Below are 72,089 nucleotides of genomic sequence, written 5' to 3'. Positions count from 1 at the left end.
TCATTTCTTCTCCCATCTCACCTCCTTCCCCACCTTTCTGAGGCCTGTGCTTCTTCATGGTTTCCTACTTAGGGAGTTGATATTTTTGGTCCATACTCAAAGGAAGATCAAAACAGAAGGTATTTGACTCACCTCCTTCCTCACACTGTGAGCCTCCATTTTTTGAACATAAGACATTTGTTCCCAGAATGCCAGTCCTGTTTGTAGTATCCGTCAGAACTGCATGTGAACACAAATCTGGTGTAGCATGCACTGAAAAGGTTCAAGGCACATGGTGACCACTGTGGGTTTTTTTTAGATTTCCTATCTCAAGTTCACATATCTGAGACCACTTTTGCTCCTGTTGACCAGCTAACCACAGGAGTCAGAAAGGGGAAATATATTTTCATTGGAGAATTTTATGTGGAAGAGAAGAACATCCTTTCAGCAAAAACAAACTATAGCCACAACTGTTTTTCAAAGGGCTACGAAAAAACTGCCAAGAGACACTTTTGCAACATTTAAAGAAAAGAGCAATCTCTACAAAATTGCTATTAGAGTCAACCTGGGTGGACATCACCTGTGTCTGATTTCTCCAGGCTAAAGGACAGACATTTCCAAGGACACCTACAGCCCATAATTCAGTGACAAGATCCTTACTGGTAAAAGAATGAAACTACGTATTTGTACAGGTTTGTATTCTTTCAGTGAGAGAGGTTCTAGAACAGGCTTTCCTTTAGACTTCTTGATGTGTAAACCTTCCCATGTGATGTTGGCTTATTACCCTGTAAATGAGGTCACGGCCATTAGTTCAGCATCCTGGGGACCAGTTTTCTGCCCTGCTCCGTGTCCACAGACCACAGCTCTAACCTCAGTCAGCAATAGTGTGACTGTGTTTTGTATGTGAGTAATCACAAGAAACATTTCCTTACATGGAAATGTTTGTGTTTAATTGGGGAAAAAAATACATGCAATACCCAGGAGAATGTGACTTTCTTACCCCAGCCTCTACTTTTCCTCTTCAAAAGGTCCTTTTAAAATTTTAATACCTATTTCTGCAATCGTTTCTTAATACATTCCATCTTCTGGGACATCTGGGTGGCTCAGTAGGTTGAGTGTCAAGACTTTTGATTTCCACCTCCCCTACATGCACATGTGCTAATCACTCTCCTTAAAAAAAAAAAAAAAATACATGGTGAACCTGGGTGATTCAATGGTTGAGCTCCTGCCCTTGGCTCAGGGTGTGATCCCGGGGTCCTGGGATTGAGTCCTGCATCTGGCTCCCCGGAGGGAGCCTGCTTCTCCTTCTGCCTATGTCTCTGTCTCTGCCTCTCTCATGAATAAATAAATAAAATCTTTAAAAAAATACATTTCCCTCTTTTAAGAACAGTAAGTCAAATGTAGAAGGAGCAACTCTACCTCACTCATCTTATATATCCAAGATCAAACCTCCCTGTAATAATCTATAATTCTTGATTTCTTAGGAATCCAAGCAAAACTTCAAGACTTGCACATAGACACTTATTGTCCCATTTTTTTACACACACAAAAGAAGACTAGGTTCTAATCTTTTTTTTTTCATTGAACAATGATTTGGGGGGAGACTTCCAAATGAATACAGAGTGTTTCATTCTTTTTCATGGCCTCATTGTATTTCATTTGTCCCACAATTTATTTAACAGCCTATATTGGTAGACATTTGGGTTATTTGAAATGCTTTGCATTGAAAACAATGTGTAATGAATAGCCAGAAACAGCCTTCACCTGTTTCTGTAGGATACAATCCTAGAAATGGAATTGGGAGGGATATACATTTGTAATAGAGGTCACAAAATTACCTCTCATAGGAGTTACTTACTTCCTTAACATATAATGTGCAATTTTATTTAACTAATTAATTTATTTATTTAAGAGAGAGAGCATTCACACAAGTTGGGGGGAAGGAGAAAAAGGAGAAGAGCAAGAGAATCTCAAGCAGACTCTGTGCTAAGGGCAGAACCTGAGGCAGGGCTCCATCTCACAACCCTGAAACCATGACCTGAGCCCAAATTAAGAGTCTGATGCTTAACCAACTGAACCACCCAGGTGCCCCAACATATAACATGTAATTTTTAAAAACAATGTACCTTGACCTCATAACACATGAAAAAATAACTCAAGGGGAAGCTGGCTGACTCAGGTGGTACAGCATGCAACTCTTGATCTTGGGGGTCATGCCTCATGTTGGGTATAGAGATTACATACCTACACACATATATCCATAATTGATTAATCAGTCAATCTGAGGAACCAAAAAAACCCCAAATTTCCTTTTAAAAAATTTACTAGAAATGAAAGAAAGACCTAAATGTAGGGTTGAAACTATGAATCCCTTAGAACATTTGGGTAAATCCTCATGATCTCAAATTTGGCACTGAATTTTTAGATATGATACCAAACACAAGCAAGTAATATCCAGAACATATTTACAGAACTGTTACAATTCAGCAACAAAAAAGACAAATAATCCAATTAAAACTTGAATAAAGGACTGTAAAGGCATTTCTCCAAAAAAGATATGCAAATGGTCAACAAGCAAAAGATGCTTAATGTCATTAGTCATCAGGGAAATGCAAATCAAAGCCATAACAATGCACAACAATGTGAATGTACTTAATGACACTGAACTATCCACTTAGAATGGTTACAATGGTAATTTTTTTGTTATGAATATTTTATTGCAATAAAAAAGTATTAAAGCATAGACACTAACAAAAACAAAAACAAAAAGCCACAATGAGAAACCACTTCAACCTGTTAGGATAGCTATAACAGAAAAATAAAAATAAAAATAGAATAAAGCAAGTGTTGGTAAGGATGTTGAACAATTGGAACACTTGTACATTCATGGTCATGGTCAAAATGTGAAGTGGTGTAGCACTGTAGGAAACATTTGGGCAGTTCTCAAAATATTAAACATAGAGTTACCATTTGACTCAAGAATTCTCTTAACAGAAATGAAAATATATGTCCACACCAAAACTTATACACAAATATTCATAGCACCATAGTTTATACCAGACAACTGATGGAACCAACCCAAATGTCCATCAACTGATAAACAGATAAACAAAATGTGTCATATCTATACCATGAAATATTACTTGGTCATAGAAAGGAAAGAAGCACAGATACATGCTATAACATGGAAGAACCTTGAAAACATCATGTTAAGTGAAGGGAAACAGCCACAACCTGTCACAAATGATCCCATTTATATGAAGTGTTTTGAATAGGCAAATATAGAGACTGGAAGTAGATTAGTGGTTGCTGAGGGCTGAGTAGGTTGGGGGCATGGAGGTAACACCAAAAGAGGGGTTAAAGACTGGGAATGACGACAAAGTCCCTAACTGCTGAGGTGACTGTTGCTTGACTCTGTGAATGCACTACAAACTGTTGAAGTGTATACTCTAAATAGGTGAACTGTGTGGTATATGAATTCACAAAACAAAGGTAATCTAACTACTAAGGAATGAATGCCCGGTAGCAATGTGTATATCAATGGTCAGGCTCATGATTACCCTCACTTGAGGGCCAGATCACTCTTGACATTTATCACAGTCTAGCATGTTCAGTACATTCTCTGAAAATGCTCCATTTGAACCACTGGGGATCTGCAAGCAACACCTGCCATTTGATGATTTTAGACCACATTCACCCAATTCATCACCATTTAACTCTTGGCCTTTCTCCAGATTGAAGTAAACTATAACATGAAAGAAATTTGGCATTCTTGGAGCAAACTATTCCACGGAGCAGACTACCCAAAGGTGATTTAAAACAGTTTTAGACAGGTGCCAACAAGTCATGTGATTAGTGGGTCAAGGAGGAGGTGGGCAGCAGAACGCTTGGAAGGCCATTCATTGCTCATCTGTGGAAAACACATTTTATTTATTCTGTTGTTAACAAAATCTTTTTATTGACCTCATAAAAAGAGCTCCTACAAAAATCAGTAAATAAGAGACCAGTAACCTACTGGGAAAAGAACATGACAATACAGTTCACAGGGAGGAAAAATGTAAAAATAAGATTTAAATGTGAGAAAGGGCCCATGCTCTCATAAGAGGAAAATGCAAGGTAAAAAGTATCTCCAAATTCCGTATTTCCTGTCAGAGTGACAGATATTAAAAAGCTTACAAGGTGTTAAGAAATAAGACCCTTGTGCATCATTGGTGCAAAAGGAAACTGGTACAGTCTTTCTGGAAGACAATGGGACAGCATCTAACACAACATGTGCTGCCCATATCCTGTGACCCAGCAGTCCCCCTTCTGGGACTCATGCTACATTCCATTTGTTCCTCAGTCTTTTCTGCTCTCCTAATCTCTTAGGCTCTGTGCCCCTCAAGTGAAGTCAAAAAATGGGTAAAAATGGGTAATAATTCCCTTAAACTTTGGAATTAATTTCATTTTGACTATAGGAATTGGCAGTTCAAAAGAAAAGCACGAGATGCCTTAATAATTAAAGAGAAACCTTCAGAGTTCCTTCTATGAAGGTTCACAGCTATAAATGTAATAAATGAAGCTCCCCCAATACTGCACTGTGGGTCAGGTTAAGAAGCCTTTTCAAGCTGCGCTGGCATCGCCAATTATCAGCTTGTGTGCTACCATAGCGCCCCCTGCTGACCCAATGCAAAACGAATTTCTGTGATAGGTTTTTTCGACTCTTTTCCCCTGCTCCCCAAAAAGCCACTTTAAATGCATTGCACTTCCTGCCAGTTAGGCAGGTCTTCAAAACATTAGATATAGAGTTACCTGATTATTTCTCTTCTTTGCTCGAGTTCCCAACTCTTTCTTCTATCAGATAAGCTTGCCTCCTACTTCTCAGTGAAGATCAAAGACCCTCCATACTCCGCCTCCTAGAGATTGGCTGCTTTCACTGCGGTTTCCTGGCTGCCTGGGTCTGTCTTCCTTCCCCCTTTCTTCTGCAATTCTGGTTCTGCTTGTTCTCCTCTTCTGGTCTGCCTGTTGGCTTTTTCATTGGCCACTTATCTGTGTGGCCCACATTGCACCTGGACTGGCACCCACAAACAACCCGCCACTCCCTCCCTCTCTGACCGCCCTTGCTCGCTCCCCATTCATTCTTTATTGCAGAATTTCTTTAAACTGAGGTCTGCGGAACATCTACACATTATTCACCTGGCTGCTTGCCTAAAATATGGATTCCTGGGCCCTGCTGAATCACTTTCTGGAATCCTGGAACTTTACATTTATGACAAATACCCTAGAGAGCTAGAATTCTTATGTACATTCACACACACACACACACACACACACACACACACACCACACTGGTTGTTTTGCTCTGCTCCAGAAACTTGCCATACCCCTTAACCTTCAAAGAAGATCTCAAATGCCACTTCTAGTATGAAGCCTCTCCTCATTCTTTGATGGTCTAGAAGTCATATTTCTTGTCAGATCTCCATAATGGCAACCATTGTAACCTGCTGATTTTCATTTTTTCTTTCTACTTTTCTTATCTCCCCCTTAAAGATCATAAACTCCTTGGAAGACTATTTTATTGATTAGTGTATTCACTGAAGCTTTACAGTTAGCTATCCACACAAGTAGCTGTTGAATTAAATTAGCACTCTCAATTAGAGAATGGTTGTTTAATATTTTTATGATGTTTTTAAGGGTAGACTTTAAAAAACACTTAACATATCCCTTGAGGAAGCAAAATTAAGATGCAAGTGGAATTATTTCTAATAGCAAAGGCTCCTGCTGGATGAAATAAACCCAAAGTTCAGTAAACCTGTGTGTATATCTTGTAGTCATCTGGAAATTAACCAGGTCTTGATCTTCATCCTTTTTATCCCTTGCTAAGCCCAACAAGTCTTGAAGTAAAATTCTTTTCCCGAAGGAAAACAATGTATCACAAAGTTATTATTTTTCCTGTTGCGTTCCATGTACTAAGGGCGATTTTTACAATTTTGGGCCAAATTAGCTAATGTATATTCTTATACTAAGAAAAATGCACTTGCCTGCCTCTGATTAAAATTCAACAAAATGGAATTCCAATTTCAAAACAAATACACTTACCAAACCTCAGTGACAAAGTGCTGCCGCTGCAAATCCTCATAGCAAATGGGGTCCTTATTCTTGATGACAAGCACCTGACTCCGTCTCCACTCCCTTCCAGCTACAGCTAACCTAACACCCTCTGAAACATTTTAGCAGTAATTGCAAAGCTTCTTTAGGTTTTTCTGAATCTAATTTTAAAAAGATAGGAGACATTATTTTTTAACTGCTTATCAATCTCATGCTGTGTGATGTTTTAATACAAGCTGAAGGTAAAAATACTTTGTATTTATTAGGGACACAAAGTTGCTCGCCAGAGCACCTCAAATCCTCAAATGGGCTGTCTGTGTTGGGAAAACATGTCATCCATTCAGCTTCTTCATTATCTCAGGAGGGGAAACATTTCTTGCAGCAAAAACTCAAAGCCAGCAAAAATACCTAAGGATTCCTGACTTTTTGTCAGCCATTTTCTGTCTTCAATATTAGCATTTTCCAAACCATATTCTGTGGAATGTAAGGGTCTCCACATATAGGGATAGGGATTTAACTAAAAAGCAAGAGCTTATGGGGGAAGGGGGGAATCAGTGATTGGATAAATTGGAAAAAAAAAAAAAACCCTGCAAGTTGGACCTCATCCTCTCTAGGGGGTCATAGTTCCTATAGGATATTGAATAGTTCGCATGGTCCTGCAGTGAAGCAGGAACATAGCAACATGTTTCCTAATTTTTTAGGAAGGCATGGAATCAGCCTTTACAAATTTTTGAGGGGAAACCGCTCCTAAGTTAATCTTGTGAGACACTAATATTCAACAGGATTTGGAATAGTTTCATGCAGGTATGCTCAAATAATCCATTTAAAATAAATGTCAAGAAAAAAATGACCAGAATTGAAAATTCAGAATCACACAAGGACATCCAAGATGGAGTGGCTTCTCAACACTATCCACAAAAATTGGGCTAACAGTTCTGAATCAAGTGTGTCCAAAAGAAAAGTTCGCATAGTTAAGGCCTTACTTTGGTTGCTGAAGTGCTTCAGTGTACTTTCAGTTGAACTTCTGGGATATCTTCAGACTAGGTTTAGTGCAGCATAGGTGGATGCTGTTGGTCAAGACCAGCCTTCATTTTCTCTCCTTCACCTTTATAGAACATTCATAATCGATGTTCATTAAAGCGCCCTATCACATTCTCCACACTGTTCACTGAGTACCTTCCTTGTCAGGCTCTTTGCCTATGCTCACATAATTTATCATTCCCTACACAGGCCCACCTACTTGCATTATTTGGGGGTATACACCAGGAATGTTTTCTGGACCAAGAAGTGAATAGGGCTCCCACATTAAAGTGATTTTTCAAATGCATCTACCAAAGTCATATTTTTTATTTGTTTGTTTTAGGACTTGTCATTTTGATTAGATCTCAGGTCATTCTAGACTAATGCAGGACATTTCAGAGATGGTGCTGTAGTTGAGTCATTTGACAAAATCATGGCTACCTGCTATTTTCTGTTTGAAGGTACAGTGTTGAGGTATCTGTTAGGACTTTTTCCTTAACCTTTATGGAAGCAGTTATGTGTTGTACCATTTGGATTCTCTTAGCTCTTGGGGTCATTTGGGCCTATGAGGTTAGATTTGATTCTAGTTGTTTCTCCTTAATGTTAATTTGACACTAAATATTTTTGGTGTCCAACAAGATTCACACAGAGGTGCTCAGACAAGGGGAAAGACTGCATGACCCAAAGGAAGAGATATTTCCCCTTAAGGATGCCATATAGAGGACACCACCAAGATGGCTAGATAGGAGACTCTCGGTGTTCCCTCCCCCCATCATGCACCAAATATAAGCTACACAAAGAATCAATTCCCTCCAAATGAGGTCCAGAAACTAATTTGGTGGCCCACACACACTTGGTGACACAGAAAATCCCCACATTGTAATAAGCAAAGGCTGAGATATACTCCTGCCATAAACCCCACCTGTGGCACAGCTGCTTACAATCAGAAGAGCAATCATACCGGTTAGAATAGCTATTCCCAAAAGACAAAAGATAACAAAAGCTGGTATGTATTGAAAAGAGAATCCTTGTACACTGTTGGTTGGAATGTAAACTCAGACAGTCACCATGGAAAACAGTAAGGAGGTTCCTCAAGAAATTAAAAATAGAACTACCATATGATCCAGCAATCTCACTTCCAGGTGTATGTCCTAAGGAAAGAAATCACTGTCTCAAAGAGGTATTTGTACTCTTATCCATGTCCACTGCAGCTTTATTTACAATAGACAAGGTGTGGGAACATCATAAATGTCTGTTGATATGTGAATGGACAAAGAAGATGTGGTATATGTATACAATGGAATATTATTCAGACTTTTTACAAAAGGAAATCCTGCCATTTGTAGGGCATTAGGCTAAATGAAATAAGACAGAAGACAAATACCGCATGGTATCATTTATATGTGGAATCTTAAAAAAAAAAAAAAAAAGTCAAGTTCATAGAAACAGAGTAGAATGGTAATTGCCAAGGGCTGAGGGACCAGGAAAATGGGGAGAGGTTGTTAAAAGGATACAAACTTTGTTATAAGATGAATAAGCTCTAATGATCTAATAACATATAGCATTGCGACTATAGTTAATAAGTTTATGTGTAACTAAAATTTTCTGAGAGGATGGAGCTTAAGCATTCTCTCACACACACAAAAAGAACTATGTGAGGTGTTGGGTGTGTTAATTCACCTGATGCTGGAAACCCTTTTATCATGTACACATATTTCAAGTTATCATGTTCTACATTTTACTATTTATTTTTAAAGATCCTATTTATCTATTCATGAGAGACACACAGAGAGGCAGAGAGGCAGAGGGAGAAGCAGGCTCCATGCAGGGAGCCTGACATGGGACTCGATCCCAGGGCTCCAGGATCATGCCCCGGGCTGAAGGTGGTGCCAAACCGCTGAGCCACCCGAGCTGCCCTCGTGTTCTACATTTTAAATATGTTAACACTTATTTTGTCAATTATACCTGAAAAACAAAAAAATAATTTGTTAACTTTTATTTCCTGAAAATAACAACTGGTGTGTGGCCTTCCTTAGGAAAGAAAACTCAAGCCAGTTCAGTAAACTGGATAATCTGGTTCTTCATTTACATCCATGAAGTACCCTAGCAACCCATTCCAGGAGGAAAATGCATTCAAGGTAGGTAGGACTCAACATCCTGATCAAAAGACCCAAGATTAATTGTTGACTAATACTGATTCCCATTTATACAAGCACACAGGTCTAGTATAAATTTGGAGTCACAAAATGTGAAATTTGTCAGCAGCCTAGTTGTCAGGAAACATACGTGTCTTAGGGTGGTCGCATAATTATCTAAACTGTGACTCCTAAGTGATAGGAGACACCGTCAGTGACTATACCAGGACAGCGGTTGTAAACTGGTACTGTCCTTAGCAAATTGAGACACATGGTCATCCAAATTCTGCCCCTAAATATTCTCTAGAGACCCTACCAGTTGCAAAACAGTGATCTCATTGTTTTAAGTTTTTATATCTAAAGGTTAGTGTCAACAAATGATTAAGTGACATTTCAAAATTATTAGGCTGATGAAGACAGAAGTTTTATATACTAAGAGCAAGGTTTAGAACACAATGTCCCTATCTCTCTTTCATGAGTTTTCTATTAAATTACTGCTCTTATTCTTTCCCAACACTTCCATGAAGATGCTATCCTGAGTGCTTTAGCTCTTCCTCTCAAATCCTAAAAAATATTTTTCATGTCCTATTTTCATATTTGGTTTTTAAAAAGCAACCCTGTTGCTCATCTTTGCCATTAGCCCAGTCTGAGGGGAAGAAGAAAAGGAAAATGGGAGGTGAGAAGTGGAGGAAGAGGAATGGGAATGAGAAATAGAAGTCTAGGGCAGGCATCTTCCCTCCATTTCTCTTTGTGTAGTGCACTTTGAGATGGACAAAACCAACAGCGGCTCCTGGATATTTCCTGTACTGTGCTACGCCATCTTCACCTGCTGTTACTCCATTATTTAAACATATGTTTTCCATAAAATTTGGCCACCAAATGCAAGCTAGCCACTCAGTGCTTTTACCAATGCGCTCCTCTCCAACTCTGAGGAGGTGACACCTGAAAGCTATTTTCCAGCTTCTTTGGTTGCTGGCTTCAAGTCCTGACAATGGGAATGAATGGCAGAAAGAGACGAAAAACCAGGGTATTTGCCTTCTTTACCTTCAGCTGCATCACCTCTAAGCTTCCTCCTCTTGGCTGTGATTTGGCTTCCTCTGGGTGACCCTGGCCTTGAGCTTTGCCCCACTTCCTCCCTTAGCCCCATCTGCCTAGGGACCACACTGGCATCCTGCTCTTGCTAATTTACTGAGTTGCCTCAGTCCTTTGTCCTCTCAACTGTTTTAATACCTAAACTATCAATTCTGTCCTAAATTGTTTAAAATACTCAAGGATAGTTTTTATTTTATTGGTGGAACCCTGACTGCTATTATACTCAATAAAATAGTGAGTTGTTCTAAATGTGGAGGAAAAACTCACTGGAAGGGCTTTATGGTGAGACAGAATGTAGGTCTCCTGCCTGGAACCTTCCCCAGAGTAATCCGATTATTCTAAAATTTCACCTTTTATGTTGGCTTTAGACCTGACTGTGCATAAGATGCAACTCACTCTACTTAATGTGTGGTCTCTCCAAGCTGAACCATGTTGTTCCACAGCAAGATCTATTTTATCAAACACCTGAGATACATTTAGAGATTTAGGTTATGACAGAATGACTGAGTAGAAATGTTTTAATAAAAGGAAGCTTTAGAAATCAAATACCTGTCTACACAAGGAAAGATTCAAACATTCTATGTATTTTTACTGAAATAGAGGGCACACACTGTGAGTATGCAAATAATTTTAACACAAAAAAAAATGCATTAAAAGAAATCACACCGATTTTACATTAGGCTAATTCATCATCTATCATCTCTCCCAAATAATATAGTATAAAAGTAAGCAATGTTTCAAATGGTCTTCAAAACCAGGATAATTTGGGCCCCATATTGTATCAGAATTAGTTACATAAGCAGTAATTAGAATTAATTTTATAATTATTCTATAGTTATTTAATTTCAAATATTCCATGATCTTAAAATGTTCATTTAATTAAAGAGATGGAGGAATAGAATTACTAAGTTTAAAATAACAAATTTCAGGTAAAAATCTGCATTAAATTACCCACACCAAGAAAAATATAACTAAGAAAGTGTTTTCTTAATTTATCAAAAACATTTCATCTTTCTAAAGTACTGTTTCATTCTATCTGGCCTTCTGGGTCTGGTAAGTGAATCTGACTTTTATAGAGAATCACTCCTATTCCAACTACTACTTCCCTGGGAGTATTTCCACATAGCTCCTGATTGCTCAATACAGACCTATCATATAAAATTAAATGTTGCAACTTGATCAGAATGATGCTCTCTCGCCTTACATAAAAATACAAATCACAGTATGCTGACACTCAATAACTTCAGCTTTAATTTACTAGCCTAAAGGGATTAAGAAGATACTATAAAATTTTAGTATAGGAAATATCACAGATGTCAACCAAACTTGCACAAGAATTTACCAGAATGACTATGAAGAAATGAAAACTAAATATACATACCTGCCCCCACATAAATATCTGAATATTAAGATCCACTTTAGAGTATCTAGTTGAACTTTACCCTACCCTATATCTTGATGGTTTTTTGAAAGCCATTATCACATACTTCATGTTATACTAATAAAAGCAATTAGCATTTTCAATGTCCTGTCTGCATTCTTTCTAGCCTCTTTAGCTTGGGTTTTCAAAAATAGGGGTTTCAAATGCAGTTCCAGTACCCACTGTGTGGGGAAAGCCCTCCCAACCCATGCCTCTTGGGCTCATTTTGCAGACACTCAGCAGTCCATAATCTAGGGAGACCATGCTGGATGGATGCAAATGCTTTATTCAAGTTCTACCTATGTCTCCAAATCCCAACCAATTAGTTACACAAGCTCTTCTCCGTATTTATGGTATAGCAGATTAAGATAGTGGAGGAAGAAGGATCCTAGTTGTGATTATTTTCCTTAACAAGATGGAAATAAAAGATGAGAAAACCTAACAGTACTTTAGCTCAGTATTAAGCATCCCAGCTTTTAAGATTATAAATTCACAATAGTGAATACACTAGTGACTACTTTTAAATAAAACACTCAATAATTATGTGCTATAAAAATCATATGCTTACAATGTCAGCTTGGATTTGTTTCGCAGCCTATTTAATGCTGTCTAAAAATCAAGCAGGTAATGAAAACTACATATTTTGAACATGCATTATAGGAGGCAATGTAGTGAGACTCTAATAAGGCCAGTCACTTAGAAAAGTTAGCACATTTATCTGATATACTCAGGCAGGCTCTGTAAAATGGTCATGGATGCAGACTGTGCTAGAATTTAACTTCTGCAATGCTGCTTTATAAATCTAACTGAAAGCTTCTTGGAGTCCAGCTGCTAAGCCCTTACAAAAGCAAAACCAAACTATGGTCTACAGAGTATTACTGATATTACTATTCTATCAAGTACCACATATATATAGGTGTTTGGCATTCTCTTTTGAACTAGAGAACTTCTAGAATCACAGGACTTGAGAGCTGGGAAGAATTTAGAAGGCACTGATGTAACTCCTCACTTTCCACTTGAGAAGAGTGTTGGGGTACTAATCAAGGAAGTCAGCATTTATAAAGCACCCAGGTACACACGACTGGGCACTTCTGACTTCACTATCTTATTTTAGATTATGTAATTCCTCCCCGATTTTGATAATGGGTAAAAGGAAGAATCCAAATTCAAAGTTAGTGCTCTTTTCTCAGGATAAGTATCCACAAAGGGTGGCCTTGGGACCAGTCCCAGATGTATTCTTAGGAAACTTATTTGAAATGCAAGTCCAGGCCTCCCTCCAGACCTATGCACTGGGGAGGGCAGCAAGCCCTACAGGTGATCTGACACATGCACAGTGATAGTCACTGCTCTTTAGCAGTGGCTAAATTTAATTTGAAGAATATAAAGAATAATCTTATACCAAGCAATTACAAACATATTATTATCGTTTATACCAGATTAAGACAAGGATAGCCTTAAACAAAATTTGTTTTAATATTACATGGTTTAGCTGACACTGAATATTTTCCTAAGGAAAAAAAGGTGAAAGCTGTTCCAAATAAGCAAATACTGGTAGTAAGATTCTCAAGAACTGTTTTCACTTTGTATCAAAAATAAGATTCTTGAAACAGAAAATCTGCCTTTCAAGGACCCACTGAAACTAAGAAATACTCTCACTTGCCTGACTTTATTATTACTTGCTATAATTAAAACTATATATAGAAAAACCAAGCAGAGAAATACTGACGGCTTAGTATATAAGGATCTAAGTTAATGTTAATAAAAGTAACTCTGAAAAATGAAACCATTATAAAATTTAAAACTAAGAATTTCATGGAGTACCTTGTCAAAGGTACTTACCAAAGTTCCAATTTGGAAATTTTTCTTTTCCAACTTTGAAATATCATGCAGGAAATGTCTTCATCTGCATACTTCTCCATTGAAAACTCCCAAATCAAAAAAAAAAAAAAAAAATCATAGCCATCTTTCCAAAAACTCAAAATGTTTTCATTAGGTATTTTTAGCATTTCAGCAAATATGCCTAACCAGAGAATACTAATTACTTTCCATAAGTAATTTTTCCTTAAGAATATGTCAATGAAAAAAAAAAAAAAAAAAAAAGAACATGTCAATGATTTCATTGTTTGACACTCCAATAGTTAATGTATATTGCACATGAGAAATCTTATGGGAAAGCTTTGTTTTAAATGCAATGACATGGGATGCCTGAGTGGTGCAGTCAGTTAAGAGACTGACTTGGTTTCAGCTGGGGTTGTGCTTTCAGCGTCCTGAGATCAAGCCTTGCCTTGGGCTCCATGCTCAACATGGAGCCTGCTTGAGATCCTCCATCCTCCTCTGCCCTTTCCTCCTCTCCCCTCACTTCCCTACTTGTACTCTCTCTCTCAAATGAATAAATAAATCTTTTTAAAAAATTAAATATAATGACATTAAAATAAATCACAATTTTTCTATATAACCAAAAATCAGAATGAAAATAAGATCATCTACTAAGAGTTAAACATTTCAATCTTTATGCCTGATGGCAAAACAGAAAAGCTTCGTGTTAACAGTAAATTTCACAACAGTCATTATTTGCTTCTAATTTATAATGAACTGCTCTTCTGCCCCCAGTTTCTTTAAAGCTCTTAAGATTTAAAAGGACATTTCCTGTGTACATACCATATATGAACAACAAAACAAAACTTTTGTAGAGACAGATGAGGCTGATACTATTTAAAAAAGGAAATGGGGGAGCAGTCTAAAAATTGCAAGTCTATGTAAAAAAATATACCTCAATTTATCTAAATGAAATTTTTGGTACACTACAGACATACTAATAAAACAGAACCCTAATTTCTAATTCTGTAAACTGAAAGTCTCATATTAGCCATGTCACCATTAAAAAAAAAAAAATCACACGTTAGGTATATAAATTACATCTGCAGATATCATAAATACTATTTATGTATTTCTGTGAATTCTTCCTAAAATATTATTTAGTAATAAAGAATATTTCAAAAGGAATGGAGGGAGAAATGAAGCAGGATTATAACAACTAAACTTGCTTAAAATAAAAATAACGTTTATTTGCTAGTATGATTCTGGAAAAAAACATTTTCTAATTAATTCCTACTTTATCCTTCTTTAAAGATATTTTGTCTCTTCAACCAGCACACTGAGGATTAGTGCTACATACCTTACTATACTGACTTATGAAAACCCTTGGCTTCCAGAGAAGTCATACCTTGCAACGTCAAATTGGCTTTGCATGATTGATTGTAATGGGGTTATTAGCATTCTTCCTGAAACAAGGCTGTATACCTTTGGGAACATTCACATTTAACCTTGTGAGCTCACTTCTATAGAAACAATAAACTTTATTCACCAGCTACCAGGGGAGAATCAGTTTAATGTAAGGAATTAATTAAGCTAGGCTGATAGAAACCAATATATCAATTCCTTAAAAACTCAAAATTTACTTAAATGAGTAAGTATAGATGCACTGCATACACCTATAGTTTTTCCGAGTTCCAAAAAGCATTCATTTAAGCACTTGTAGGGCTGCTTCATTTTTAGTTTTGTTTTAGTAGAGTCTGATTCATCAAACATAAAGTCTGACAAATCAACCATCTTCCTTCAATTAAGGTCATAATTTGAAGTATTATTCAATAGTGGGATTTAAATTACGTTTGGGAAGAAAAGTAGAAGAGAGAAAGCAGCTATCAGAAATCACTATTTGGTCTTAAGATTCAGAAATATAGGACTGTGGGCCAACACTGTTCTAACAGAGGAAGGACATGAGTAGTTAGGGGAATGTAACCCTCCCAACATTTCCAAAGGCTGGCATTGTGGTTGCTGTGATCCGAGAGCCTTGATACCTACATTTCTGGGAAATCACAGAATGGGAGCAATCCACAACTTTATTTCTTGAGAAGATGAACCCTTAACTACAAAGGTGCAGAAAAGAAGTCAATTGCTTACACTTACTTCATAGTTGCAACATTCAAACAAACAAAAATCATTCAAATAAAACCTGAAATTAACAGGGAGGTGAGCAAAGCAGCAATAATTCATAATTCCAGTTAATTCAATGATCCTTTCCTCCACAGTGGTTGTTCTTAGATAGAAACCAGCAGCCTAGTGGAAGAAGTCCTCTGCACGATCTATGCGGTAACTATGGCTGAGTCCTGAGTGACAACACACGATCTGTATGAACACAGAGTATATGAACAACCAAAAAACTCTGAGTTCACCCTCGTCTCCTACCATTTTTACACAGTAATTTAAAGGTTGAATTCTACTTTCACTGTTACAGCTACTTTACCATGTAACTTGCAGAAGGTTTTGATGAGCTGTCAACAGCAAAAACAGAAAGGTATCCAGATAATAAACCTCAACTGAAATTTGTCTCTGAGCAATTGAAATGTTACTTAAGTTCTTTTTAAGAAAAAATTCCTTAGAAGTCCACATTCTTTACATGCCTTTCCCAGGAGTCAAGGTAACAAAATCATTATTACTTTTAGCTTAACAAGAATTACTGGTGGCACCAAATAGAAGAATGGCTGTTTGTTTTTTAAACTTATCATCAAAAACCAGACTTTTAAATTAACATAGAAGTTCTCAGGACAAGCAAAAAGATGGCTAAACTCCATTTTAGACTCATGGTCACACCAAAGCAACTTTAAGAATGTAAGACAAACTGAAGCTAAATACTGCAAAGAGAATTTAAAAAGTCAAATCTGTCAGAAAATTTTGAAGAGAAATGAACTGTGCTCACGTAACTTGAAAAGGAAATGGGTAATTCATCAAAACTCTATATGCATCCTGAGATATATTCATCCATTGATGCCTGCAGTAAATAGAGGAATTGTGTAATAAGTACATACAAAAGTTTAAGAGTTGTTATTAAGAGTATTTTATATTGGGCAGCCTGGGTTGCTCAGTGGTTTATAGCACCTGCCCTCGGTCGAGGGCGTGATCCTGGAGACCCAGGATCGAGGCTCACGTTGGGTTCCCTGCATGGAGCCGGCTTCTTCCTCTGCCTGTGTCTCTGCCTCTCCCTCTCTGTCTCTCTCATGAATAAATAAATAAAATCTTAAAAAAAAAGAAGTATTTTATATTTAATTTAAGCTAGGTAGAGAAAAAATTTAAATAAAAAATCTTAAAGTAGAATTTTTTTTGCTTTCTTTGGTATTTTAGCCATTAAACATTTATTTAGGAAAACTAGAGGCATCCAGTTCTAGAGTAATTTGGCACATTTATGTATGAAAAAAATTGGAAACCAATTAATAGATGTGTCATACACAAATACATATATATATAAACATTTTATTTTAATAATACTCTTTATCACTTCAATTTAAATCATTCCATTATGAAAATGTCTTAATTGAAGAGAGAATAGTTCTTCAAACTCTAAATTAAGCAGAGCTTTATCAATTAAATTTACAGCAATACAGTCTTTAGAAATACATAATTCTTCATTTTACATAATACTTCCCCTTTAAAAATTTGTCATAGTGTGTCACAGATTTAAAATACAAGGCACCTAATGCTATGAAAGGATAATACAATTTATGTAGTGTAAGTGAAACAGATGCTTTTCAAATATTCTTTTTAAAGTCCCACTAAATTTACATGGACACACCTACATAAAATTAAACACTTGTTCTGTATTATTAATTTGCAATACTCTACAAAACTCAAAAATATAATCTGTACCTATTATAGGTAGCTTATTTTATCATTTTATCTGTTAAGAAACACTGATCTATACATTTAAATGATTTCTTGAAAACATTTTCATAATATAGTCCAGCATTTAACAAATAATATGTGAAAATAGTCTGCAGAACATTAGAATTTTATTCCTTGATTAGTTCAAATTATTTCATCAGCTGAATTCCTTGAGATTTGTAAGGCAGGTTGGTCATTACAGGGACTGTGGACTGGAACTTCCTATAACTGTAGTGATATGTACACGGCTACATAGCAAAGTACTTCATTATGAAATGAAGAAAACAGATATGAAGAAAATATATTTTAGAGTTCCAAAGAACTGAAACCGTTATTTTTCAGACTAGGCACTGAAACATTTTCTACAAAAACGCCAGAGATTGTCTCTTCGCTGCATAATGTTCCATTATCAAGCTAAAAATAAAAACAAACACAAAATCAGCATTAGTTTACAACTATCATAGCTTTAATTATCTATAGTTTGTTTTGCAAAAGCAAATAATCTCAACATTGAAATATGTATCAAATACAGTTTACATACTTAACAACTGGATACTGGAACTAGAAGTACTAAGAACCCATGGAAGTGAGTTTCATATTAATGTCAAAGGCTGAAAGACAATACTGCTTAAAGACCGCACAGTAACAGTTTCATTCATGGCATACCCCACCATTATCCCATGGAGACAAAGACTCTTGCCACACCCTTTACATGCTATTGCAGTCCATCTTCACTTTTCCCCTTTATCCAGCTCTCACTTCCAAAAGCATAGAGTCCTTGCTAAGTGGGGATGGTTATGAGTGTGAATATGAGAATAATGCATGGCATGCTGGGGACAGCATGCATAAATTACAGTACTAAAAAGCTTTAAAGAATAACTATATGTATTTTTAATTTGAAGATGGCAAGTAAACATATTTAGTTCTACTCTGTCCCCAAAACACAGTAAATGGACAATAAAGGGATTTTTCTAAAGGAATAAATCACACAAAAAGAAAAACGACACACAAGAAAACAACAGCCAACCAGATATCTCTCAAAGGACGGGTGAAGAAACAACTAAAAACAGGAAAATTAGAATGGGTTATAGAAAAAGCAGTTAGACGTTCAGATGCTTTACTTTTCCCAGCTGGTCAAGTGCCTCTTCTCCATCCCAGAAGAAGATGTGAAGTGTATTCTCTAAGAAGGGAAATAGAGGGTCTCTGGACTGGGGAAATGCCAGGCACCATCCAACAGGATTTAGATAAAAGTAACATTTATATAGTCATAACACTGTTAGCACTACTTATAGATCTATCCAGAATTATGCAATAACTACACTGGAATTAGGAGGAGGTGGGAAGGCAGGCAAGTGAGGTGGGGACAGAGAAGAGGGAAACTTGAAAGTAATCTATCCTCATCTATGAGAGTGGAAAAACTGACCGATGATGCCTCAAACTCAGAAATCAAGATACAGAAGTAGAAGTCTCTGTACTTACAGAGACTATGTGTGGCATGGGGGTGGGGGACACAGATCAGTAACAACTGACTACGAATTTAAAGTGATTCCTTAGAGTAGGACAAGAACGAAAGCAGGACAGGCAGTGCAGGGCATGTGGCAGCTGCTTTGTACAACAAGAAATCTTGTAGAATTCTCTCTCAACTATGTGCATGTAAAATCATCACAACAATGAAAACTAGAATAAAAAATTACCAAAGAAACACATGAAACGAAGACAATTAGCCCTAGGTTAGAGGTGAGTTTGCCATGAAGACAATGACATTTAAGCCTCAAAGACTAATTTGAGTGTGAGGAGTTGAGAGGAGTTGTTCAATGTTATAGATGAGGAAGGGAAGCCCAGTTGCAATCAGGAAATATTTCAATATAAACCACCTAAAGTTATCTCAGAAGAAAGGGACCTGAATCTCTCAAATTTCAGTAATTTACTGTAACCTCTCATTCTAACACATAACCACTTTAATACATGCCAAATATATATGTCAGATGTATTTCAAACATTCATTTAGTGAAAGATAAAATATCATATACTCATTTGTCATGTCAGAAATATAAAGTATTTCTTAAAATTTTTCAAGAATGGGGAATGTTCCTGAAACATTAAGTTGAAAAGCATAGTCACAGGCTCCCCTCAGGCAGCCTGCTTCTCCCTCTGCCTATGTCTCTGCCTCTCTCTCTGTGTCTCTCATGAATAAATAAATAAAAATCTTAAAATATACATTTATTTTTTACTTCTATGCTAGAGGAAAAAAATTTTCTAAAGTATATCATTACATAAAATGATTCTCAGCATTATGAGTTAAACTTGGGATCACTTCAATTGCACAATATAAATTTACCAAGTATTTAATACTTCCAATAATCTTAAGAGAGAGAGAGACTACTGTAACCCCATTTCACAGATAGGAAAACTGACGCACACACAGGTTAAGAACGCTGCATAAAGTCACACAGCTAGTACATGGAGAAGCTAGAATTGTAACTCAGGCAGTTTGACTCCAGAGCTTGTTCCATACCTCTAGACTATATTGCCTCTGAAAAAGCTAATTATGGAAAATCAATTCTGTATTTGAGCATTACAGGAATAAAGAGCCTTATTCAATAATAATGCTAGCTGACGTACAAACCTGGACTACAGACAACAGCTAACTAGCTCCATCCTCCTGAGAAACACCGTGCATAGGAATGAGACTCTCACACTGTTCACTGTCTTCTGGAACCCTTAAAAAAATTTTTTTTAAGACAATAGTTAAAGACAGCTTTAGAACTGAAAGGAATCCTTAAAAATTATCTATTTCATTGGCTGAATCTGTGAGGTCAGAGCTAAGATTAAGACTTCCCAAAAACTTGCCCCAAGTTCTTTTTCAGTAGGATGTAAACATTAAAATCTTTCCCTCTTAAGAAAGAAACTGAAAGAATCTGAGGCAGTGTTATCATTATTTTATTATAAATTTTATTCATACCAGTGAAAGTTTTCTACATTTAAATTCATTATCACAAAACAGTAAGCACTTTGGTTTAACCTGTGCATCAAAACATTTTTTTAAAGTAGTTGTGAAGAAACTGTCTTACCACCCAAAGGGTCTGAACAACTTAGTTTAATTTTACAGTACATAGATACATAATTTTATAGTACATATATAAATTATAATATTTCAATAATTCCTCACAAAATGTCTAAAAATTAGGCCAGCATATGATTTCCAGTTTATTTTGCCAGGAATATACTTTTTAAAACTTATATTAGAACCACGCCTACCTCTGAATTCGATGTTTCCTGCATATAAAGGCAAATATTCTTCTGATTCCTACCATCACAGGATCCCAATTATTATAATGGCATAAGAGAGTTGCAATAAAAAATGAAAAAAATACAGGGATAGCGCCTGCAAAAAATAACCAAGAAAACTGCACCTAAAAATAAAAGATAGAAAAACAAAAACAGCCCACAATTATCATTGAGACAATTTTCTCCTTTAATGTAAGTTTTCCATTTATGAAAACATAGGTTAAGTTAAAAACACCAAGAAGATAATATTAAGCACTGGCAGTATATTAAGTGTATTATTATCAAATATGAGGATTCAGAACTATAACTTATGACTCCACTTGCTTAAATTCCCAACAAAAATATGACTTGGAAAAGGGCCCAGGTGCCTGAGGGGCTCGGTTGATTAAGCCTCTGCCTTCTGCTCAGGTTATGGCCTCAGGGTCCTGGGATCAAGGCCCTGCATTGGGCTCTCTGCTCAGCAGGAAGTCGGCTTCTTCTTCTCCCTCTGCCCCTTGAGCATGCTCTCTCTCTCTCTCTCTCTCTCATAAATAAATAAATAATCAATCAATCAATCAATCTGTTAAAAAAAAGAAATGGGCCTAAAGGAAAGCCAGGAGGCATGCTTTTCATTTATTAGGCATAGTACATCCAGGAGCAGAATTATAAAACATTTTGTCTTCCACATCATTTTGTCCATTTTTTCTTTAGTGATTACTGCTGATTCAAGTAAATCCTCCCTTCAAGTTTTTAAAAACTCACATTTTAAAAGTTATTTTATAATATGCTGTGATATGTTGTGCTATGTTACAGTTCCTTCTTGAAGACTGCATCAAAAACAGATAAACTCTAAGTGCAACTTTTACAAACCTTTTATTAATAATTTGCAACAAATTATAATTCTGTAGCAGTTTAAAACTAGTTTGTTTCTGTAGTAACAAATGAAAACTAGTTTGTTTCTGTAGTAACAAATGAAAAATTTCAAAAGCAAATCATGGCTAAATAAAATTAAAGATGACAAATAGAAATACTTTTACTAAGAAATGTGAACCAGAGAAGACAAGTAGCAAGCAGAGAGCCTCAGTGGTTAAGAGCCCCTCAGACATCATCAATCCATCATTTATCAGGGTTGTCAAGAAAATTAAAAATAATGAGATGCCATAAAGTAAAAAAAAGAAAATTCTTTCTTTTCATAAGTTTACCTTTACCAATGAGATTCAACAAAGGATCAAAAATAATTGTCAAAGAAGGCTACACTGATGGACTTACTGCAACCCACTGGTGTGATGTGCTTTCGAATAGTGATGAAAGTAACTCCTATCTTTAAAATAGGAAAGAAAAACTATGCTTGCCCTTTTAAGTGTTTAAAAAAAAAAAGTGAGGTTTATAATCACAGGCAAGACTCCCTCTGGTGGGAAACATATACTACTCCATTTCATATCACCATTAGTCAGAGTAAAGGGGTTTTATGAAAATATTTTTTATGAGGGACTTACAATGCATAACACAAGAATAATCACTGACAACTTTTAACATGCAGGTCCTGCTTGTATGATATACACACAGGCTGTCAGTCTAAGAACCAGGTAAGAGCAGTCAGTAAAAGAAACTAAAAAGCCAACTGGGTGTGGAGCCTGTTTAAGATCCTCTCTCCCTCTGTCCTACCCTGCTCTTGTTCTTTCCCTCTCAAAACAAAAAACAAGAACGCCCAAAAAACTAAAAAAAAAAAAAAAAAAAAAAAAAGGTTTGTAAACTTTGAGCTGAGTGATAAATGACTACCCAACATCTTTTAGTAGTGTACATATGGCTTGCCTCTTTTCTCCCTGTTACACACAGAAGCACTAAAGAAACTCCATCCTTCAGATGTGGAGAGGGGTTCTCTGTTCTGCTATATTACCACTGCCACTATTTATCATAAAAATCCCGCATCCACGGGGATCCCTGGGTGGCGCAGCGGTTTGGCGCCTGCCTTTGGCCCAGGGCGCGATCCTGGAGATCCAGGATCGAATCCCACATCGGGCTCCCGGTGCATGGAGCCTGCTTCTCCCTCTGCCTGTGTCTCTGCCTCTCTCTCTATCTCTCTGTGACTATCATAAATAAATAAAAATTAAAAAAAAAAAAAATCCCGCATCCAGACAAGGACATCATAGAAGAGGGACAGAATACCTTCCCTTCAAAGTTCAGACAGATGGGCTTTTGCTGAGAAACATTATTCCTGTGCTGCTCCTATCTATAATAGTATTGTGGTATTAAGGACTCTTTGGAATTATCTTACAAAATTAAAACACCACTACTTACATAATAAAATATATCCTATCCTCTATTCTATACCACTGACTTACCAATGAACATGTGGAATAATCAGCTCCAATACTGGAGAACTACATACATATAAAGATACTGTCCTTAACTTAGAAATTAAGGGGAAAAAAAGCTAAAAATGTAAGACTATCCATTTCTTTGGTACTTTTTATATCTCTAAATAGTAAAGCAAATTAGAGAGGCAGAGCAGGCATCAAATTATTCATGGTTGCAATGCTTGTAATTTAATTACATGCCCAACTTTCATTATCTCCATTCAAAAAATTCATCTAGGGCAGCCCCGGTAGCTCCGTGGTTTGGTGCCGCCTTCAGCCTAGGGCATGATCCTGGAGTCCCGGGATGGAGTCCCACGTCAGGCTCCATGCATGGAGCCTGCTTCTCCCTCTGCCTGTGTCTTTGCGTCTCTCTGTCTCTCTCATGAATAAATAAATGAAATCTTTTAAATCAATCAATCAATCAATCTTAAAATATGAGAACCTGACTCAGTGGGTTAAACATCTGACTTTTGATTTTGGCTTAGATCATGATCTCAGGGCCTAGAGATGGAGTCCCGTGTGGGGCTGCACACTCAGCGGCAAGTCTGCTTGAGATTCTTTCTCCCTCTCTGTTGGCCCCTCTCCCCTAATCATGCTCTCTGAAAAAAAAAAAAAAAATTCATCTAAAATGTCTTAACAGTTTGCCTTACCTTTTGCATACACATGTCAGCTATTATGGATAGAGGTATTGTAAGGCTTAGTGCAAGTGTGCCTATCAACGATGAGGTAAGAAAGCAGCCCCTAAAAAGGAAAAAAAGAAAATATACATTTTCATATTAAAAAAGTAAAACAACCAAAGAAAATATAGGCAGGAGAGATTAGGCACAAGGACAAAAGCTTAAGACAGACACACAATAAAGCAATTAAGGAGAATTCCTAAAGTTTACCCTCAAGTATTAAAAATCCAAATATATAAGAATAAAACTTTCTAAGTGCTCTATGCTATTTTCAAGATTTGCTTACAGATATTATTCAACTTCAGATATATAGCTTCTATTTCATTAACATTTTTTATAAAACTCAAGAGTTCTTATAGTTTTGTGATGATCCTTAGCTAACAAAGGAAACAGCTTTATTAAACTGTAGGATGATATTTCACAACAAAGGCTTTTAAGAAAGTGATAAGCCAACCTGTGAGTCTGTCACTAAAGCAAAAATATCTCGCCCTCATGAAAACTAAAATAGTTTTAAGATTTGTGTTGCTCTTTTGGTTTGGCTTAGCACTGAAAATAACTGAGTATTTTTTAAGGATACTTCCTTGCTGCTTTCCTTTTTTTCTAGCAATTGTCCTAACCACAACCTAAGTTCTTCATTTTATTTTCACCTTGAACTACCAATGTTTGTATCAAATTTTGAAATATCACTCCAGGCATGCTTTTATTTAGTTGACGGGAAAAAATGAAGGGAAGCATGATACCAAGTAGATGAACCATTTATACAGAATTAATTTGGGTGCATAAAAAGAAAACAGGGGTGGCTGGCTGGTTGTCAGTAGTGGAGCATGACACCCTTGTTCTCAGGGTCATGATATTGAGTCCACATTGCAGATTGCAAAAAAAAAAAAAAAAAAAAAAAAAAGATAAAACCATATTGTATATAATTAGGATTACAGACTCATGGAAATTCTAGGCTAGTAAATTCTATGTTAGAATTAATAATGCTGTCCTGCAATCAAAGAGCCTATCTCTTGATAAAGTGTCACTCAACATATTCAACAGAGGCTGTACCATTCTTATTAATGCAATAAGGGGAACTCAAGCATTAGTGGTTCCTACTACATAAGATCTGCTCTGTGAAAAGACGGTCCAGGAGGTCAAATTTTTTTTTTAATGCGGCATATATTCTTAGAGATTTACTTTATATTATAAGTACAATAATAAAGAGTCTGAAATGAAGTATTAAAAAGAAAACTATTTGACTTACACCAGCTTTTCCCAATTTAGCTGATGGTTGAATCCTTTTGTCATCTATTATCATTTCAGGGACACACTTTAGGAAATGCTGAGACAGAGAACTAGATGCTATCATTCAACATCTATACAAATGGTACAGTATATGGGCTTAACAGTGCACCTCATTTTTTAGTAATAAACAATGAGTATCAAGTACACATCTTTAAAAAAAGTTCACAATCACACTTTAAAATCTGTAGTTTATTACTACTCAGCACTTGATTACATATGCTAAAGTTTACTGTTCCATTTATAGCTAAACACACAATAACTCTGCTCCTCCACCCCAAAAAAGGGAATCATCCATCATACATGCTGATTATGACTTCTGATATAAAATGATGCATTTTCTTACGATTTAAAAAGATATGAAATATACAGAGATATGCTTCTTATGCTTGTTTTGTTGTCAAGAACTCCCAGAATTTAAGGGATATGTTTGTTTCATTACTGACTGATTTACTGCTACTGAGCTATTACCATTAGTACTCTTAAACACTTGAATACTGAAGTATATCTGAAAAATAAACCTTCTTGAGGCCCTGAAAAAACCATCTTCGGTAAGGATAAACATGGTTTTATCATAATATAGGACCCTGAGTGTCCAATTAAACTATTCAACAATACATACTCATATACACAGCTGGGAATATAAATTGTGCTCCCTCTGTGGAAAATGATACTGCAATTCTCTACCAAAATCTGAAGTCCATATGACTGACTCAGTCTTTTCTACTTACAGGCATTTATCTTATAGAATGCTTACATATATATGCAAAGAGATACAGGAGGATATTCAATGCTATTTTATTTACAAAGCAAAAGACTGGAAACTTAAAGTGTCTCTCAATAAGGAACAGGCAAAACATATTATATTCTATCTAGTATGTTAGTTACATAATAGATTGAGAAACATAATGTACTGGAATGCTACACAGGCTTTACAAAATGAATTGAACCTAAGAGCTGATATATAGAGATTTACAAGACAATCAGTTAAAAAAAAAAAAAAAAGGCAATGTAAAAAAAAAACAATATCCATAGCATGTTCCATTTGCGTGTTAAAAATAAGAAAAAAGAGGGGGGTTATTAGGAGATTAATACTTCTGCCTGTACAGAAAATTTTGTAGAAGGTTTAGAAGCTAATAGTAGTTATCTCTGGGAAAAATGAAGGGAAATTTAGAGTGAAAGAGGGATAAGATTTCCTTTTCACTGTACACCCTTCCATATACTTTGTAGACTTTTGTATGTATTATTATTTTTTTCATTCTAAAAAAGTTGCAAAATATATTATTATTTATTTAAATGTAAAGTATTCCAAGGGAGCAAACTAAAAAAACTCACATAGAGAGATTACATGTCACAACTCCTACTTGATCATTTTCTAAAGCCTACGTTATATTCTGCTAAACATAAGAAAACTCTCTACTGTATATGTTTATTAAAACTAAAGCTCTCGGGGATCCCTGGGTGGCTCAGTGGTTTAGCGCCTGCCTTCGGCCCAGGGCGTGATCCTGGAGTCTGGGGATTGAGTTCCGCATCAGGCTCCCTGCATGGAGCCTGCTTCTCCCTCTGTCTGTGTCTCTGCCTCTCTCTCTCTGTCTCTGCGTCTCTCATGAATAAATAAAGAAAATCTAAATAAATAAATAAATAAACCTAAAGCTCTCAATAAAGTGACACAGTCCATGTTTACTCTGAGTCTTAATGTAATAATGTAATAAGCATCATACCAAATCTTTCCCAAAGAAAAATTTAATTATTGCTTTCAAATATATTAATTTGCTTTGAAATTGTCTAATTTAAAGTCAGAAGACTAGAAAACATGAGCCTTCATTAAAATACAATGAGTATGTAATTATTTAAATTGTAGTCAAAAATGGTTGAATATGAACAATTCCTCATGATTCAACTGAGTTCAATCAAAAAACTATCAGTAAGTAGTTCTATCTGTCCAGAACCAAGAGTAGAGAAATGAGAGAAAAAAAGAAATACCATAGTAGTAAGGAAGCAATAGGATGAGAGTATATGATATAATTAATATAGAAAATAAAGTATGTAACTCTTTGCTTAAAAAAACTGAATACCTAAAATCCATGTAATGAAAGATGGAAGAATGAATGAGTAAATGTAGAGAGTCTAATATCAGAGTGTTAGATCAGGCAAAGGAATTTAAGTACAAATTACTACAAAATAAAGTAAATCTTTAAGTACCACATGAAAGGGAGTAAGTGTGGAAGAATATCAAGAAAACAGAAATTTCCTTAATTGAGGAGGGGGGAAAATACAGGCAGAGCATTAAGGAAATGTTCACGGAAAAGGCTACTTTTGTCACAGTGTTTCGCAAAGGAAAACTAGTTAGCAGTTCTAATTGGCATATCATAAAATCCATTTAGGAGTTTAAGTACAATTTGTGGGTTGTTTTTTCAGTTCCTATTAGATGGAAATAGGACTAAGTATTAAGATCTGTATTTGAGGGGATCCCTGGGTGGCTCAGCGGTTTAGCGCCTGCCTTCAGCCCAGGGTGTGATCCTGGAGACCCAGGATCGAGTCCCACATCAGGCTCCCTGCATGGAGCCTGCTTCTCCCTTTGACTGTGTCTCTGCCTCTCTCTCTCTGTGTATCATAAATAAATAAAATCTTTAAAAAAATCTCTATTTTAAAGATTTCTTAAATTCCATACAGGATACTGTCGTCTAACTATTTTAGGATCATTATCATAGATCAACATATCTGATATAACCTTTCAAGCATGGTAACATCTCAAATTAATCAGGGTTTAGGGTAACATATCTAGCTCACTTATATGAAAAGTCTTAAGAATAAACAAACAAAAACACTCTATGAACAATCAAATATTCCAAAGTCTCGTAAATTAGCAAAATTCCCTAGATTCCCACTAAGAACTCACGTTATTCATATTTAGAATATAAACCTCCAATAGATGACACCTTTCATTTATATAACATTCTTTTAAAACCCTTGTACAAATTTAGATCATTTATACACATCCATTCATTCAAATTATTTATTCAATAAATATTTATTGAGCTCCTTCTATATGTAAGGTATTATTCTATACAATCAGTGCACAGAAGTTAAACACAAAGTTCCTGCTCTAGTGGAGTTACTTTATTAAAAGTGTGAAGTGTGTGGGGTGGAAAGGTGCACAGGAGGAGCCATCTGAAGACAGAAGAAATAAAAATGCTTAAACTATCCAAAAGTCCAAGAACTGATATCTAATAAATCATAGCATAATAAATAGTACATACCACAACCACAGGAACTCTGAGAGAACTGTTCCAATAAGGCCATTAATGATAATGCACATTAATACTACTTTATTGGGAAACTCAAAGTCCTCAAATCCAGTATAATGAAGTAAAAAGAAACCTGGCCATAAGAGCAGCAGATTAAACAGACCTACAAAACCTAGATATGCATAAAAGAGACAACAGTTAGTAATTGAAATTTATTTAAATTCTTCAATCTTATAACTCTACAATTAGAAAACACAGATTTTACACAAAGGGCTCCAAAAGATTTCCTTAACTGAAACTTCTGTTTCTTTCGGTCAGACCTATGGACAGCTCAACATCAGAAAAAAACTATACTGACAACTTGCAATCACTGAGTCTTCAAGGTTCCACTATTTATACTGCATGGAGCAACTACTATGGAATAAATTACTTAATTCAAAAAGAAAGGTTGTTAGGTTTAGCTACTAATATTTCAGTATCTTCAAACTTAAAAGAAATATGTGTGTGTATGGATATGTAATCTAAATTAATTATGAGGAAGTAATCTGCTCTCTGATTCAACTTATATTTATGTTTAAAGCATCTGTGATATTGCTGGAAATAATGGAGGAAGTTTCTAAACCAAATACATTCTTGGTTCTTGCCTTCCAGGCACTCATAAACTAGTTGGTGAGGTAACATACACACACAAATGACTCAGCATATTAACTAAGTGCAGACTGATTACCCGTAAAGTACGCTGTAACATTTAGTGGTTCAAAGTGTGTGCTCTGCAATCTGATTGCCCTGGGTTCCAATCCCAGTTTCACCATTCACTAGAAGTATAAACCTTATGCAAGACGCAAAAACCTCTCCTAAGCCTCAGTTTTCTATTCCATAAATATAAAATCATATTTAATTAGGTTATTAGGAAAATTAGATGAAACATTTTAAATATAGCACAGTACCTGATAAAAAGTTAGTAAAGGTAAGCTGCTATCATTATAGAAATATAAGTTTACATATTACTACGTGTGAATACAAAGACCATAAAGGAAAATATTTACAATTTTATAGTCATTTTTAGTGCACTTCCTATACAGCTGAACATCACAAATCCATTAGCTAACTATAGAGCTTGCTTAAAAGAAAGTTACATTACAGTAAAAATATATTTTATATTTGTTGCTAAATAAAAAGCTAGTATTTGGGATGCCTACTTAAATCTTAACAGGACTGGAACACCCACTCTCTATCTGCTGCTAAAGACTCACAGCCATCCACCATCTCTGAAGAAGAGCTGTCTTGGAGAGTAAACAAGCTTGCCCTTTCTATGAAGTTCACAACCTGATCAGCCCTCAACTAACCCATGAAGGATGCACATGGCTGAAATCCTAATGGCTCAGGGCCAGAAGGTCTCTGAGAAATACCTAGAAATAAACCACTTCTTCTCTCCCGCCTCTACCTCCTGCCCCCTGCCATGCCACAAACTGGGCCAAACCTCACTATACGTGAGACCACATGGTTCTTTCCCCTTCCCTATCCTGCTTTTCTTACTCTCTTGTCAGTTTTTCCTAGAGAGCACCCCCTCAATAAATCACCCATAAGAAATCTCGTCTCATATCCTGCTTCTTCTAGGATACCCAATTTAAGACATCTAGTGATAAAAATAAATACAAATAAAATGACACATACAGAAAAGACTCATGACCTGAAAAGTCTACACAATATTAAAAAATTATTGTAATTATAACACCAAAATTTGGCATTACCAAAAATCCAATCTAGTTTGGGGTCCCTGAACTATCAAGTCTATGGAATCCCACATAAATTAACAACCGTTGGACCTAAAGACAAAGGTCTCAATTGCTTCTACCTATTCTCTAGATCCCCCAGAATCTGGCCTATATATCCTCCTGTTATTTTCTAAAATGAACCTCCACCACAATCACACAGATCGACACTGTTCCCTGTTACCCTCTGCTCATACCCCTATGCCTAGAGAACCCTCCACAACCCAATCTTAACTTCTTTTCTAGTCCTGCCTATTGCAAAGCCCAGGTCAAAATAAAAATGTGCTACATATCACATCACATATGAGGAAAACTAATCAAGTTACATGTCTATGTATACTGTAATAAGAGCAAATTGAACAAATTTTCCTGAAAATTGCCAATCTTAAAACACACACACACACACTCAAAAAATATTGGCATTTCATTTCATTCCAAGTGGAATTTTCTATGCTAAAATAAAACATCACTAAAATTAACTTCATATTTAAAGTATACTTATTGAATTCCATACTTAAACTCAAGTGATCAGTTGGTCTAAAGCTTTCCAAATGCTTTCTGTCAATCTTTAGGTGAAGATATTCAACTTCTTTTAGCAGAAAAATCTTTTTACAAATTCAATTATAATGCAAAAGCCCAAAAAACAGAGCTGTGCCAGCTGAAGTAGCAAAGGACTCCAAGAACCAGAACCATGCATGCAACTTCACCTACTCCTCCCCTTCCCAGGATCCTCTGCATATCAGTTTGAAAGCTATAATCTTCTAGTCCAATTTCCTCATTTTGCAGATGAGTATGAAATAAATGAAATTATAACAGCCATATTCCTGGTCTCCTGATTCCCTATAAGCTGTATTATGAACTTTCACCACCAGGCTTTTTTATCTGTTGATACTCAAGTATCTTTTGGAAGGCATCTACAGATAGCCGTCAGAGTACAAGGTTTTTACTGAGCTACTGAGCTGATATTAGCAAACAGAACTTATAAATCATATTAGGCATTTTGTTTATCAAAATTAAGAATTGATGCCAGAAACTGTAACTGGGTAATTTGAAAATATTCTAAGAGTCTATATCTTAAAGTGCAAAAGGAAAGCCTTTAAGTGGCCCATGAGTTTTAATGAACAGTAGATACACTAGAATAGTATTATAAGCTATCTTTTGGGGGCAGTTTCTCTAATCCTATGCTTCTAACAATTCAAAAATAGCAAAATATGTAATAGAACAGGTATACTCTCACATTCTTATAACAGCATAATTTTGTGATATCAATGAAGAAAATATCTGAATTCACAAGCTGAAAACATAAATGTGAAAAAGGCTTTAGAAAGAATTTCTTTCTTTACCTCACACCGAGGAAACCAGCATCCCATCACAGGCACACAATTATGCAGGGCAAGATATGAGAAAAATACTGATTTTGGACTTCATAATCGTTAAAATATGATGTGTTTTAAAGAATCATATGGAAAAGAAGAGAAAGGCTTCTTTATTCCTTCCAAAAACAAAACCCTAAGTTAATCATTCAAAGAAAGTAGCCTCAAAAAAAAAAAAAAAAAAAAAAAAAAAAAAAAAACAAAGAAAGTAGCCTCACAGGTAAACATATTCTTACCAAAGAACATTGGAATATCCAACTTATCTTCCCTGTCTACTTTTCTCTTAATCATAACAATATAGACAGCATAGAGCATGGCTCCAACGAGAGACCAAATGGAACCTGTAAAAATCAACATAATGAATTAAAGTATTTGTTCATTAACTCATTCAACAGACACTTACTTAAAATCTAACAATGTGTCAGATGCTATTTCAAGAAGTACAGAAATATGGAAAGATAAAGTATAGCCTACCCCCTTCCCATGTCCTCCAGGAGTATACAAAGAAGTTTATCTTTATTTTTTTTTTTTTTTTTAAATTTTATTTATTTATGATAGTCACACACACACACAGAGAGAGAGAGAGAGAGGCAGAGACACAGGCAGAGGGAGAAGCAGGCTCCATGCACTGGGAGCCCGATGTGGGATTCGATCCCGGGTCTCCAGGATCGCGCCCTGGGCCAAAGACAGGCGCTAAACCGCTGCGCCACCCAGGGATCCCTATCTTTATTTTTTTTATGAAGAAGTTTAAAGAGTTAATAAACACATGCAAAAACAGCCAATGATCTAGCCAAACACGCATGTTATAATATTAAAACTCATATAAGTAGCACATTGTTTTTTAATTTTGAAGTCTACTTCCTATTTTTCTCTACATAAACAATTTGACACCTGACACTGGTTTCTTTCCATCTCTAAGCCAGGTCTCCCCTACCACGTATCATCTTTAATATATATTCTTCTACCATCTTCAAGGCCCAGTTAAAGCATCCCCCTCTGCCACAAAGCATCCTCTACCTCCTCCACTAAATTTTCACCCTCGTCTTCTATTTTAGACCGATTTAATACTTACGTGGTTAAACACAGCAGTATTATTTTTTTTAAAAGATTTTATTTATTCATGAGACACATACACACAGAGGCAGACACACAGGCAGAGGGAAAAGCAGGCTCCATGCAGGGAGCCCGATGCGGGACTTGATCTTCAGACCCTGGGATCACGACCTGAGCCAAAGGCAGACGCTCAACCACTGAACCACCCAGGTGTCCCTAAACACAAAGCTGTTCTGAGTGAGAAAGAGGAGAAGAGGTGATATAGTTCAAGGCATGGCTGGCTCACTGGGCAGTAACCAGGGATAGTTTAGAAAGCACCTTTCCATTCAACAAACTTTAAATATTTAAACAAAATATCCATAGGGAAGTCATTAAACTGGGTTCTGATTATTTTTGTTTTGGTTTAATCTAAACAACAGAGATCAAAACTGAGAATGCACCATAGCAGTAAATGTTTCAGGCAAGAAGCATGAGTGAATCACAAAATTTGTGGGTGCAAGTTTAACAGAAACAGGGTGTCTGCATAGTCTCAAAGTATCTCCCTACAAGATGCTTACTACTTACAAACAAAAAAATTAGTAACTTTACACTGGAGCAACCTGGCAGACACCATCTTAAAATTAACTAGTCACTTGTAATGGAACAATATCATGTGCCTTCTGATACAATGTGCTAATACAATGTGCTAATGTGCTTCTGATACACTTCCATGGCATTCTTCCCAAAAGTACAGAACATACTTACTTCCTTAACCATAAGGAAGTGCCAGACAAACCAAAAGTGAGGAACATTCCACAAAACAACTGGAACAGTATCCCTTAAAAGTGTTAAGGGTATAAAAACCCAAAAAGAAAAACAAAAACAAAAGAAGACTGAGGGGGGATCTCTGGGTGGCTTGGCGGTTTGGCGCCTGCCTTTGGCGCAGGGCACGATCCTGGAGTCCCAGGATCGAGTTCCATGTCGGGCTCCCTGCATGGAGCCTGCTTCTCCTTCTGCCTGTATCTCTGCCTCTCTCTCTCTCTGTCTATCGTGAATAAATAAATAAAAATCTTAAAAAAAAAAAAAAAAGAAGAAGACTGAGGGACAGTTCCAGATTAAAGGAAACTAGAGACATGAAAACTAACTGCAACAAGTGATACTGGGGTAGAAAAAGAACATTAGAGGAAAAAAAGGTGAGATTTGAAAAGGATATACAGACTAAATAACTTAATTATCATCAACATTGGGGCGGCAGGGTGGTTCAGTTGGTTAAACGATCACTTGATTTTGGCTCAGGTCATGATGTCAGAGTTGTAAGACTGAGCCCACATCAGGGTTGGCACTGGGCATGAAGCCTGCTTCAGAGTCTCTCCTTCCCTCTCCCTCTTGTCCCCCTCAGGCTCCCTCCCTTTCCTTCTCTAAAAAAAAAAAAAAAAAAAAAAAAAAAAAAAAAATCAATGTTAATTCCTGATTTTTATAACTGTACTGCAATTATGTACCTAGCAGACAATCTGAGTGAAGGCTACATGAGAATTCTGTGAAGTATTTTTGAAATTTTTTACATTATTTCCAAAGGAAAAGTTTCAAAAAGGCCCCATTTAGTGCCTACCCTGTGTGTGTGCACACACATGCACACAAGGACACAAATAATGACATGTACAAAATTTTCTTGTATACTCTTAAGAGAAAGAATGTGGAGTCACAGTACTTACCTATTGTATCTCTTCCAGCAGATTTTTCAGACCCTGACAAGTTTACCAGCACAACACCTCCAATGCTATGAGAATAACAGTAATACTGATGAGCAAATAATAAATTCCTTAAAGGAGCTAATAATAAAGATAAAAATTATGTATAAGCAATGTAGACTACTCTCAAAGTAGGGTAAAACTATATCTGTCAAAGAATTTAGTGATTTAATTAATAATATCTAACAATATTAACAGGACAGTGTAAGTGCTATACTTGTATTCATTTAATTCAAAATGTACAAATTACCTCATAATAAAGGTACTGTTTAGTATAAAACTACTATTTTATAAAATTACCATTTTATACTAATGTACAAACATACAAAGTAACTTGACCAAAATCACTTAGCTGGGACTGGAACTCAGCCAGTCTGCTTCTAGTTAAGTATTCTTACCTCCTATGCTACCTACTGCCTTTCAGTTAAGGAAGTAACCAACTTGTCAGTCCTCTTCCAAACTTTTTTTTTTTTTTTTTGAAGATATACATATAGTATATCCACACTAGCAGTAGCACTAACTCTTGCCTACTGGTAAAATCTAAAATAGCAAAAAACTCTCCTTAAATGAAAAAAGACTGAATTAAAAGTGTAGAGAAATCAGAGATCATTCATTCAACTGTTATTTATTGAAAAAAAAAGTTTTTAATTTGTATTTATTGAGCTAAGTACCATGTTACAGCAGCAAACAAAACAGATTTGGTTTCTGTTCTCACAGAGCTTATATCATCTTTCTATTTCCATGCATCTTGTAATTGTACATACTTTTAAAGCAGATAAAATAGTGCTAATTTTTTTTAAAGCCAGTCTAATTCTTTCATCTACTGATCCAAAAACCTAAGTGGCATGGGAGAGGAATATTTAAATTTTTTTCCCTTAATGGAATTACAGCATCAGTCAAATTTAGTCCTTATGTTAAGTATTCAAATGTCTCAAATATTATAATTTTTTGTTAATTATTGAGCACTCATAGCATACTAGAAATTAGAAGTTTTAATTCCATTTAGATAATAATAATCACAATGACTAAATATATTGAGCACTTACTATACACCAGACACTGTTACAAGCGGTTTAGAAGTTTTAACTCATTTAATCCTCATAAGAATCCTTTGAGACAAATCTTACTAGTATTCCCAACTTACAGGTGAGGAAACTGTGACACAGACAAGAAACTTGCTCCAAATTGCAAAACTAGTAATATGGAAGCAGGATTAAATTCCAGGTAGTTTACATGGAGAGTACACTTTTTTTTGTCTCTCAATTGATGAAGTGAGTTTTTAGCTTTTTGCCAAGTACACCTCAGTCCCCATGATAATCATTTTTTATATACATTTCCACCAAATGTTAAAACGAGGCTGGAAAGTAGATATTATAATCATTTTCTCATTAAGAAACTCAGAGAGTTTAAGGGACCTGACAGAAACAAAGAACAAAAGCCCTGATTCAAACCCAGATCTGACAGTTAAACATTACTCTCTTAAATCATTCTATTACCTTCTCTGATTCTGCTTTCTTTTCAGTAAAAACAACAGCTTTATCAAACCGACACATCTTTTTTGAGTACTGCTGGTAAGCAAAGCCCTAGGCTAGAATGTTGGTGGCACAAATAACTATCAAAAAAAGGCTCTGGCCTTTAAAGGTTTATAAACCATGGAAAAGACAAGACAAACACATACAAAGTTACATAAAAATAAAAGACTTAAATACAGTTATTGACTATACTGATGTTATACGGTAATGCAAAGTTGCCAACTGATTTATACAGAAAATAACTGAAGTATCACTTGAGGCTGAGTCAATCAGAGAAGACTGCATGTTTGACTTCCAGAAACAGAAGTAAAACCCAAAACTGAAGCAAAAAAGGGAATTTGTTTTAGGAAAAGGAAATAGGAACTTGGAAGGTAATGAGGGTTAAGTTGCCACATTATATTAAACATAAGAATCAGTACAATATATAGTATTATATTGTCTGTCCTCCTATGAATGGGAGCCAAAGCTGCCTTGGGGGGTCCTTCCCTCCAGTTACTCTCCCCCAAGACCACTGAGAATACTAGTTAAGGATGCGACACAGGCTGAGTAGCATGATGTCCATTTAAACCTACTTTTATCATCTTTCTCTGCCTATTTAGTATACTATAATATATATTTATCCTATGTCACTACCAGAAAAAATTTTAAACATCATATTTTTAAGCAGAAATAACTAGCTATTATGCTATATTCTTACCTTAAAATTACAGCTAACAGTTTAGAAAGAGTAAATCTATCTCCACTATTACTTGGAAACACTGCAGCAAGAATTAAGGTAAAAAGTCCTAGAAAGAAAAAAGATTCATCAGTTTAAATACTGTCAAAATACAGCCTTTAAACTAAATCATGTTTATTTCAACAATACAGATAGAATATATCCCTATTTACTGTAAACTAATAAGACAGTTAAATTCAGCACTCAGAGTAGCATTATGACTTCATCATAATCAAGCATGTGTGCTCAAGTTATTTTTATAGCTTCAAAAATACTTTTCCTCTCCCAGATTAGTAAGGTGATTCGATTTTTAAAATAAAACATCTTTCACAGGGTAAATTATGGTTCTGAAATAAGCAATTACATCTAGCCAAAGGGTCTAGAAAAAGAGCTTCAGAAAGAATATGTGAAAAGAATGACAACTACAATACAACGAACCAGTCTATAAAAACTTTAAATACTGTTATAGAAAAAATACCATAAAATAAGCAAAGGAATATAAATAGCACAAGGCCACAGCATAAAACTACAAATATCATATAGTTCCAATGCACTAATGTACACTAGAATGAATGTAATAATTTGTAATAAGATAAAAACGTACGTGTTTATGTTTATATGTACATATATACATATACATATATATATAAAAACAAAAATAGTTCTCAATTTATAATGTAGATTTGAAGACAAATTTCTTACCAGAAGTTGAGGATAAAATATTAACTATAGCAACCTGTGTGTCTGAAAGTGCTTCTTGATATGACAAATTTGCCAGAAACCACTAAAAAAAAGAAAACAAAGGGAAACCTAATGAATGACATGCTTATATCTGTCCTAATTTATAGGCCCCTCCTCTTTTTCCTCCCTAAATACTTTAACATAAGAGCTTTTGAAAAGTTGCTTTCTATTGAAAAATCACAGGCTTAAAAAGAGAGCATTTATAATTAGATCTAAGATCTTTGCTATTCAATTTCCCTTAAGAAATGAACAACAGTTGGTTAAAATTAGCATTCAGGTTTTTTTAAAAATGAGGATAAACCATATCAAATCAATTTTAAAATTTGCTGTATCCAAGCATTTCTAGTATTCTATTAAAGTTCATCTAAACCAAATTTAAATTTGAGGAAATTCTCAAATATTAAAATATGTACAGATGAACACAACACGATGAGAAATCTATTGAGCAAGATGACACCTATGGGGATGAATCAAAATAGCTAGCTAGGTAGACTGATACATAGAAGGACATAAGCACTTTGGAAATTTAAAAATGTCCAATGAAAAATGTGAATTTGCTAGCTATTTATGATTGTTTCTCTGATTCTCAGTTTGGAGACACAATACAAAGAGTTTTCATAACTGGATGTAATTAGAGGAAATTTTCTAGTTACAAGGATTATTTTCTTTTCTTTTGCTCATCTAGGCAAAGATATTCTTATATTCTCAATATTGTGCCTAATGTGATTTAAGGAATAAGAAAGATGACTTCTTTTTTATGAGGCCTGGTGTAGGTGTGTGGGAGGGGTTGCAAAATTCATTTATTTTGATATTATATATTCTAATACATATTACCACAACTCACTCATTTTCCTGTTGATGATACTTCTTGACTATTTCAAACAATGCTACTATGAACATTCTGGTGCATGCCTCCTGGTGCACATGTGCTTGAGTGTCACTAATATCTACACTAAGAAGCAGACTGCTGAGTCAACCAAAGTACCAAAGTAAATTTACTGCTTATCTGCTTTTGGCATCACTGATATTTAAACATATTCATACTCCACAGAGGAATCCTCTCTTAAGAGAGGGACATCTCCTGATCTGTCTCAGAACTTGTAGTTAAGTACTATAATTATTAGCATTTACATTTCAACTAAGCAACAAAGACATAGAGCACTGCTAGAAGGTAGCAGATAGCTGAGTTTAGTCAATTCTATACTGTACTCAAGATGAAAGCCAGGGTAAAACTATGGTAAAGTGATTCTGACACCATCACTAGACCTCTGACTTCCTAGGCAATTTCACTGGACTTTCTAAACAAGAAAATGAGGTAGCAATCTAAGATGAACAATACCAAACATATATGAGGTGCTAGAAAAAAGGTAGAAGATTCTGCTCTTAATTATCTTTTGGAGACTTATCTACAAGAACAAATAAGACTTATAGGGTGATAATTAGTTTTCTTGACCCACTGTCCTTACAACTTTCACACATAAATACTGTGCTCATTTTCCAAACAATCTTACTGGTCTCTGCTAATACATGATAAAAAAATAAAGACAGATCATTCAGGTAACAGCCATTCAAAAATCACAAGAAATCATCATTACCTATAAACTCTGGAAAGACCACCCTATTCTACACCCTATTCTACACGGCACTCTCATTACAAAAGAAGACCCATCTCAATTATTCTCCAATAAAAATTAACCTTACAGTGTTTCCTTTCATTATTCCACAGTTGAGGACAACCACTTATAGTAAATAGTCTATCACAAATAATTTATATATTTTATTATTTCATGAGTGGTAGGTTATTTGAAAATTATCATAAAAAATATTCTAGATAAACACTGTATGACCTAAATTCTATTCTACAGAGAAAAATTAAAACATCATGAGCCCTAACAAGACAAAAGATAGGGATCCCTGGGTGGTGCAGCGGTTTAGCGCCTGCCTTTGGCCCAGGGCGCGATCCTGGAGACCCGGGATCGAATCCCACATCGGGCTCCCGGTGCATGGAGCCTGCTTCTCCCTCTGCCTGTATCTCTGCCTCTCCTTCTCTCTCTATGTGACTATCGTAAATAAATAAAAATTTAAAAAATAAAAAAATAAAAAAAAAAAAACAAGACAAAAGATATTCAAGGAGGACTGGCAAATGCAGTAATCATGAACTCCTGCACTGTACAATACATTAGCCACTAACCACATGTAGCTACTAAAGAACTGAAATGTGTCTAGTCCAAATTGAAATGTTTAGCAACTAAAATTGAAATAAAAACTGAAATTGAAATGAAATGGTAACTGAAATAAAGTAGGAAATGAAATGCTTAGAATATTTCAGTACTAAAAAAATATAAACTATCTCATCAATAAATTTTATATCAAAATATTTCATATATAGTGAGTTAAATAAAAATATAGTATTAAAATTAACGTGTTTAACTTTTTTTTAATTTAAATTAAATTTGCCAACCTATAACATCCAGTACTCATCCCATCAAGTGCCCTCCTTAGTGCCTGTCCCCCAACTTTTTTTTTCTAAGATTTTTATTTATTCATTCATGACAGACACACACACACACACACACACACACACACACACACACACACACACAGAGGCAGAGACACAGGCAGAGGGAGAAGCAGGCTCAATGCAGGGAGCCTGACGTGGGACTCCATCCCGGGTCTCCAGGATCACACCCAGGGCCGAAGGTGGTGCCAAACTGCTGGCCACCAGAGCTGCCCTGTCCCCCAACTTTTTAAAAAATTTTAAAAATGTAATTAGAAGTTTTTTTCTAATTGTAGAAAATTCAAAAATACATAAGACACCTGCATTGAGGCTCATATTATACTTCTATTGAACAGTACTGCTCTAAACCGCATCAGAGTTTCCAAAAAGCTATATACCTGGACTATATTACTCTTTCTAAAGAAATGCCTTTACTAAAGACTAAAATAGTTTTCTACTCTTATAACTTATTAGAGGGTTTTTTTTTCTTTTTTTTTTTTTTCCACTGAAGGTGGAAGCACCCAAGTGCAGATCAACGATGAATAAACAAACTGTAGTATATATCTGTACAGTGAAATGGTACTTATCCTTTAAAAGTTCTAAAAAAATAAAGAAAGAAAAGAAAAAGTTCTGACACATGCTATAAGGATGAAGCCTGAAGACTTTATGCTGAGATAAGCCAGTCATAAAAGGAAAAACAGTCTATAATTCCACACACACAAGGTACAGAGCAGTCAAGTTCACAGATACAGAAAGTAGAATGCTGGTTGTCAGAGGCTAGGGGAAAGGAGAATTACTGAATGGATATACAATTTCAGTTTTGCAGGGTGAAAATGTTCTGTTGATAGATGGTGGTGGTCACACAACAGTGTGAATGTGCCTAATGCCACTCAGCTGTACACTTAAAAATAGTTAAAATGAGAAAAAAAAGGTTAAGACAGCAAATTTTATAGCATGTATATTTTTACCACAATTTTTTAAAGGGCTTTTAATATGCACATATCTATTTGTAAATCGGCACATTATATGGAATAGTACCTATGTATTTATGTAATATATTCTCTCAGAGTAGTGAGTTGCAACAAAGTTTGCTTTATCCAATGAAGGAAAATATTAACTTTTAATAGGCCATAAGCTGCATAATTGAGGTTTTCCTTTTACCAATTTGCCTAGAGATGAACTGCATGCTCATTTGAAGTAGCTTTCTTCCTTTATTTTTTTTTATTTTTTTTTAAATTTTTTTTTAAATTTTATTTATTTATGATAGTCATACAGAGAGAAAGAGAGAGGCAGAGACACAGGCAGAGGGAGAAGCAGGCTCCATGCGCCGGGAGCCTGATGTGGGATTCGATCCCGGGTCTCCAGGATCGCGCCCTGGGCCAAAGGCAGGCGCCAAACCGCTGCGCCACCCAGGGATCCCAGCTTTCTTCCTTTAAATTGGACTTCCTGATATAGTCATCCCATTCCACAGTCAGCTTCCTTCCAACACACACACACATACTACCCGTTTAATTTCTTATCTTTTCTACTTTGTTTTTGACTTTTACTATAAGATGCTTTTATTATTCTTCAAGTCTCATTTGAAAATTAGGTAACATATGATAAATCTTAGTCATGCCTTACATTCATTTAAAACAAGCAAACAAAAATAATAGCATAATCCAAATGTATGAGCCTTTAATTTTAGTATATATGTAATTATCATAACTCACCAAAATTTTTTCTGATATTAACCAAGGTATCACTCAACTAGATGTTATTCAGGAAGAGAATGGAAAAAAATGGGCTATGCAATCAGGCAAAACTGTAGTAAAATAATCTTATAATCAAGCTAATGATACTGACATTAGCACTGCATTTTCTGGTGTTTAAAAAAGCTCAGTATAAATTTAAATCTTTTTTTTTTTTTTTTATGATAGAGAGAGAGAGAGAGAGAGAGAGAGAGGCAGAGACACAGGCAGAGAGAGAAGCAGGCCCCATGCAGGGAGCCCAATGTGGGATTCGATCCCAGCTCTCCAGGATCGCGCCCTGGGGCAAAGGCAGGCGCTAAACCACTGCGCCACCCAGGGATCCCATCTTTTTTTTTTTTTTTTTAAGATTTTATTTATTCATGAGAGAGAGAGAGAGAGAGAGAGAGAGAGAGAGAGAGAGAAGCAGGCTCCGTGCAGGGAGCCTGATGTGGGGACTTGATCCCAGGTCCCCAGGATCACACCCCGGGGCGAAAGGCACCCGCTAAACTGCTGGGCCACCAGGGCTGCCCTAAATTTAAATCTTAAAGGCTCATATAAACAACCTTGGATTAGGCTGCTTTCAATGGCATATATAGGAAAGAGCCCTGAAATTCATTAACAAATTCTAAACTTCAGTTTCCACTAACTCAGACAAGTCTAATCCCAGTTTATTGCAAAATAATATTTGCTGTATGATTATTCTATGTGAAATCTTTAGCACATTTTTAGTTTCTACATTAACATAAGAGAAAAGCTATTAACAATACAAGAAATTCTGTAGAAATGTTTCGAGTACTTGCTAAAATATCTGACCACATTTACACGAATTTTCTATACTACTACAAAACCACTTATTTGACAAAATCAATGCATACGGTAAACTCTTATCTGGGTATTTTCTAGCCTTTGTATATATCAGTGTAAAATAACTATTAATTATTCTTATGGCCAGATAGCTGAGTTTTAAAGTTATGATTAAGCAACCTAAGAGTGCTATGCTTCAATAGCATACTGCTGGTATGTATATACCATCTTAAAATTCAAGTTCTAAACATATAAGAAAGAGAAGACCTACCACAAAGCAAAAAAAAAAGCTAATTTTTGCTACTTGAGTTGTAGTAAGTTTCCCCACAGTTTTGAGTAAGGATTCTTGTTCTTTCACAGTAGGATATGACATGCGAGACAACTTAGCTTCCAATGCATGGCTTGATGGAAGCTGCCGAATCTCCATGATATTACTGAACCTTACACGAGACTTTTTGGGAGCTTAAAAGGAAAAGTACAATACAAAATCATTAACGTCTCCCCTCACATCCAATAAAAGTCACAAGTTTTAATTTACTGATAAATGCATATTCTTTAATTCATATATGATCAGACTTGGACAGCAAAGAAAAACCAGAGTTTTATTATTACCTGGGGCAGCTCTGCTCAAAGAGTTAACAGAAAAAAAACATTTTCATCCATAAAAATGTTTTAAAGGTTTTAAAATGAGACCAATATTCAAAGAAGGGTTTGGCAATTATGTACATACACAACTGCCTAGCTCAGGATTATACTATGATTATTGTTTTAGCATTTATGGTAAACATTTTATGTGGATTTTTCTTCCTAGATACTCAATTTACGAGAATTATGTTCCTGGTCAAGAATGCTTAACATTCCCCTAGAGGTCCATTCTTTGCAAGAGAATATTATGGATAAATACTGTGCTTACACTGAAGCTGACATTCTTTACTCCATTCACAGAACCAACGAAACTCCCATAATTTGCTATTAGGAGCCTCAAATGGCATGGTTGAAGAAAATATTGTTAATATTTTATTTTTATGATGAAACCATAGGGATTTCTGATAGTTGGAAATTATTTCTGGTTTAATTAATAAAAACTTCTGGTCAAACTTCTGGAAGACAAGCCAAGCCAATACCACAGAGAAAAGAAAAAATGCCAGGTTATCCCAGTCAACCCATAAAATCACTAAGTTTGAGGATGGCTTAAATTCTAAGTTATAAAATTCTAAGTTTTGCTTACTTTTTTCAGCATCAATGTTTGTGTTCTCAGGTTTTTCACTTGGAATATCATGAAATTTCACAGGAACATACAGAGGTTCACTCTAGAATGTAACAAAAACACAAACAAATATAAACAGCAAGTATAATAGCTGATATACTGGCTAAAATTTAAATTGATGCCATTTTGATGGCAAACACCACTTAAAACACAGCTGTCCACCACCATGTTTACACAGAATTTTTCCAAAATGTATCAAACAGCATTGGTACATTATATTTAACATTTAAATGTCATAAAACCAGACCTCTTTCAAGCTAACAGATTATCTCCAATTCCTTTTCATTTATTCTTCTTTTTTTTTTCATTTATTCTTTTAACAAATACATGCTGAGCTTCTACTATGTCAGAAACTGTTCTAGATCCTAAGGGATATATGACTGAAAGAAGACAAAGTCTCTGCCCTTGATGATCGTGTAATTTAAAGGTGAAGGCAGATAATGAAGAGACTATCAAGATAATGTGTGTATGTATTTGTCAAATTGTTTCTTCTTACTACTTTAGATTCAACTAAAGATTAAGATTCCTGAAAACCATTACAGGATTAATAGACAAGTAAAAAAAAGGGCCACCACTTATCAGTTCTTACAATGTACCAGTTACCAACTCCAGGGCAGTTAAATATGTCTTTTTCTTTAGTCCTCATAATAAGCTCATAAAGTGGTATTTTAAAAAACTCCCCTAGGAACAGAAATATAATCAAGTAGTAGACAACAGAATTGCCAGGTTTATCTAACCATGCTCTCAAGGTTTTTGTTTTTAAGTGGTTCTGAATTCCTCTACTGTTTTTATAAATGTTCTTTAAATAATCTATATTTAAGGCACAATTCTCCAACTAGGCTGTTTCTTAAATTAACAAAAAGTGTTTTTTATTTAATTTTCTTTTAGCTTTTGGCATAGAACTCTGCCAATGAAAACTATTCAGTAAATGAAGAGGCAATAGGATCTGAAAACAGACACAGTCTCTTCATTACACTGAACTTCTCATTAAAGCATTTGGCCTAGAACAATTTGACATATCCATCTTACTGGTAATAGCAAGTTAGCAGAAGAGTATTAGAAGAATACCCTGTCACCTCAACTCTGCCTTCTATACTGACAGAAGCAACTGATATGAATTTTGCTTTCTTAAGATCCCAGAAAAACAGAATGACATCCTCCCTAAGCTTCATAAAATCTTTACAGCATCTGGTAACCTACCTCACATCCAACTATAGTACTAAAAGCCATACATACCAACAAGCCAAAAACTGTATTGGCAATAAGGCCACCAAGCTAATGCTTTATAAACTGGTGTTATTAGACTTTTGAGTAACTTTAAAATTTTTCTCAGAATGCCACATTTGGAACAATACATTTTAAAGAGGTGCTTTAGTTTTGGTCTTCAAAGAAAAAAAAAACAGATTTCTACATACTTTCTCTCCAACTAGATTATAAATGCTGAAAATAAGTGAAAATGTGAATTACTTTACTTGCTCACTTATTATCTGTCTCTTCTGCCCCACACATCTCTCACATACTAGAACATAAGCTATATATTTCCAGAGCCTAGAACAAGTGCTTAACACATATTAAGAGCTCTTAGGGATGCCTGAATGGTGCAGTCAGTTGAGCATCTGACTCTTGGTTTAGGCTCAGGTCATCTCGCACATAAGATGGAGCCCTGCTCCATCCTCCATCGGGCTCTCTGCTCAGCAGGAATTCTCCTTCCCTCTCCCTCTGCTCCTCCTGCTCATACTCTCTTTCTCTAAAATAAATAAATAAATAAATTTTTAAAAAGCGCTCTTAAAAATTTGTGGAAAAAAACCTGTGGAATGAACAATCTGCTTTTATGTTCTTAGTGTCAAGCAAGTGTATTTGCTTCTAAGTGATAATAATAATGAAACAAAGTGATGAAATTGGTGAGAAACAAACAACAAAGGACCACACCTTAGGATTTTCACTCCTTAACCAATGTCCTCTTCCCTTCTCTCCCCAGAAGGCTGAACTGCTTACTTCTAGGTCCCAGGAAAGAAAGTACCAAATTACAATTCTTACAGAGGGCACTCAATATTAGGATTTATCTACATCCTAATATAGTGGTGTTATAAAGCTATTTCAGTCCTTCCTGTCATGGCTCAACTCCACCCGTTCCACTCCTGATGAGAAAAAAAGCACTTACCAAAGAACTATTCATAGTCGTATCTGTTGTGCAAGCAGCAAAGTAACCTTCAGCATCTGCAAACTACAGATAATAGGACATAAAATTCAATTAAATTAATGTTACAAAGCAAGGCTGCTGTCAGTCACAGCTCAAAGGAATAGAACCAAAAATCCAGAATAGACCTATAGGAGTGTAATTACTATTAATCGTAATAGCAGCTAATGCCAAGTGTTCAACCATGCAAGGCAGGTATTATCATCTCCACTTACTGATAAAGAAACAGGCTGAGATTTCATCTAAGTAACAGAGCCAGGGATAAAACCCAAGTCTGTCTAAATATAAAACTTACGACCTTTTCAAAATACTATTATAACATTTCAGATGAAAAGGAAAATGATGTGGGTTAGTGAAAAAGACAAATAACATCTTAGTGTATCGTGATAAGAGTAATGACATCAAGAGCCCCCTAAATGGATCAATGGACTGGATTATACTTGGAGAACCCTAGGCTAGTGCTGTACAAGCACGTTTTTATTCACCCAGTTACCCTATCATTATCCTTGCTTAAAGTGTGAAGAGGTTAAATAACTTGTTCAAGGTCACACAATCAGCAAATGACAGAACAAGATTCAAATACCAAAATCCAGGCTCTTAAAAAAATTCCTGTAAGTCAGTAAGAGTCAATATACAAAACCTAACAAAACTATAGACAACTCTAAAAAGAATTCTATTGTGCAACAAATATATAAAGAAATACCAAAAGCATGTAGATTAAACAAAATATTATTGTTCACCTATCAAAGTGGTAAACGTGGGGGTTGTGGTAAGGATTCAATCTTAAGCACTGCTAACACAGATGTGAACTTCAGACGATAATTTAACAGGAGGAGGCAAAAACCTGAAAAAATGGCACTATTGTTTTACCCAACAATTATGGTTTGGAGATTTATCCCAAGTAAATAACTATAGGTGTGTATAAAGATGTTTCTATTTACTTGTATCAAAATAAAAGGTAAAAACAATATATCAGGGAAATAAATCAGAAAATTAATTAGAAAAGACAGTAACAAATGTTTATGTATTAGCCTAGAGAAGTATTCATGATATATTAAGTGAAAAGTAAAATCAGGTTAGACAATGATATAGACTAAACTTACTTCTACCACAATTTTAAATATATGCACATAAACACATAGCTATAGAAAGTATCATATCTATATATATATATGGACAGACCAGTCTTATTTCTCATGTTACCATAATTTGTCTTCAACAATGAACATGCATCACTACTACAATTTAAAAAAACTTAACATTAAAAAATGTTCTAGGAATACTAAATTACACAGAAAGTTGTTCATCACCTACCACTAAGAACAGAAAGCCAATTGTAAAACAGAAAATAATAGTATAGTTTCACTTTTGTAAAAAATAAAAACACACACACGGAAAAGAATGGCAGGATACATGTCAAAATACTCTGGGGTTATTCCTTGAAAGATGGAATTTACTATTTTCTTCTTTCTGTTCCTCTATATTTTCTAAATGGTCAATAATATGCACATAGTATATACATATGCCCCTACATGTAATACTATAATATATATGGATTTCTATAATGTATTATTTTTACAAAGTAAAAAACAGAAAGTGTTCATTAGAAAAGATGAGAAATAATACTAGTTTGATGTACAAAAAAATGTATACATAAAAGAAAAATATTAACAGAGAAACAAAGTATTTGGGAGGAATGGGGAATGGGAATTAGTTATTATTTAATGGGTACAGAGTTTCTCTTTGGGATAATGAAAAAGTGCTAGAGATGGACAGTGGTGATGGCTGCATACCAAAGTGAATGTAGTTAATGCCACTGAACATTTAAAATGTTCACTATATGCCACTATACATTTAAAAATGGTAAAAATTCTAAATTTTGTCATATATACTTTACTACAATAAAAAAAGGAGGTGGGGATCCCTGGGTGGCGCAGCGGTTTGGCGCCTGCCTTTGACCCAGGGCGCGATCCTGGAGACCCGGGATCGAATCCCACGTCGGGCCCCCGGTGCATGGAGCCTGTTTCTCCCTCTGCCTGTGTCTCTGCCTCTCTCTCTCTCTCTCTGTGACTATCATAAATAAATAAAATAAAATAAATCACCTACAATCATCACCTAGGTGATTTAAAAAAAAAAAAAAAAAAAAAAGGAGGTGAAGAAAAAAAGGATGAAATGGCAAATCTGATGTTATGTATATTCTATCACAATTTTCAAAGAAGAGAAAAGGATGGGACGTCTGTGTGGCTCAGTGGTTGAGCGTGTGCCTTCAGCTGAGAGCGTGATCCCAGGTCCGGGGATCGAGTCCTACATCGGGCTCCCTGCAAGGAGCCGACTTCTTCCTCTGCCTATGTCTCTGCCTCTCTGTTGGCCTCTCATGAATACATAAATAAAATCTTTAAAAATAAATAAATAAGTAAAGAAAGTGGAAAAAGAAAAGTTAGAGGCAGTTTTATATTCTTCATTCTCAAAAATTTAGTTTCTACTTGTAGAAGATACTATCACTATATAAATTGCCATTTCTTTCAACACTATGAATCAGCATGTTACATTACATCATGGAAAGAATATAATTTGGTTAGCCAAACATCTGAAAGATGGCCTGAAATAAGCTATTTTCATTTTAATAAATTAAACCTTTATTTACTTTATTTCTAACAAGCAGCTTTACAACTATTAATGATACTCATCAAGTATGCAAATGACCAAAGACTCCAGATATTCTTCATTTTCATCTTCATCTCCACATTAATGATTTGGGCTAGTTCAATATTTTTAACAACTCACAGGATATTATGAGGTAAGGGAGAGAAAGTGATTATGTACCTCTGATTTCTCATAAGATATTTTGATACCAAGTTGGTTAGAAGAATAAATTTAAAACTTTGGACAAAAGCTTTCTTATATCATGCTATCCTCACTTAACTAAATAACCTAAAATCTGACTATCCTTCAAGAAAGTAATAACTTTAAACTTTGAAAAAATGAATTCCCTCCACAACAAAAATTTAAAGTTCAAAACTTACAAAAGCAGCATGCTTTCCTCGAAATCCTCTTGTACACTGTTGTCTCCATGGCTTCCAAATAATAAAGCCCAAAAGGTATAGAACAAACATAGATGTTTTTGCAAAGGTGCTGAAGAATGGCTTGTTGTACTGAGTAAAAACATACTGTAGAGGAAAAATTTATATAAACTATGAAATGACTTTAATTATCTCCAACCAAATAAGGCTATCACATTATTTTTAACTCTAAAAGTTCGTGTGGGAGATCAAAAGGAATCACAAAAATATTTTACTTATTTCTAAACATTATATTTGCTTGTATACAAAGGATAATATTCCCAAGCAAACCAGCACACAACTTCCAAAAGAGGTTTTGTTTAACATTCATTAAAAACCTACTACGCAAGAATATTTGTGCTATGAGCTAAGGAAAAATAAGGCAGTCTTTCTTTTCGTGTGTGTGTGTGTGTGTGTGTGTGTGTGTGTATGAAAAGTACACAGTATAATATGTTATGTAACACAACACGGTTATATAGGTTCCATAGGATTACCAAAGGCGGAAGATCATTTTAAGGACTACGGAAGTCTTCTAAGAAAAGGTATTCTGGAGCTGTATGTATAGGGTTGAATAATAGTTCAGAGTAACAGGATAAAGAAAGGCAGTAAAGCAGAATGGTGTATGAATAAAACTGCATGAAATTTAATGTTCTTAGTAAGTTATATAAAACTTAATCCTATATGCATTGAAAGGCCCAGAAAAAATGACAACCCAAGGGGAACGGGCACCTATAGAATCCAGATGGTGATCTGTATCATCTGGTAATAAAAGGAACCATAGAATCTTAAAGAAATAATCAAATCAAAACATGCAGCCTGGGCCATCTTGCACCAGAAAAGAAAGCAAATAGGATATTAAAGATTAATAGGGTCATACTGAGAGGACAGTACAGCCAATCTGAAGAGCCTCCCACTGGTCAAAGATAGTACAGTTTATGCATTAAAAAGGAGTAACTACAATCGACTGAAACACATCGAATACACAAAAATCCATGGATGTATGAGGATACTCTATGGTTACTACTGGAAGTTGCTAAGCAGCATTACTCTAAAACGAACAAAGAATCAAGATTTATGCAACCCTTCCTACATAAACCATGTTTCAGGATAACTAAACAGTAGTGGTGAAAACCTCTCCTTAAAGAATTCAGTTAATAAGTGCACAAGGAATGACTCTTAAAAAAAGTCATCATTTCACAATTCCTAATGAAATACTCCATCTGGGCAATAATCATATAGATATTTGACTACTACCTAAAAGTTCATTAAAAATTTTATAGTGCAAAAGTTGGCATCACCCAAAGTAAGACTTGCAGCCATTACGTGCCTCATATGTTGTCACATGAAGTACCCAGTACCACCAAGGTTATTTTTTTCCTAAAACTGAACCTGAATCAAATCAGGACTTTACAGCTAACTACCATTTTACAAGAAATAAGAGAAAAGGAGGAGCAAGTTAAATGACACTCCAAGGAAACAACCAGCCATATTTGAAGTGCATGTGTTATGGAGTGTGTCCTCCCAAAATTAGTATCTTAAAATTCTAACTCCCAATATGATGGCATTAAGAGATGGCGCCTTTGGGAGGTGATTAGGTCAAGTGTAGAACCCTCATGAAAGGAATTAGTGCTTTATAAAGATATCACAGAGAGCTTTCCTGACCTTTCAGCCTTTTGAGGACACAGTGAGAAGACTGCTACCTAAGAACCAGGAATAGGGTCCTCAAAAGATACCAAATCTCTCCCCCAGAAGCTGTGAGAAATAGATGTTTGTTGTCTGAGCCACCCAGGCTAATCACAGTCTTCTTGTGGCACCCCGAGTAGATGAAGACAGCATGATATATCCCACAGGAAAAATGATCCAGTTTTCCAACAACTCAATAGCATGATTAAAAAAAAAAAAAAAAAAAAAAAAAAGGTAGGGCTTGGCAGAATACAATTAAGGAATGAAAGTGACTTAAAAGCAATTTGAAGATGGACCAGGTATCAGATAATTTTAAGAAATTATAATTACTTTTATTAGATATGTTAATGGCATGATTAGATTTTTAAAAATTAGAACCTTTTCAGTTTGAGAGGAGTGTGAAAGAATTTACAGGTGAAATGACAAGTGGCTAGAATATGCTTTAAAATACTCCAGGAAGGGATGCCTGGGTGGCTCAGCGGTCGGGCGTTTGCCTCTGCCTCTCTGTCTATTCATGAGAGAGAGAGAGAGACAGGCAGAGGGAGAAGCAGGCTCCATGCAGGGAGCCCGATGCTGGACTTGATCCCAGGACCCTGGGTTCACGCCCTGAGCGAAAGGCAAACGCCCAACTGGTGAGCCACCAAGGGATCCTCTAAATAAATAAAATCTTTTAAAAAATAAAAAAAATTAATACATTAAAGAAATTTCTTTGTGAACTACAGAATGTTCATCCAAAAAAAAAAAAGTCACGGAAGAGTGAAATATAATAAACGGGCTGTTGTATTCCAGAGCCTACTTCCAAAACAGCTAAAAATTTATTTATTCGTTGGCTAGAATGTCAGTGTCAACTATTTACTTAACTATGATGTGAGATGACCAGCAGTAGCAAACTGCTCCTTTTGACATTTAAGTTCATTTTATAAATGCTAGTTTCCTTCTGTATATTGGCCTTAAGACTACAACATGTAAGTTGAAAAGCAGTAATTTCTGAAAATAAAATTGCCCATCTTTTTATATAGATTGTTAGCCAAACAGAATAAACTAACTACATATATAATTAGAAAGAAAAACTATTTTGTGCACTCAAAATAACACATTACTATCAAGAGGATACTGATAAAGGTAAAATAAAATCTAACTGAATGCAATCACCGTATACCACATATCTCACAATGTTTGAATCAGCAGATGTATAAATGTGCATGCACCCATGCACATGCACAACAGTGAGTTGTACACGAAAGCTCTGATCACTTTCACGCATCTGTTCAAAAGCATTCATACTTTCCACTAAATGGTGGCAAATGGCTTTGTATCCTAGACACTTGTTCCACTAGAAAGTATATTTATAAACAAAGAAAACAAAACAAAGAAAACAACAAATGCACAGTTAAATATTAAGAAAATAGGCAATATAGTCTCATTTTTAAAGCAACTCTCCCTAAAGGATTGAAGAAAGTCATAAATACAAAACGCAAAACAAAAAATAAGGTTTTGTATTTGTACAAAAATACAAAAAAGTACTTTTTGTCTCAACGTGAATTGACATGAATTCACTCATCAAAGAAAATATAAACAATTCAACATTAAAAGTACTGCAAAAGAAATGACCAGCGCGATGCCACAGATTAACACCGTCACTATAGTCACTATAACGCAACACCGTTCCTCGACAAGAACTACCTACCGAAGTAAGTTCTGAGGATGCGACCCATATCACATCAACAAGTAGGAGAATGACGATCCCAAGAGCCATCCGCCTGCGCTGAGTGAAACCACTGCTCTGGGAGTTCATCCGGTTCATGATAAATACACACACCATTTGCAGTCTGTTTTTCAGAAAATACAGACATTAGAGAAGGTTTTTGAAAAAATGACCGTAGAAAACGAGAAAATTACTCGAGAAAGATTTGGGTTTTTTTTTTAATAAATTTATTTTTTATTGGTGTTCAATTTGCCAACAAACAGAGTAACACCCAGTGCTCATCCCGTCAAGCGCCCCCCTCAGTGCCCGTCACCCAGTCACCCCCACCCCCCACCCTTCTACCACCCCTAGTTCGTTTCCCAGAGTTAGGAGTCTTCATGTTCTGTCTCCCTTTCTGATATTTCCCACACATTTCTTCGAGAAAGATTCGACGTTTGTGCTTGAAAAGCCACACAATAAATTAAAAGCGGCGCTTACCTTACTTTAAAGGCCTCTCTGAGATCTTCAAGGGCAGCGGCTGAAACCTTGGCAGATCGCCGTCCAAAAGGGCGTGAAGAACCCAGCGCACCTACGAACAGCCACGAAATGATGCTGATGAAAAACATCAAACCCCTCAAAATAAGGTCCATCGCGTTTTGAAAAAAAAAAAAAAAAAAAAACCTCTTGAAATTCAAAGTGAACGGATCAAAGAAAGATACCAAAGGAGGTTGCGTAGGACTGACCCTCCTTCTCCAGCCTCGTTATTCACCGCGTATTTCAAGTCATACTCAGAAAAGTTCATGGTGCGAAAACACAGCAAAACACAACAAAAATCTTCAACGAACGGCGACCCTGGAGCTCCGCCGCGCCTCCCCAGCGCCGCGCCCTACCGGCCTCTCCCGACCCAGGAGCCCTCCTCAGCCGCGGCGTCTGCACGCGCGCCGCCTCGCTAGCGTGTCTCCGGGGCCGATGCCTCGGGCGGCAGCCGGGTCACCTGGTGTCGGGGCGCTGGCGGCCGCCCCACGACGGGGGACACCGGCGCCCCCCCCCCCCCCGCGGCCTGTCACCGCGTCCGGCTCCCTCAGATCCGAGGCGCCTCCCGCGACAACAGCTGCTCGGAGGCCGCCCCGGGTCTCCCCCGCCCGAGCGGCCGTTGGCGCGCAGGCGGCGCCCGAGCGGCTCCCACGCCCCCGTCAGCCTGCCCCTCACGGCCCCGGGGACCCCGGCCGCGGCTCCGGGGGACTCCGGGGCCCTCCCCGCGCCCGCCTACCTGGCCCTCCTGCCCCGCGATGGCGTCGTGGCGGCACCATGAGCGGCCTCGGCCCGGCCCCGCCGCCGCCCAGCGCCACGGCCGCGGCCTCGGCCTCACTGAGCCGTCGCGGTACCTGACATGGCGCTGCGCCGGAGGCCCGGCCCCTGAAGCCTCGGTGTCCCTCGGGGCGCGGCTCGGACGCCACCCGGCCCCACTCGGCCCGGCAGGGCGGGGAGCGGGCGAGGCGAAAGGGCCGCGCAGGCAGCGATGGCCGCGGAGGCCCGGAGTTGGACCCCGGCCCCGCCCCCAGCCCGCCGGCCAGCCCGCCCGCCCGCCCCGCGGCCCCGCCCCCCGGCGCCCCGGCCCCCCGGCCCCCAGGCCCGACGGCGGCGGCGCGGGGTGACGTCACGGCGGCGCGACGGCGGGCCGCGCGTGGGCGCGTCTCCAGGGCGACTCGGCGGCGCGGGTCGGTGTGCCGCGGGGGGCGGGGGGCGGGGGGCGGAGCTCGGAGGCGCGGGGAGGAGCGGAGACCCGAGGAGCCACGCCGGGGCGCGGTGGAAGAGGAGCGGAGCGCGAGTGAGTGGCTGGGGCTGCGCGCGGGACGGGGGCGGGGGCGGGGGCGGGGGCCGGGGAGCCGCGCGGCCCCGCCCTCGGAAGCCAGCGGGCGGCTCCGATTCTGCACAGGTTGGCCGCGAAGCTCTCCGTAAGCTTTTCTGGAGGAGGAGGACACCGAAAAGCAAAGTGGCTCGGGGGGAACTTGGACTCTCATATGCATCCTGGGTTCCAGCCCCCGGAGTTAGACGCTGTGTCTGGGCGAGAAAGCTGCTTCACCTCCGCGGCCCTCGGCTTTCCCGCCTCCTGGGCCTGCCTGTCTGTCTGTCCACACGCGCTCAGGCGTCTGTACACACCTGCACGTGCCAGGGTTACATCAGGGTCCAGGTGTGAAGGGCTTAGATCAGTTCATGGCACATAGTAAGAACTCCACACATGGAGTGAGCTGTATAGATTTTTTTTTTTCTTTTAACTGTCTTTTGAATATCCTATGAGAAAAAAAAAAAAAAAAAAAAAAGCCTGGCCTAAGTCCTAATTTGTATTCAGAAGACAAATACAAGGCTAAAAGGTTCTGTAATTTAGCGGAAGTTACCCACCACCAGGGCGTTTTTAACATTTTCGGATGGCACACACACAAAAAAATATTTGAATTTTCTTACTTTCATACTGACGATATAGTGCGTTTCTTAATTCTCTTAAATCCTATCTTGTTTCACTAAAGTTAAATACATATTCAAATGACTAAATGAAATAATACCAATGGACATTTTCTGTATTGATCCGATCAGTTTCTTTTTAAAAGGTTTAATTTATTTATTCGTGGGAGACACAGAGACGCAGGCAGAGGGAGAAGCAGGCTCCACGCAGGGAGCCCGACGTGGGACTCGATCTCAGATCCCAGGATCAGGCCCTGGACTGAAGGAGGCGCTAAACCGCTGAGCCACCCGGGCTGCCCTCCAATCAGTTTCTAATAAATAAATGATCGTGCCTCTAGAGAATCATTCAGAAAACTTATCATTCAGAATTAGAAAAATCTTAACCTTGAAATTACTACTTGAAACTACTTGTTTCAACTAAATTATACTTGAAATTACTACTTAGGGGAAATTTGGTTGCATACCTTTACCAGCACCTTTTTTATTCTTTTCTTTCTTTAACGTCGTTTAGAATGTCAAGCTCATAATATGATACATAGACTGAAAAAATAACAGCAGTATAAATACCTCCTCAGAGCAGGAAAACCATGTTCTAAATCTTAATTTGATCACAATTTGTTATGTAATTTTTTTTAAAGATTTATTTATTCATGATAGAGAGAGAGAGGCAGAGACACAGGCAGAGGGAGAAGCAGGCTCCATGCAGGGAGCCCGAGGGGGGACTCGACTCCCCGGACTCCAGGATGGTGCCCTGGGCCAAAGGCAGGCGCTTGGCTGAGCCACCCAGGGATCCCCTTGTTATGTAATCTTAAGGATTATTTTACTCTCAATTTTGCCTCAGTTCTCCTATCTATAAATATAGGGATGCTGTTTGCTTTTTCCTAATTAAATAATGTAAATGATAGCACTTTATAAATACAGGTAAATGCAAGTTACCATTATCACCACCTATTTCCAGAGCATCTGCTAAGGAACAAATGCTGTGATATTCTTGTGGTAATGAAAATAAGGTAATTCTAGACCAGCTGTCTTCAAGTATCTCCAACCTAGGTTAATCTTCCATTAACATTTTCTCCAGGGGCACCTGGGTGGCTCAGGGGTTGAGCATCTGTCTTGGGCTCAGATCATGATCCCGAGGTCCTGGGATCGAGTCCCATATCAGGCTCTCCCACAGGGAGCCTGCTTCTCCCTCTGCCTGTGTCTCTACCTGTTTCTCTCTCGGTCTCTCCTGGATAAATAAAATCTTAAAAAAAAAAAAAAATATATATATATATATATATATATATATTTCCAGTATCCACTGAAGGAAATTTCACTATACTGCTGTATGACAACAGACTCTGGTGTGGTTTCTGTGCTGTGACACCATCCTGATCTCAGGCCTTCCCTTCTTTGGATTCCCAAGTGCCTTTCTTGCTCAAGGATAAGTCCTCAGTAACGTCAAGGTCTTGTACTAAATACCAGCTGTCTGCATTTTCAAATGTAAGTTCCACAAAGCAAGGTTTTTGTTTCTTTTTCAATATCACTCTCCACTATATCCTTGCCAACTAAAATAATACCTAGCAGAGTTGGCAGTCAATATTTGTTGAATGAACTTGAACTTCCTGCTGTCTCTTGACCTTTATGCCTAACTCCTTTCTCAAATCTGCATTACTGTCTATACCACCTTTATTCTAGTGTCACAGGCTTAAAAGGTTGATCTTTTATTTTTATCAATTTCCATTTCACTCTTCAAAGTTGATCACTCCTCACAATCTATCAGTAGTAGATCCTTAAGATTCATCTGGTATTAAGTCTGACATCTTCAAAACACACCCAAAATACAAGGAATATAGTTTCTCCTGTAAAGTACATATGCCACAATATGAGCTTGAAAGCAAAGTTGTCTGTGTACAGAGCAGTCACTAGCTAACTCTCCTGTACACCAGCCTCAAAGACCACAATTCAACTTCAAACTCTAGTAAAATTATAAATGATTATATCATGGATGTTTCATGTGTCTAGTTAAGAATTGAAACCACCTATAAATTCCAAGAATAGAAATACATGAAGAATACCTAAATGAGAACAAGCAAAGGCTATTTATTCGGAGCTTGCTGTAGCAAGTAGTCAGCCACCATCACTTGAATTGGGCCAAGACCCAAAAGCAGGCAGGGAATGTAAAGCTTTACAGTAGTAAATGGCTTCGGGTATACCCTGTTAAGAGATTATTGGCACAAGGAAGACTAACCAGAAGCAAGACATCCTATGTGATTGTTTAAGAGTAAGTGCCTCTCTCTAGGTGACCCTAGGTTGGAAAGACCAACAACTAAGGAAGCGGGCAGTGAGTGACCAAGTCCTGGCCTTTTGGGGCCAGTTGCCACAGAGATTGTGATTGCCTTTCTAGACTGACTACTGCAGAGGTTGCGGGTCAGAGTTCTATTTTTATATGGGCTCTGGTCATTGTCCTTTTTTATTTTCGGTCTCTGACAAAAGTCTAAGTATCCTATTCTCCGCAGTACCTATCAGAATGCTGGGCACATAGCTCAATAAATATTTGATTTTGTTTGCTTCCAAGACATAGTTTAATGGATTGAGGTTTGCAATTAAAAAAAATATTGTATATGAAAGACTGCTTTCGAATGTGTCTCTTCCTGCATTTTATGAGGTAAATCATGTGCTACAGGGAAAGTCATAAACTTGGGAGGTTCTGAGATATCTCAGGTATGAGCGTTTATTGAACACAACCAACACTGACAAAAGAAAAACCATTTGTTAACAGGTACAGCACACATACTTCAGGAGAAACCTCCATGAAGAGTGACTCAAAGTGGTCGTTAGAACTTGGGCTAATATAGTGTCTTTATTTTTTTTTAAAGATTTTATTTATTTATTCATGAGAGAGACAGAGAGAAAGGCAGAGGCATAGGCAGAGAGAGAAGTAGGCTCCCCGCGGGGAGCCCAATGTAGGCCTTGAGCCCAGGACCCTGGGATAATGACCCAAGCCAAAGGCAGACACTCGACCACTGAGCCACCCAGGTGCACCACTAATATAGCATCTTGACAAAACAACAATAATTTGTGGAGAAATAACAACAGAAAACGTTTTGAACTTTCAAAAACACTAAATCATTGGAAGGTAAACATAGGAGGGAAAGTAATGGAATGAAGGTTCATGCAGGTTCATCTTAGCACTGATCTGAAGATATTCTTCATGGCCACCAAACTTCCTTGGGCAAGAGGATTTCTGGTAGGCCTCATTTTTCATAAGTTTCAGAGTTTAGATAAAGGAAACCTCTGGGAGGCTTCTTTCTGCATCTATTAATTCTCATTTGCTCAAAATAATCCTGAAAATAATGCCAAAGTTGCATGTTTTGGAATGGCATAGTCTGGTCCCCTACATGAACAACTGGAAAAAGTGTCTCCAGAGGCACATTATAAAACTGATTGCGTAGGGTACAGCATGTATGTTTAGAAGCAATGGGAAATGAAACAGATCAGGTGAGTTCTGGGGTTGCAGCATGCTCTGGAAACTAGGCCAGAGAAATTGGACTTTTATTGTGTATATAGTGGAACCTAAGAATTTCAAATAAGAGAGAAACACTTCTAGTAAATCAAAAATTACTGTCCATTAGACATTTATCAGTGTTGGTGGTACTCTGGAGACACAGCATAAGACAAGGAGCCTGCCTTTAAGGAATTCATGTTATAGGCAAAACTGATTATGTAATTAAGGCAAGTATTTCCTAGGCTGGAAGATACTGAATCTAAATGTACTTCTCTATTATCTCATTAGCTCTCTGTACTGTGCTGGCCACCAAACTGATGTTCATTTTGAAAAGGGTTTTACAAAAAAAAAAACAACAACAACAACAACAAACAAACAAACAAAAAGAAATGAAAAGTACTTGAATACTACTTCCTTTCATATCTTCCCAGCATGATTGGCAAGATACTAGACAAGAAACTAAAGGCCATCTAACCAATCCTGAGGAACTTAAAATGGCATTGTCCGTGCTCACCCGGTGCCTTCTACCAGCTGACCAGACCCTGGATCCATACCCACCTCCCCATATAATCTTGACCTTCTCAGCTTCTAACTTGTTCTCTTTTCTCCCATCTTTGTCTTGTGTCTTGTGTCTTGTGTCTTGTGTTCCTGTCTGATATCTGATACCACTCCTCCAGGATGGCCTTGGCTCTTTCCTCTTTTATCATTTGTATCAACACCTGAGCTCCCATCTACTGCTAGACACTAAGTAAGCAACCCAGCCTGAGCCTCATAGTCCCTGGAACCCTTCCTCAGCCCATGTGGTCCATGTACAGCCTGGGTTGCCTTAACTCCCAACTGAGAAGATTTGAAAGTAAAAACAGACTGAGGGTAAGACATGTGAAACAGATGTGAGTATTCTTGTTTTCTCCTGCTTTGAGCAGAGGCCCCAAAACACAGAATAAAGAATAGTTAGCAAAAGACAGTTATGTTTTAAGGTGGAGTCTCAGTCTATGGGGGACTGATAAAGAGGGTGACCTGCTCCAATCTTATCATCGGCACACCACTCATAGCCAAGCTGTATATAGACTCAGAATCCATGAAAGGATTCAAAAGATGGGAAAATAATTGCTTGAAGAGAGTCATCACATGTTCTGAATAGCCCCATCAGCATCCCCATGGGGAATTGAGAGATATGGTCCTCTCTTCTTCAAGCCAACCAAGGGAGGGAAGGATGGCAGGCATTTAAAGGGAGCACTCAAAGGTCCTGGCACATGTTCTCTCAAGGTTAAGGGGCACAAGGCCTGGTGCCCAAGTCAGAATGACAGGAGGCAGCTGGAGCCTTCAGAAGGCTTGCTGCTCTGACTGCAAGATAAAAGAAAGGGAATTCTCATGGGAACAGCCTGTATTTTGAGGTGGAGCAAAAGAAGGGGAGTTTCTCTCAGGCCAGAAAGGAACTCCATAGGAAGGACCAAATTGGGATTTTTAAGGATGACTCTGTCTACTAGGGCTGCTTAGAGGGATGAGGTATCTCTAACAGAGAACTCCTCAGGGGAAAATTTTAAGTGGCAAAGTGGATGAGACAGGACCATGCCAAGGTAACTGCAGGAAACACATTTATTACCAGAGACATACTGTGAGAATAAAGATGTGCATTTAGAATATACCATAACAATGATGTTCTGGTAAGGGTTTAACAACTAGATCTTCAAGAAAAAGGCCCAAATTTGTAGCATTTCTGACTTCCATAGTATGATTTCATGACTCCAGTCTCCCACCACAGGCAATTTCAGGCTACGCACATGGCATCTACATGGCATCAGAAAAAGACGCACAGTAGAACACCATTATAAAGTACTCCTAGGGACGCCTGGGTGGCTCAGCAGTTTAGCGCCTGCCTTCGGCCCAGGGCGTGATCCTGGGGTCCCGGGATCGAGTCCCACATCGGGCTTCATGCATGGAGTTTGCTTCTCCCTCTGCCTGTGTCTCTGCCTTTCTCTGTGTCTCTCCTGAATAAATAAATAAAATCCTGTAAATAAATAGATAGATGATAGATAGATAGATAGATAGATAGATAGATAGATAGATAAAGTACTTCTACCATGCAGATGTGAGGGACCTAAGTAAATTCAAGACAAGAACATAGATTATAGTAAAATGTAGTTAAATAATTAGGAGGCAATGAGTATTATCTTTTATTTTAAAACATTTACTTAATTGCAGGTTTATATATAACTTAATTTTTGATGATGGCTAGGTTTAGGAACCTAGCCATCATCAGGCCTATTCCTGATCATTGAACAATTAGTTCTTGCAAGCTGGTATAGGCAAACTCTAACATACTGCTGTAGCATTCCCAGAAATCACAATGTCATATTAGAGCCAAACCAGTCAAGTAAGTCCTTCTCCTTACCTGGCTTCCTTCCTCTACCCCACTGCCTACCTGCAGTGGCATCCTAAGGCCAGCCCAGGGAGGAGGGGAGAGGAAGTAGAACAAGATGGGAAATAAATCAACCACACTTCCCTCCCAGCCACAGGCTTGCAGGCCTGAAAACATATCTTTGAGTTGGCAGAGGGATGAAACTTAAATTGAATATTAGCTTAAATTATATGATTATTAGACAAAAAAGGACTTTTTAATATCTATAAGTGTCCAGAAAAGCTAAGCAATATGCCTATTATTTCATCCTGGGCAGCAAAGAACAAAGAGAGAAAGCAAGTTTCTACAGGGAAAAAGCAAGAAAGAATAATGTTATTTTTTGTTTGCATCCAGCAAAGTCCAGCTCATTCAATAAACATACTAATTATACATTGTTGCATAACAAATGAAAACTTAACAGCTTTAAAATTACTATTTTACAGTTTCTGTGGTAAGGAATTTGGGAGTGGCTTAGCTCAGTGGTTCTGGCTCAAGGTTTCTTCATGAGGTTGCAATCCAGAGGATGGTGGCAGGGTTGCCACTTCTGAAGGCTGGAATGGGGCTGGGGTCTCTGTTTCTAAGATATCTAACACACAGTAGAGGGCGGGAGGCCTTAGTTTCTCCCTTGGTGAGCCTCTCCACAGTCTACTTATGTGTCTTCCTGACATGTGGCTTGCTGGCTTCCCCCAGAGCAAGCAGTAGGAGGGAGAGCAAGGAAGAAACCACAATGTCTTCTATGACTGACCTAGCCTTGGAAGCCACACCATCACTTTCAGCATATTCTACTCATTAGAAGCTCATATACCAGAGGGGTAGGGGAGATGGAGAGCATAAGGGGTGTGGGAATTAGGCTCCACCTTTTATAGAGGGAAGTGTCAAATTTGTGAACATATTTTAAAACCGCCACAATCAATAAACATATCTGAATAAATAGCCCCATGTATTTGCTATAATCAAGTTATCTCAGACAATTGTGTATCCATTTTTGAAGGTTTAACTGTGAATCTTTTTATCTCTATGTACCAGGAGTTCTAGCTCAAGTCTAAGAGGCATTTCATTGGATAGATAGATAGATAGATAGACCACACCTTCATTATCTGTTCATCTGTCAATGGACATCTGGACTCTTTCCATAGTTTGGCTACTGTGGACATTGCTGCCATGAACGTTGGGGTATAGGTGCCCCTTTGGATCACTACATTTCTATTTTGGGGGTAAATATCCCGTAGTAAAATTGCTGGGTCATTGGGTAGCTCTATTTTCAACTTTTTGAGGAACCTCCTTACTGTTTTCCAGAGTGGCTACACCAGCTTGCATTCCCACCAACAGTATAAGATGATTCCCTTTTCTCCGTATCCTAACCAACATGTGTTGTTTCCTGATGTGATCATTTTAGCCATTCTGACCCCTGTGAGGAGGTATCTCATTCTGGTTTTGATTTGTATTTCCCTGATGCCAAGTGATGTTGAGCATTTTTTCATGTGTCTGTTGGCCACTTGTATGTCTTCTTTGGGGAAATGTCTTTTCATGTCTTCTGCCCATTTCTTGACTGGATTATTTGTTCTTTGGGTGTTGAATTTGACAGGTTCTTTATAGATTTTGAATACTAGCTCTTTATCTGATAAGGCATTTGCATAGCCTCCCATTCTGTTGGTTGTCTTGGTTTTTTTGACCGTTTCCTTTGCTGCGCAAAACCTTTTTAACTTGATTAAGTTCCAATAGTTAATTTTTGCCTTTGTTTTCCTTGCCTTTGGAGACATGTCTAGGAAGAAGTTGCCACAGCTGAGGTCACAGAGATCAGTGCCTGTGTTCCTCTCTGGGATTTTGATGGATTCCTGTACTACATTTAGATCTTTCATCCATTTTGAATTTATCTTTGTGTATGGATGGCATAAGACAATGGTCCAGTTCCATTCTTCTGCTTGTGGCTATCCAGTTTTCCCAACATCATTTGTTGAAGAGGCTGTCTTTTTTCCATTGGCTATTCTTTCTTGCTTTGTCGAAAATTAGTTGACCATAAAGTTGAGGGTCCATTTCTGGGCTCTTTCATCTCTTCCACTGATCTATGTGTTTTTGTGCCACTATCATGCTGTCTTCATGATTACAGCTTTGTAATATAGCTTGAAGTATGGAATTGTGATGCCACCAGCTTTGTTTTTCTTTTTCAACATTCCTCTGGCAATTCAGGACAGGACCTTTTCTGATTCCATACACATTTTAGGATTATTTGTTTCGCCTGTATGAAAAAAAAAGTTGATGGTATTTGAATAGGGATTTGCATTGAATATGTAGATTGCTGTGGGTAGCATAGACATTTTAACAATATTTGTTCCTTCCATCTATGAGCATGAGATGTTTTTCCATTTCTTTATGTCTTACTCAATTTCTGTCATATGGTATATAATTTTCAGAGTACAGATCCTTTGCCTCTTTGATTAGGCTTATTCCTAGTTATCTTGGTTTTTGGTGCAATTGTAAATGGGATCAATTCCTTAATCTGTTTCTTCTATCTCATTGTTAGTGTATAGAAATGCAACTGATTGCTGTGCATTGATTTTATATCCTCCCATGTTGCTAAATTCCTATATGAGATCTAACAATGTTTTTGGTGGAATCTTTTGGGTTTTCCATGTAAAGTATCATGTCATATAGAAAAAGTGAGAGTTTGACTCCTTCTTTGGTGATTTTGATGCCTTTTATTTTTTATTGTCTTATTGCTGAGGCTAGGACTTCTAGTACTATATTGAATGACAGTGGTGAGAGTGGACATCCCTATTGTGTTCCTCTATGTAGGGGAAAAGGTCTCAGTTTTTCCCCATTGAAAATGATACTCACTGTGGGCTTTTCATAGATGGCTTTTATGATATTGAGATATGTTCCCTCTATCCCTATCTTGTGAAAAGTTTTAATCAAGAAAAGATGCTGTTTTTTTGTCAAACGCCTTTTCTGTATCAATTGAGAGGATCATATGGTATTGTCTTTTATTTTATTAATATGATGTATCACATTGATTTGCAGATGTTGAACTACAGCCCACTGAATAAATCCCACTTGGTCGTGGTGAATAATCCTTTAAATGTACTGTTGGATCCTATTGGCCAGTATCTTGGTGAGAATTTTGGCATCCATGTTCATCAGGGACATCGGCCTATAATTCTCCTTTTTGGTGGGGTCTTTGGGAGCCCAGATGTGCATCAGCAGATGAATGGATAAAGAAGATGTGCTATATATACAGAATGGAATACTACTTGGCCATCAAAAAATGAAATCTTGCCATTTGCAACTACATGGATGGAACTAGAGGGTATTATGCTAAGCAAAATGAGTCAATCAGGGAAATACAATTACCATATGATCTCACTTATATGTGGAGTTTAAGAAACAAACAGGTCCTTGGGGAAGAGAGGAAAAAATAAAGATGAAAATCAGAGGGAGACAACCCATAAGAGACTCTTTTTTTTTTTTTTTTAAGATTTATTTGTTGTAGACGGGGGGGGGGGGGGGGGGTGGAGAGAGGCAGAGACACAGGAGGAGGGAGAAGCAGGCTCCATGCCAGGAGCCCGATGTGGGACTCGATCCCGGGACTCCTGGATTGCGCCCTGGGCCAAAGGCAGGCGCTAAACCGCTGAGCCACCCAGGGATCCCCAGAGACTCTTAATCTTAGGAAACAAACTGAGGGTTGCTGGAGGGGAGGGGGGTGGGGAGATGAGGTAACTGGGTGATCCACATTAAGGAGGGCATATGATGTAATGAGCACTGGGTGTTATCTAAAACTGATGAATCACCTCTACCTCTGAAACAAATAGTACATTATGTGTTAATTAATTGAATTTAAATAAAAATTAAAAACAAAAACAAATGAATCAATCATTTACAGGAAGACTTAAATGCCTGATGGCTTAAGATACTCTGCCTCCCCATACCGATATATTTGATTTCAGTAGTGTGCAAAACTTCAAATGACGAATTATGTTTTCAACCATACAGTTCCTCAGAAGTCCTATCATCTAGATGTCATTTAACCATCTGCAAAGTGATTTTCTTTGATCTTCTTTGGATCTCCATTTAATTTATCAAAGCCTAAAATTTCAAACTACAGTGAATTTATGACAGAGCAATTAAGAAAATGTGCCATTTTTATATCTTACAATTCAATTTTGTAATAAAAATCCTGCTCATTCTATCCTTCCTCTTACCACTCAAAATAACTAAAGTTAAAATTCAATCCAATTCAATCCCTATAGTTAAGCAAGTACTAATCTATCACATAGCAGATGATTTTCTACTCTTATCAAAATTATAAAATTGATTATTATACTATTCAAATAATAGATGATAAAGGAAACCTGCTTGGCCAACTTGGCTAAATCGGCCTGCAAACCAGGTTTAAAAAGCAAATTCATTCAGAATAAAATGCTTTAAGATCTTGAAAGAAAAGAAAGAATCAAAGCAGAGTGCTGCTCTAAGCTGGGAAATGGGAGGAGTCAAGAACCAACTAATGATAGGGTATAGCAACCAGGAAACTGTGTTGCGGGAGGTGAGGGAGAAGAAATCCCGTTGAAAATATCCTGAATTTGCCTCCTAAAAGATGCATTTATATCTTAGGTCTCATTTTTTATTTTGTTTTGTTTTTTTAAGTAGTGAGCTATCATGTATGTGGTAATTGTTAAGCTAGGTTTTAAAAGCTGAACCTTGCAAAATCTAAAATACCTAGAGTACTGCTTCACCTTCCAAAGTCCTCTGTGTTGTGCTTTCAAGGGTTTTGAACTGCAGTTCAATTAAGATATAAAATAAGTGCTTTGAAATTCAGGAAGGTGTGGGTGGTGAGCCAACCAGGCAGCCAAAGCTGTCGGGAAATCCTCATCTTAGAATGACCTTCACTTCAGCTTCTCCTGCCAGGAGTATGAATCATTAATGTCTCCTTGGCACAGCTGTTATCACTGAAACATTATGATTTTTGAGGTCATTATGAGGACACACAAAATAGGGAAATCAGAAAAATGCAGAGTCCACTAGACTTAGCAATAACGTCTTAGCAAATGTTAAGATCTATTTTTCCCCAATAGACTTTTTAAATTTTTCTAAAGCAGTTTTAGGTTCACGGCAAAACTGAGTGGAAGGTATAGAGTTCCCATATATGCCCTTCCGCTACCCTCCACCAGCATCCTGCATCAGATTAAGATAGTATATTAAATGTGGTGATTTTACATAGAAGCCATTTTTCTTTTCTTTCTTTTTTTTTAATTTTTTTTCAATTTTTATTTATTTATGATAGTCACACAGAGAGAGAGAGAGAGGCAGAGACATAGGCAGAGGGAGAAGCAGGCTCCATGCACCCGGAACCTGATGTGGGATTCGATCCCGAGTCTCCAGGATCGCACCCTGGGCCAAAGGCAGACGCTAAACCGCTGCGCCACCCAGGGATCCCTAGAAGCCATTTTTTCATGCCTCTCTGGTCTGACAAAAATAAACAAAAGGTTCTTTTCACATTGTGCATCTGTTGCAGCTAAAAGGGAGTTTCTGATAGTTTAGATGATTGATCCTTCATTTTTCCTGCCAGACCAAGTTGATCACTCCCCCAAGGGCATGAAAACCTCCCCCTCTGTATATCCCACACAGGAATTTTCAGTGAAAGATGTCAGCTGCCTTCATCCCACCACCTCCTCTACCAGACTTAAATTGTTAATGGTCTTTTTTTTTTTTAATGAAATGAATAAATCTGAAACTACAGATAGTGCCCAACCTAAAATGGTTGGATATTTTGTATGTCATATTTTCTAATTTTTCTTATGCTGATGCAAAAGTGATATGCATTCAGTTGAAACTATACTTTGAATTTTGAATTTGGATCTTTTTCCAGACTAGTGATGTGCGGTAGGATCCTCTCTTGTGATGCCAGGCAACGGGCTGCAGCTGCTAGCCAGCCATACAATCACAAGGGCAAACAACCAATAATACACTTACAACCACTCTGTATCCATATAGCCATTCTGATTTTCACTTTCAGGCAATCAATTCCATAAGATAGTCAGTACTTTATTATAAAATAAGCATTGTGTCAGATAATATTGTCCACCTGTGGGCAAAGGTAATTGTTCTGAGCACGTTTAAGGTGGCCAAGGCTAAGATACGATGTTTGGTAGGCTAGGTGTATTAAATGCATTTTCGACTTACTACAGTCTTAATTTATGATGGGCTTATCATCGGACTATAACTCCGTTGTAAGTTCAAGGAGATCTGTAATTGCATACTGCACTATATTTACCTGTCTGCATTTTATAAGGGGTCAAATAGGGCTTTGAATGTTAATCAAAATGTATTTTCATCATAAAGATTACATGGAGCCAACCCAACCCTTCCTTTTGCAATCCCTAAGAAAATCTGTAGTGGAGACAATTGAGTACAAACATGATAGGGATACTGGGCAAATGAACACAAATCTAGTGCTTTAATTCATTAGCTTGTTCTTCATCACATATTTATTCTGTGCCAGATATGGTGCTTGCCACACAATAATAAGTTAGTCAGAAAAGGCCCCTAATCCCTGAGGAGTTCAGTCTTATGTCGTGGTTCTCAATGAGTTGATTTTATCCCTGCAAAGGACAACTGGCTAACCTCTGGAGATATTTTTGGTTGTCACAATGGGGGAGGTGCTACTGACATCTATGGGTAGAGGGCAAATAGTGTTGCTAAAACCTTTAATACTTAGGATACTCCCTTTGAAAAGAACATTGGTAATGCCAACAAGAGTCCTATCTCAAAATGTCAATAGTGCTGAGGTTGAGATACTTTGCTGTAATGAATGGAAATATGTTACTCACAGATTTACTGAAGAGTTAACTCAATTTTCGCCAAAAGATTCCCCCTACTGGGACTCTTTACTTAGAATGGAGTGTTTTGAAGTTAATGTAGACATCTCAGACCTGCAAACGGAAATAGGTCCAGCCAACACGAGAAGAATGCAGAGGACGAGCAATTTGTTTTGCTTACTGTGATGTTTTCAGGTTCTGTTACAATGATGCTCAACCTAAGGACCAAGGTAGAATTACGTGTGGAGTCTGTAAACCTTTGGTGATAGATTACACTCCTACTTCACGTCCAGTAGAGAAATGCCCAGCCCAATTCAGGGAGGTGGAAGCTAACCTTGACCCTACACTGTCTTTCTCTCTCTTTCCTTCTTCCTTTCTTTCCTTCTTTTTCCTCCTTTCTTCCCTTCTTTTTCCTCCTTTCTTCTCTAAATTTCTAGAGCTCTTACATATAGCTTATTTTACACATGACTATGCATATCCTTGAAACTATAGTATTGTCATTTCATGAATAGAAATGTCTTCTCAAGAAATGACATATTAGAAAATTTCTTCTCTACTTCTTTTTTGTCCTCCCCTGGCCTAATGTAATGCTAACCATTTAACAGATGCATAGTGACTTAAATAAGGGAAGGAAAGACCCATATCAACATAAAGGCACTGACTGTAGAGATAGGAAAAGAAGGAGAACATCAAATATGTCATAAAGTGACAACTGAATACCGTGCAATGAATCGGAAGAAAAAAATGCCATCAAGGCTATTCCTGGGACACCCAGTACAATTTGTACAATAGACTGTACATTAGATAGAACTGGGTATCAAATTTAAGTTTACTGAATTTGGTCATTGTTCTGTGATTATATAAGGGGGTATCAGGAAAAGGTAAAGGGTTATGATACCTATAATTTACACCTAAATGATTCCACAGCACAAAAAGTAATAATAATATATGTGTGTGTGCATTTATATGAATATATACATATAAAGAGATGGTGATGAAGCAAATATAGCAGCATGTCAACAGAGAGTCTAGAGGACGAGTATATAAGAATTCATTGTACAATTCTTGGCAATGTCCTGTATGTTTAAAGTTTTCAAAATATAAAATTTAAAAATTTCATATGTATATAATATTGGGAAGAAAATCAGCATATGCTTGGCAGTTGCTTGAAAGCATACAACAAAGAAGAGTGAAAGGCAGTTTCCTTAGATGGAAATGACACCTTTACCATCTGCTATAAGCATGAGTTACTTATGAGGCTACAGCAAGGTTCACGTGTGAGATGGAGTTAAGCCGATTCAGGAAGTGTTGTGCTTTTCTTATTAGGCAACATATGCCAAAGCTACATTTGGATGAAAGCCTGTAAAACTTGGGTGGAGAGATTCTTTAGCTCCCTATTCCAATTGCTGGTTCCTGCACAGTCAAGAAAAAATTTACTTTCTCATTCCCCCTTGAACTTCTCAAGTGGCAGGTCAGTAGAGGAACATGGTCAAGCTAAAAATCAGAGACCTTAAGGGCAAATGCCTAATTCTTTTTCCTCTATCCCTTACTTCAAGCCCTGAAAATGTTCTGAGCTTCAGTCTAGTGGTAGTCCTTGTAGACTACTGGTTAATTTTTTTTCTGCCATGACAGTCCTAAGTACCCTTATATGTTTTTTCAAAAGTTTCTGTACCCCAATGCCTGAAATTCTAGGATGATCTAGAATGATTCCCAGCTATTACACAGACTTATCATCTCACCATAGTGAAAAAGTAAACTAGTCATCATCCCCATCACACCAATTTGGAGCATTGTTGATTGTTTGATTCACTGGATCATTCAACAGATATTCAGTAAGTGCCAGACCTCCTCATCTCCCAGTCTTTCACCATCTCAGTAAATGGGCATATCATCCACCCTGGGGTTGGGGAGTATTACCCTTTATTCACCTCTTTCTCACACCCAAGTACATCAACATGTTCTCCCAGCTCCGCCTTCAGAATACATCTGAGGCACTTTTCACAACCTCCACCCCACACCCTAGTCCAAACCACCATCACCTCTCACCCTGATTACAGGAAGTACTTCCTGTGGACCTGCCTCCACACTTGCCTGTACATACTTTTCTCCAAACTGTATTTAGAACGATCTTCTAAAAATGTAAATCAAATCATATCATTCCCATTCTCAAAACCATTCATAGTTCTCATCGTACTGAATAATCCAATATTCTGATGGAGCTTACAAGGCCCTAAATACAGGGGCCCCTGTCCCCCTCCTGCCATTTATCCCCTCACTCACAAGATTTCATCCACAACACCACTTTCTTGCAGTTCCTCCATCATTCTTAGCCCTTCCTGCCTTAGAGCCTTTGTATCTGCCATTCCCTTCCCCTGGAACACTGTTCCTGAAATGTCCTAAGTCATCTCCTCAGAAACATTTTTTCCCAATCCACTGTCCTCCCATCACCGCACACATATATACATTCTTTTCCTTTTTTTAAAAAAAGATTTATTTATTTATTCATGATAGACACAGAGAGAAAGAGAGAGGCAGAGACACAGGAGGAGGGAGAAGCAGGCTCCATGCCAGGAGCCTGACGTGGGACTCGATCCCGGGACTCTAGGATCGCGCCCTGGGCCAAAAGCAGGCACTAAACCGCTGAGCCACCCAGGGATCCCCTCCATCACTTCTCATTATCCTACTCACTGTATACTTTTCTTCACAGCACTTAGTATGCTTTATTATTTTGTTTTCCTCCAGATTATCAGCCCTATGAGTGCAGGAACTTTTTTTCTGTCTTGTTCACCGCTGCACCCCCAGTATCTAGATCAGTGTCTAAAATATGAAAGGAGCTAAATTAATGTTAACTAATGGAATGAATGCATGACATATGCTTACTGACAAATTTTCCTGAAGAAGCTCCCTGCTCCAGAGCAGCTAGCCTGCAGTTAATGCTGTTGGAGTCATTGTCCTCAACTTTTCAGAACTCTTGCTGTTACTGTTTCCTTGTGCTGCTAGGAGCTCTTAAAGGCCAGGAATATGAGAGGATACAGAAAGAGATGAACAGTTTGGAGGAGGTCAACTCACTTTTCAAATGTGGCATAACGCATGGGTGTTGTATAGGCGTGAACTTGTGGGATCATCTGAGATGACAGGAAAAACAAGTATGTCAAAAAATACCTCCTCTACTGGACTAGTACACAGTCTGAAATTCTACTGTTAATTAAATTATTAAATCATCTACCTTAAGGTGTTGATTCTTCTTAATTATTCAGACCACTAATAAGCTCTCAATGGATGATACTCTTCTCCATCCACAGTGCCTACCGTATGACTTGCACATGTATGTATTCAATAAATATTTGTTAAATAAATGAATGGGCTCTTCTCTTTGAGTTTACTATCTCATTTTCCTCACCATTCACTTAAGTCTCTATTCTGCATATTCTCTTGCCACTTCATACTCTGATAGTTCTTTTCCTACTTTAATCATACACCTAGATTTTTTTCCAGGAACCAATATGCTAGCTACTGGTTCACAGTTAAGACCTTGGTGACTGAGATAAAGGGCACAAATGCTTTTCTATCACAGTTCAACTCAGATGGATAAAATGTATATAATCAATGAAGCCAGAGAATTGATGGGCAAAGAATCAATATTTTGTCTCTTGAAATTATATTTAATTCTCCCTAATTTTTCCTATGCTACCTTCCTATATACCATTCTATATACTAAGGCTACTATCTAGGGAGAGAGGTATGGTGTTGCAAGTTTATGAAATTTTTACTGGATCTCCTAAAAGGACATTTCTGAGATTATTTAATGATTATCTTGGCAGACTGCTTAACTTTTGCTGAACGTGAAAGCAGAAAAAATAGAAAGCCAATCGTACGTCTACAACTTGACCTTAAATATATCATTGTTAAGCCATGGGTTGTCTTCTAGAAGAGGACAAGAGGAAACACATCAATGAAATCTAAGGCAGTTCACTCAGTGAACCTGCAAATTTACTTGCCTGTTATTCGAAGCACTAAAGCAGATAAATGAACTGAATGTTATCAAATGAAAAGTCATGCTCTGTGCATGATTAATTATTTGATTAGGCATTTAACATCTTTTCATTATCATGTAAGTATATTATATTGAAAACTAACAGTATAATATTGAATGGGAAGAACTTAAAATTTATATAAAAAACCTATCATATATTTATAAATATGCAGGTACAAAACGTTTAGAGAACTTAAATTGCTCTAATTAAAATTTAAAAATTTCAACTTCAGTGTATACACGGACGTGTCAGTGCTAATAACTTGTAATTGGCCTCTTGTGTTAATATGGTAAACATTAGGTTTTTTTTATTCCATGTACCTGCTGTATTGTTCTACATAGGTTCATCCTTGTTGGCCCCCGCAACAGTAATCTCTGACACATTTCTCATATTCTCCTGCAGTTAGGTTGACCACATGACTAAGCTCTAGCTAACGGACTATGAAGTTGTACCTCCATCATGCTTTATCTTTTTCCTATATCCTCACCAGATGGATACAACAATGATGAGGCAATAAGTAATTCCTAGCCGCAAGATGGTGGAGCCTGAGTCCTTAAATCAAACCATAGAGGAAAGCCATCCTGACCAGAAACCCCTCATTGGACAGCCACATGAGAAAAAGGGAAATTTCTATTACACTAAGCATTGTAATTTTAGATTTTATTTATTATAACAGCTAGTTACTCCCATAGAGTCACCTAAGTAAATATTAGTATTATGCCTTCCTAGAAGAAACACACACACCTATATACACAAATACACATACACATTTTTCTTTTTTTATAT

At 37.2% G+C, this 72,089-nt stretch overlaps 1 protein-coding gene across 1 annotated transcript; it reads right to left on the bottom strand.

Annotated features, from left to right (window-relative positions):
- Positions 1 to 17,019: 17,019 nt before the first annotated feature.
- On the bottom strand, positions 17,020 to 53,680 carry SLC35F5 (solute carrier family 35 member F5). The gene is made up of 16 exons (XM_072757589.1): positions 53,386 to 53,680; positions 52,614 to 52,704; positions 52,119 to 52,260; positions 48,713 to 48,856; positions 45,654 to 45,716; positions 43,454 to 43,535; positions 42,497 to 42,687; positions 37,156 to 37,237; positions 36,436 to 36,523; positions 34,171 to 34,235; positions 31,663 to 31,767; positions 28,294 to 28,453; positions 23,723 to 23,813; positions 20,707 to 20,861; positions 20,075 to 20,168; positions 17,020 to 17,862 (listed from the first exon to the last, which is right to left on the bottom strand). The coding sequence occupies exons 1-15, from the start codon at positions 53,423 to 53,425 to the stop codon at positions 20,093 to 20,095; spliced, it is 1,575 nt and encodes a 524-aa protein (XP_072613690.1). The 5' UTR covers positions 53,426 to 53,680; the 3' UTR covers positions 17,020 to 17,862; positions 20,075 to 20,092.
- Positions 53,681 to 72,089: the final 18,409 nt, after the last annotated feature.

This window comes from Vulpes vulpes, chromosome 5 (genome assembly GCF_048418805.1).
Source record: "Vulpes vulpes isolate BD-2025 chromosome 5, VulVul3, whole genome shotgun sequence".
NCBI classification, from domain to species: Eukaryota; Metazoa; Chordata; class Mammalia; order Carnivora; family Canidae; genus Vulpes; species Vulpes vulpes.
Note: the sequence above shows the minus strand (reverse complement) of the source record. Positions and strands in the feature narration are given on the sequence as shown.

Bases quoted from the DNA above. Each gene is read 5' to 3' on its own strand.
- SLC35F5 (XM_072757589.1), bottom strand. From the start codon at position 53,425: ATGGTGCCGCCACGACGCCATCGCGGGGCAGGAGGGCCAG. The intron at 43,536-45,653 runs GTAAGTGCTTTT...GTTACATTCTAG, and splicing joins CGACTATGAATAGTTCTTTG to AGTGAACCTCTGTATGTTCC. The intron at 23,814-28,293 runs GTATGTACTATT...TTTCCTTTTTAG, and splicing joins TCAGAGTTCCTGTGGTTGTG to GGGCTGCTTTCTTACCTCAT.